The sequence below is a fragment of the Oncorhynchus mykiss genome, chromosome 9 (assembly GCF_057628025.1).
Source record: "Oncorhynchus mykiss isolate SJ-2025 chromosome 9, ASM5762802v1, whole genome shotgun sequence".
Lineage (NCBI taxonomy): Eukaryota > Metazoa > Chordata > Actinopteri > Salmoniformes > Salmonidae > Oncorhynchus > Oncorhynchus mykiss.
The window spans coordinates 41,765,763-41,836,614 of record NC_143030.1 but is presented as its reverse complement, the minus strand read 5'-3'; the positions used below and the strand labels follow the sequence as shown (position 1 = coordinate 41,836,614).

The window sequence follows — 70,852 nt, the reverse complement described above, 5'->3', positions numbered from 1 at the left end:
TACAAACAACGCTAAAAACTAAATAAATAGTACAGTTGGTTAGGAGCATGTAAAACGTCAGCCATCCCCTTCGGGCCATCTTCAACATGTGGTAGCTAACTAGCTTGTTAAAACCCTTTCCTGAGTCAAATGACCAAATCGCCTTCTAGTGGCCTCATGGGTGCAATGTTTTTAATATTTTAATAATTTCGTAAATCCAGTGTTTCTATGTCAAACGGTTTTGTTATATTTCAGCCTTCTGTGAGGTATATAAAGTGTAATATTGGGACGCAAACTCAAATTGTGATACATTTCAACTCTATATATGACATGGTACAGGTGTCTTCTCTTTTTTAAGCCCATAACCATGTGTGTGAGATGTATGTATACTTAGGTTTCAAAGTAGATATGTTAAGACAACCAAGAAACACTTGGGTGACCCTGATTTAGCCACAGCAGTTAGTTGACTAGCCAAAGAGGACTTGTTTTGAAAGTTGGATGATCCTTTGAGGCTTTAAAAGCGTTCTTACAGTATAATGTTGAACACTCAAAGCAACTGGTAATCGTCCATGGCAGGCATTGTTGTCACGTTAGCTTGCTACAAAACTTCTGAGTGATAGGAAGCACGAGCTCCAACACCAATCAGCCTACACCACTGCGCACACACCCGACGTTACCTTGACAACTAGCGTAGCCATGTCAGCAAATGACTGCTGTCTGAACACACACACATCTGATTTGGTCACTTGTAACTTGCAGTTTGGACAGAATTCCAAAATAGATTTGGAAAGGCCTGCTGTGTGAACAAGACTTAAGTGCCTTGCTCAAGGGCACATCAACAGATTTTTCACCTTGTCAGCTCAGGTATTCAAACCAGCGACTGTTCGTTTACTGGCCCAACACGCTAACCGCTAGGCTACCTGCTAAGAGAGAAAGAGAGAGATTATCTGAACATCATATGAAAATATGAAGCTTTATTAGTTGATTATAGTATGCAACACAGTGTAAACTTGTTTGTATAGCTGTAAAACCTAACACAGTGCCAGAGAAAGAGTTGGGTTGTTTGTGTATGACAGTTTATTTAACTAATCCAGAGGAATAATTGGGCTGTTGTTGACTCTGTTGTTTTTGCTTTACCTAAGCATCTGAAGATATGATGTTAAATCATCCAGCTCCTGGGTGTTAATAAATGGATTAACCTGCAATCATGGCAGTCAATCTGTTTTTATTCTCCTAGTGACATTATTTGTGCATTCTTGAGCACGGTCGCCTCGAAGGAATGCACCACTCTTCTTCTTATTGAAAACATAAATCTAGAATGACTTGCTACCCAGAAAACCTCCAAACGCACGCCATTATCTACTGTAAATATATGCAGCAGCTCTCAGCCAATCCGGTCCTTTGTTTTTTAAGATGAAGAGACATTGAGTGTGGCCCTCTCTCTGACAGAATTACTGTCATGGTTGGCAGGATGACTGTCTTAAAGTGATGAAAGAAGTGTTGATACTAAAGCAGCTGGTGTTGGTGATATTTTGACAGATTCTACTCTTACCTGACGTCCTTAGAATGTAACACAACCTATGGTCTGTACAATAGATCAGGCTCAGTCTCTTAGACTTACAGTGCCTTGCGAAAGTATTCGGCCCCCTTGAACTTTGCAACCTTTTGCCACATTTCAGGCTTCAAACATAAAGATATAAAACTGTATTTTTTTGTGAAGAATCAACAACAAGTGGGACACAATCATGAAGTGGAACGACATTTATTGGATATTTCAAGCTTTTTTAACAAATCAAAAACTGAAAATTGGGCGTGCAAAATTATTCAGCCCCCTTAAGTTAATACTTTGTAGCGCCACCTTTTGCTGCGATTACAGCGGTAAGTCGCTTGGGGTATGTCTCTATCAGTTTTGCACATCGAGAGACTGAATTTTTTCCCCATTCCTCCTTGCAAAACAGCTCGAGCTCAGTGAGGTTGGATGGAGAGCATTTGTGAACAGCAGTTTTCAGTTCTTTCCACAGATTCTCGATTGGATTCAGGTCTGGACTTTGACTTTGCCATTCTAACACCTGGATATGTTTATTTTTGAACCATTCCATTGTAGATTTTGCTTTATGTTTTGGATCATTGTCTTGTTGGAAGACAAATCTCCGTCCCAGTCTCAGGTCTTTTGCAGACTCCATCAGGTTTTCTTCCAGAATGGTCCTGTATTTGGCTCCATCCATCTTCCCATCAATTTTAACCATCTTCCCTGGCCCTGCTGAGGAAAAGCAGGCCCAAACCATGATGCTGCCACCACCATGTTTGACAGTGGGGATGGTGTGTTCAGCTGTGTTGCTTTTACGCCAAACATAACGTTTTGCATTGTTGCCAAAAAGTTCAATTTTGGTTTCATCTGACCAGAGCACCTTCTTCCACATGTTTGGTGTGTCTCCCAGGTGGCTTGTGGCAAACTTTAAACAACACTTTTTATGGATATCTTTAAGAAATGGCTTTCTTCTTGCCACTCTTCCATCAAGGCCAGATTTGTTGTCCTATGGACAGAGTCTCCCACCTCAGCTGTAGATCTCTGCAGTTCATCCAGAGTGATCATGGGCCTCTTGGCTGCATCTCTGATCAGTCTTCTCCTTGTATGAGCTGAAAGTTTAGAGGGACGGCCAGGTCTTGGTAGATTTGCAGTGGTCTGATACTCCTTCCATTTCAATATTATCGCTTGCACAGTGCTCCTTGGGATGTTTAAAGCTTGGGAAATCTTTTTGTATCCAAATCCGGCTTTAAACTTCTTCACAACAGTATCTCGGACCTGCCTGGTGTGTTCCTTGTTCTTCATGATGCTCTCTGCGCTTTTAACGGACCTCTGAGACTATCACAGTGCAGGTGCATTTATACGGACACTTGATTACACACAGGTGGATTGTATTTATCATCATTAGTCATTTAGGTCAACATTGGGTCATTCAGAGATCCTCACTGAACTTCTGGAGAGAGTTTGCTGCACTGAAAGTAAAGGGGCTGAATAATTTTGCACGCTGAATTTTTCAGTTTTTGATTTGTTAAAAAAGTTTGAAATATCCAATAAATGTAGTTCCACTTCATGATTGTGTCCCACTTGTTGTTGATTCTTCACAAAAAAATACAGTTTTATATCTTTATGTTTGAAGCCTGAAATGTGGCAAAAGGTCGCAAAGTTCAAGGGGGCCGAATACTTTCGCAAGGCACTGTATGTTGTTTCCATGTGTACACTCCTGAACAGAAAATCATTTTGAAATCAATCGACTGATTAAACTCTTTGAATTTCTTGTAGGCCAGAGGATAATGGGTCACATACATCTCTCTATGTAGTCTGGGCCCTCTCATTTCTTTTCTCAGTCCTGTACACATCAAATTCTCCACTTTTAAATCAACACTGAGGGTGGTAATTTAAACGCTGTTCCAGTGTCTTTACTGGTCCACACATTTCAGTATTAAATTAACAATATGCTTAGTGTAAAGCCTTATTTGCATATTTCCCAGTGTGCCTTGCCTTTCAAGTGAATTGTAGAGTTACCACCCATGACTGTATTTGTTTGTGACGGAGACATGGTTGTTGCATTGTTCATTTTCAATTCTGTGGCCTTCACGTAGTGAGATCCTAAGTCAAAATGGAATTGTCAGATATGAGACTACCTAAAGAATCTAAACTGGAACAACCATTTCAGTGACAGGTGCAATAAATCCAAGTCACAGATTAGATTACTTGCTACTCATATATAAATCAGGTTATTTATATATGAGTAGCATAAGATTAATTAATCAATAAATGTACATACAAAAACATAGATATTGAAACAAACAATTCTAAAAATCAACCTGCAATAGAGCATGCTGAGAAATGATAATGATGGTGGTGATGATGGTTTTCTGGTTATTAACACCAACACTGGGGTTATTTTGCAACAAGGAGTGTTAATTTAACACTTAGAGTTAATGTAACTCCTGACTCAACACTAGACATTTTACACTGAAAACGTTGCCGTGCACTTTCAATTGAAGGGGAGATTTTATTGCCCACTTTTACCGCAGGCTTGTTTTATTTATGGATTTTCTACATATGTCTGATAGGTCTTTTTTGACCAAAATATCATTGTTTTTTAGTCGAAACCATCATAAGGTAAAGTCAAATAAAAGTGTCATGCTTCACATAATCATCATTCATTAATCATTCATTTCAAGCATATTTTTTTACTGTAATTACTTCAGCTTGAACCTCCTTTTGTGTCTAGTTCAGGTATCTAATAGGGCCAATACACCTTAAAGAAGAGGGATGGGAGAGCCTTTAAAGCCAGGTCTGTCTCTATTTCTTTCTCATTCTCTGTCTGTCTGTCTGTCTGTCTGTCTGTCTGTCGCACTGGCAGGGCGACCGGGACCATTCAACCGGGTAAGGTTGGGCAGGCTCGGTGCTCAAGAGCTCCAGTGCGCCTGCACGGTCCGGTCTATCCGTCACCACCTCCACGCACCAGCCCTCCGGTGGCAGCCCCCCGCACCAGGCTGTCTCTCCGTCTCATCCTTACAGGGGCTCCCGCCTGTCCAGCGCTGCCGGAGTCTCCCGCCTCTCCAGCGCTGCCAGAGCCTTCCTCCTCTCCAGCGCAGCCGGAGTCTCCCGCCTGTTCGGCGCTACGAGAGCTACTCAGTCCAGCGCTGCCAGAGCCTTCCTCTCCAGCGTTGCCGGAGCTTCCCGTCTGCCCAGCGCCATCTGAGCCTCCCGTCTGCCCAGCGCCGCCTGAGCCACCCGTCTGCCCAGCGCCGCCAGTGCCGCCAGTCTGCAAGGAGCCGCCAGTCTGCAAGGAGCCGCCAGTGCCGCCAGTCTGCAAGGGGCCGCCAGTGCCACCAGTCAGCCAGGGGCCGCCAGTGCCGCCAGTCAGCCAGGGGCCGCCAGTGCCGCCAGTCAGCCAGGGGCCGCCAGTGCCGCCAGTCAGCCAGGGGCCGCCAGTGCCGCCAGTCAGCCAGGGGCCGCCAGTGCCGCCAGTCAGCCCAGAGGTGCCAGAGCCCCTCAGCCCAGAGGCGCCAGAGCCCCTCAGCCCAGAGGCGTCAGAGGCCCTCAGCCAAGAGCCCCTGCCCCTCAGCCAAGAGCTTCCGCCCCTCTGTCCCGAGCTGCCCCTCTGTCCATTGAGAAGGGTCGCCGTGGTTAGGAGGCCACGGAAACTGACAATAAGTCAGACTAAGACTATGGAGGAAGTGGGGGCCACGTCCAGCACCAGAGCCGCCACCGCGGACAGACGCCCACCCAGACCCTCCCCTATAGGTTAAGGTTTTGCGGCCGGAGTCGGCACCTTTGGGGGGGGGGGGGGGGGGTCTCTTATGACCGAGAAGAGCTTCTGGACATCAGAACAGCGATTTACTCACCTTGATTTGGATTAATACAATGTATTTAATGAGTCTGTAACGGTTTTCTTTAGGTGAAGGAGAGGCGGACCAAAATGCAGCGTGGTGGTTATTCATGTTTTTAATAAAGACGACGATACATGAACAGACTACAAAACAATAAATGTGGAAAACCAAAAAACAGTCCTATCTGGTGCAAACACAGAGACAGGAACAATCACCCACAAACACACAGTGAAACCCAGGCTACCTAAGTATGATTCTCAATCAGAGACAACTAATGACACCTGCCTCTGATTGAGAACCATACTAGGCCGAAACATAGAAATACCCAAATCATAGAAAAACAAACATAGACTGCCCACCCCAACTCACACCCTGACCATACTAAATAATGACAAAACAAAGGAAATAAAGGTCAGAATGTGACAGTGGGTCTGTCAAGTGTATTCATCTTTCACCTCTCGGGCAAGAGTGGTGGCCATACTCATTATTAATAAGCATTGTCCCTTTCAGCTACAATCTCAGATTAAAGACAAAGGTGTAGGTTTGTGATCATTCAAGGTTTCACTAACACTGAGACCATTATCATTTTGATTGTGTAAGGGTCTAACCATGATGATCCTAAATTTGACCAAGACATCTTTTTGAAGTTAACATGCTCATCATCAGAGATAATAATGGCATAATAATGATTTTAACTTGGTACTGGACCCTTCCAGTGATAAATCTTCCTCTTATAGTATTAACCTCACACAGGCAGCTAAAATGTTAAAAGCAGAAATGAAAAATGTTGGACTTGTAGACGTATGGAGATTTCACAACCAAAAGGTAAAATACTCATTTTACTCCCCTGTCCACATCAGTTACTCTAGAATTGACTTGTTTCTTATTCCTGCAGGCAAGGGAAGCTTAACTACTTGGTGTAAGTACTAATCTCACATTTGTAACATTTCTGAACACTCATATTGACATATCTTGTAGCACCAATAACAACTCTGCCTCCCCTATAATTTTATGGGCAGCTCCTTGCATATCTGAGGGGGCAAATAATATACTTTAGTTCAGGTGCTCGTAAGATGTATAAGGCTCAAGTAGATTTTTTTGGAGAAAGAAATTAGAGATCTGGAAACGACTCAACTCAACAAAAATTAGACTCAAAGCGATTGGAAAATAACACCCTGACGACCCACAAAGCGAAAAACGCTCTTAGGAGAACAAAACAAAACTACTATGAACATGGAGATAACGCAGGAAAGTTGCTTGCTTGGCGGATAAGGCAAGAGGAAGCTAGTAGAGTTATTAGCTCTATTAAGATGCCCAATAACACAGTTGTTCACAGTCCTGGGGAAATTAATCTAGTCTTCGGGAGTTTTATGAAACATTGTACAAGTCTGAAAGGGATGCCACTGTCACAATGCACGAGTTTTGAACAAACTCAATGTAACTGATGAGGATAGAGAGTACTTGGAGAAAGAGATTACGTCCAGGGAAATTAGAGAATCCATTTTCAACACTGCTGTGGGAAAATCCAGAGTTAGCTTTTAGATCTCATGCATCCATGGTGTTCGTATAGTTGGGCATGAACATCTGGTGTCACTATATGTTGATTACATTTTGCTTTACCTCACTGAACCAGACATTTCACTCCGAGCATTAGTTGACACCCTGAAAGAATATGGGAACTTTTCAGTATAAAAAATAAACATATCAAAGAGTATAATTATGCCTTTTAACAGGGCAGCTATGCAGATCCCAATCTTAGAGCAGCCGTTTTCATGGAGGACTCAGAAAATGACATATCTTGGATTGCAAATTCCTTCTGAAATTATTAAGACATATCAACTGAACTATACTCCACTTCTCAAAAAGGTTGGAGATGAATTGGATAGGTGGCTATCAGAAATCAAGGTTAGACCCAAGTGCAGACTGTGTGAAGTAACTATGTTTATTGTAACCACAGGGCAGGCAAACGACAGGTCAAGGCAGGCAGGGGTTGATAATCCAAATCAAATCAAATTTTATTTGTCACATACACATGGTTAGCAGATGTTAATGCGAGTGTAGCGAAATGCTTGTGCTTCTAGTTCCGACAATGCAGTAATAACCAACAGGTAATCTAGCTAACAATTCCAAAACTACTACCTTATAGACACAAGTGTAAGGGGATAAAGAATATGTACATAAAGATATATGAATGAGTGATGGTACAGAGCGGCATAGGCAAGATACAGTAGATGGTATCGAGTACAGTATATACATATGAGATGAGTATGTAAACAAAGTGGCATAGTTTAAAGTGGCTAGTGATACATGTATTACATAAAGATGGCAAGATGCAGTAGATGATATAGAGTACAGTATATCGGGTGGTGTAGGTGTCCTGGAGGGCAGGTAGTTTGCCCCCGGTGATGCGTTGTGCAGACCTCACTACCCTCTGGAGAGCCTTACGGTTGTGGGCGGAGCAGTTGCCGTACCAGGTGGTGATACAGCCCGACAGGATGCTCTCGATTGTGCATCTGTAGAAGTTTGTGAGTGCTTTTGGTGACAAGCCAAATTTCTTCAGCCTCCTGAGGTTGAAGAGGCGCTGCTGCGCCTTCTTCACAATGCTGTCTGTGTGGGTGGATCAATTCAGTTTGTCTGTGATGTGTACGCCGAGCAACTTAAAACTTACTACCCTCTCCACTACTGTTCCATCGATGTGGATAGGGGGGTGTTCCCTCTGCTGTTTCCTGAAGTCCACAATCATCTCCTTAGTTTTGTTAACGTTGAGTGTGAGGTTATTTTCCTGACACCACACTCCGAGCAGAGGCCAAGGTACAGGATGGCAGGCAGGCTCAGGATCAGGTACATGCATTGGTCAGGCGGGCGGGTACAGGGTCAGGACAGGCAAAGGTCAAAAACCAGGAGGATGAGAAAAAGAGAGACTAGGGAAAAACAGGCGCTGAGACAAACCACTGGTAGGCTTGAACAAACCAGACGAACTGGCAACAGACAAACAGAGAACACAGGTATAAATACACAGGGGATAATGGGGAGGATGGGCGACACCTGGAGGGGGGTGGAGACAATCACAAAGACAGGTGAAACAGATCAGGGTGTGACAGTGGTGGTATTTACCAATTTATTTTATTGGGAAGGTCAATTGTATAAAGATGAATATATTATCAAAATTCGTGTACCTTTTTCAAACATTGTCCTTTCCTATTCCCCAAAAAAATTTTCAAACAACTTGATATGAAGTTTTCTTAATTTCTGTGAAAAGAGAAGCCCCCCAGAGTGAATCTCACAACTTTATGCAAACCATATTCAGAAGGAGGACTTACTCTTCCTGACTTATTACTGGTCTTCTCAGTTAATAGACTGTGTGGGTATGGAAAAATACAACAAGTTCACCCTCTTGGAGACAGATAGAGGAAGGGTGTCTGAACCCTGCTACATCGGCATCTATACCTTATATTAGCCCACCTAAAGCTTTGCTAGGTCTCATAAACAACCCTTTCATTAAAAACACTTTAAATATTTGGATTGAAGTATGTAAACAAACAGAAGGCTATAGATCTACAGTTGAAGTCAGAAGTTTACATACACTTAGGTTGGAGTCATGAAAACTCACTTTTCAACGACTACACACATTTCTTGTTAACAAACTATAGTTTTGCAATTCGGTTAGGACATCACTATATGTATGACACAGTAAATTTTTCCAACATTTGTTAACAGACAGATTGTTTCACTTATAACTAATTGTATCACAATTCCAGTGAGTCAGAAGTCTACATACACTAAGTTGACTGTACCTTTAAAAAGTTTGGAAAATTCCTGAAAATTATGTAATGGCTTTAGAAGCTTCTGATAGGCTAATTGACATCATTTAAGTCAATTGAAGGTGTAACTGTGGATGTATTTCAAGGCCTACCTTCAAACTCAGTGCCTATTTGCTTGTCATCATGGGAAAATAATCAGAAGTAATCAGTCAAGACCTCAGAAACTGAATTGTAGACCTCCACAAGTCTGGTTCATCCTTGGGAGCAATTTACAAACGCCTGAAGGTACCATGTTCATCTGTACAAACAATAGTACGCAAGTATGAACACCATGGGACCACGCAGCAATCACACCGCTCAGGAAGGAGACGCGTTCTGTCTCATAGAGATGAACGTACTTCGGTGCGAAAAGTGCAAATCAATCCCAGAACAACAGCAAGGGACCTTGTGAAGATGCTGGAGGAAACCGGTACAAAGTATCTATATCCACAAACTAGTCCTGTATCAACATAACCTGAAAGGCCGCTAAGCAAGGAATAAGCCACTGCTCCAAAACTGCCATAAAAAAACTGACTGCTGTTTGCAACTGCACATGAGGACAAAAATTGCACTCTTTGGAGAAATGTCCTCTGATCTGATGAAACAAAAATAGAACTGTTTTGCCATATAATGACCAACGTTATGTTTGGAGGAAAAAGGGGGACGCTTGCAAGCTGAAGAATACCATCCCAACTGTGAAGCACAGGGTGGCAGAATCATGTTCATGTTGTGGGGGTGCTGTGCTGCAGGAGGGACTGGTGCACTTCACAAATAGATGGCATCATGAGGATGGAAAATTGTGTGGATATATTGAAGCAAAATCTCAAGCTTGGTCACTTGGTTAAAGCTTGGTCGCATATGGGTCTTCCAAAAGGACAATGATCCCAAGCATACTTCCAAAGTTGTGGCAAAATGGTTGAGGTACAACAAAGTCAAGGTATTGGAGTGGCCATCACGAAGCCCTGACCTCAGTCCCATAGAAAATTTGTGGGCAGAACTGAAAAAGTGTGTGTGTGCAATGAGGCCTACAAGCCTGACTCAGTTACACCAGCTCTGCCAGGAGTAATGGCTACCCGAAATGTTTGACCAAAGTTAAACAATTTAAAGGCAATGCTACCAAATACTAATTGAGTGTATGTAAACTTCTGACCCACTGGGAATGTGATGAAAAATAAAAGCTGAAATAAATAATTATATTTTCTATTATTCTGACATTTCACATTCTTAATATAAAGTGGTGATCCTAACTGACCTAAAACGGGGAATGTTTACTCGGATTAAATGTCAGAAATTGTGAAATACTGAGTTTATATGTATTTGGCTAAGGTGTATGTAATCTTCCGACTTCAACTGTATATATGAACAAACACCTTTCTATAATAACCACATCTTACCCAAAGCCCTGAGAGATGGTATTACATTTTCTTTGTTGAACAAAGGATTTAGAACCTTTGGTCATCTGTTCAGAGAAAGTGACTACTATCCTTTCAACAACTGACATTTTAACGTTCGTCTTCCTCCTCTAACGAGGAGTAGGAGAGATCGGACCAATGTGCAGGGTGGTAAGTGTCCATAACGTTACTTTATTTACAAGAGCACTAAACTACAAAATAACAACCGAGAATGAACGAAACAAACAAAACAGTCCCGTGTGGCACTAACACGGAAAATAAGCACCCACAACTCAAAAGTGAAACCAGGCTACCTAAGTATGGTTCTCAATCAGATGACAACGATTGACAGCTGCCTCTGATTGAGAACCATACCAGGCCAAACACAGAAATCCCAAATCATAGAAAAAAGAACATAGACAACCCACCCAACTCATGCCCTGACCATACTTAAAACAAAGACATAACAAAAGAACTAAGGTCAGAACGTGACAGGCATCTCATTTCCAGTTACCTTAAACGCATTTCTTCAAGTACCTACAGGTTATGCACTATATTGCCACTCAGCAGGGAGGTAGGATTTAGCCCATGAGTGAACCTAAAACTGATAATCTGTGGCTGGGGGAGAAAGGGGCAAAAGGTTTCATTTCTTACATGTACTCTAGTCTTCAAGCTCTGTTGGGGAACGATGAAGCTCTCAAGGCTTGCATGAAGTGGCATGATGACCTTGGTCTCATTTTTGAGGATGAGAAATGGGGAAAGCTCTTTTTAGATTGACACAAGGCAAGTTGATGCAATTAAGTATTTTACATAGTGTCTACTTTATACCAGAGAGACTGTATAAGATCAATTCTTAACATTCTAAATTTTGCCCAAGGTGTAAAACGGGGGTGGGCACACTTATGTATATGTTTTTGTCCTGCCCTGAACTAGGTAATTATTAGAAAGACATTGTTCAGATCTTATCAGAGGTTACTAATATGACGATACCAGCAGATCATTCCCTTATTCTTCTTGGAGATGGCTCTGTTCTACCAGTTAATATTGGTAGCAAAACCAGATTCATTTCATTGGCAGTCATTGCAGCCAATAAATGCACAACTAGTATATGGAAGAGTGACACTCTGCCAAGCAAGCAGATGTGGCTAAAAGAACTAACTTCCTATATTCTATCTGAAATAACCCTATGAATTTACTGATGTCTAGGGGGACTTTCAGCAGTTTCTAGAGACGTCACCTTAGCCTCCTAATTGTTATTTTCTTCATTAATATATTATTATTATTATTTGTTTTTGCGTTGAATAAATTATTTTCTAGCATTGAATGTGAAGGTGAATCTTTTTCTTTTTTTGTTGTCACCCTGGGGCGGCAGGGTAGCCTAGTGGTTAGAGCGTTGGACTAATAACCGGAAGGTTGCAAGTTCAAACCCCCAAGCTGACAAGATACAAATCTGTCGTTCTGCCCCCGAACAGGCAGTTAACCCACTGTTTCTAGGCTGTCATTGAAAATAAGAATTTGTTCTTAACCTAGTTAAATAAAGGCAAAATAAAAAAATTAAACAATCATTGATGCCAGTAGGGGGGTGTTCATGTGCTGTGGAGGGAAGGCACACTGTTTTGTGTAGGTGGAAGGAATATTTTGCTGATTGTTAAATTGTAAAAAATGCCAATAAATTCTATTTTTTTTAATAATAATAATAGTGGAACCTTTCCACTGACATTGTACACATATATATCATCATATGACCAAATGTTGACAACTGCAGTCTGTTCAGAGAGGGGCATTGGTGGAATGGAATTCCCCCCAGGATAGATCTCTACTGTCTATAGATGGCTGCTCACGGTCTTTTGGGTTAGAGCAGAGCTCAGCTCCAACAACCACAGACGGCTTGTTGTCTGTTTGTCTCTGTCACCTTCTCAATCACCTGGGAAATACCTGTGGTGTAGTCTCATCCAGTTATTGGAGTGTTGAGGATCTAGCTCACATCCTAGCATTGTTATTCCTCTGTCTTTGATACAGTAATTAAATTACTCATGGTAAGTAATACTGTATTGACACGGTTAATGTACTGACATATTTGACAAACAATAGGCAGAAATGCTGAGTACAGGGTGATGTTATACTTGTCCATAACCCAAGGGGGCGACACTCCCTTTCCATTCTCTCTGCCACGCAAGCAGCGCCCCCTCTCTCAGCAGAACTCCTTTATTTGAGACTGACTAGTATTTTCATCCATCTTCTTTATCTTTATTTGTCTTATACTCTCCCTTTCAGTGCACTTAAAAAAAAACACCTTCAAGGGTGTGGATTAGGCTCCAAGTGGCCAGCCTTTCTCTCTATTCCAAAATAACAACCAGGAGCCCAGATCTCTGAGCATGTCTGTATTACCCATCGAATGGGAGGGATTTGTCCTGTGATGACTAGTCACTCATTCAGACTTTTATGAATGAATCCCCTAGGAAAAAGTGGGCCCTGTCTCCATACAGGCTGATGGAGTGTAACCACTCTAGGCTGTTTATTAATGCCTTTACTTCAGCAGGTCTTTGAAGGGTCGCCCTACAGTACTACCCGGGACAGAGGAGTGGAGAAGTTACCATAGACTTTTGTCATAGCCTTCTGAAACTTGGAGTACAACGCTTATAAATAATTTGACTGAATCTGACTGCCAGACAAACAACATGTAGAGCCCTTTAGAAATACACTGTTGGGTTAGAAACCCATGATGTATCTATCATGAGAAAGTTCATGCCCTCAAATGATGATAACAACTCAGATTGTGTTCCTCATACAACATTTTTAAAGGGAGTATTTATGATCACTGGGGCAAGGCATTTTACATTCATGGCATCTCTATTCTGGGCAGTGTACTATTATGTATGGCTAAATAAGTAAATGTAATACTTTTTTGAAAGATACTGTTTTTGCGTCCACGACCCATGACCCATATACCATATCAAACATGTAAAGGTTATACTGTAGTTCTCATCTTACCTTCAATTTTAGTGAATCACTATGTGTGTATGACTACATTATCTTTGCATGCAGCCTCCCCCATAGACTGCATGTATTACAGTAGGCCTAGCGTTTTCTTGATGTCTAAACTTGTCTCCCTTTCTTGCCTTTGAAGGCCTTCCACCTGCAGCAAGCTTCCACCTGTTAAAGGCATCAGTAGTGTAGATGTTTCCAGCCTTCACCTGGAAGAACTCTGTGTCATGCTTCATCTTGTAGCGGATTGTAGCTCTCTTGCCAATGCTCATCACCATTTTCATAAATATCATAAACAAAGCAAGCCAGATATATGCAAGCTCTAGTAAGGGACTCACATTCTGTGAGAATCTGTCAATTCTATGAACCAATCATATGAAAATCAGCAACCCCTGGGCCAAATTGTGTATTTTTCATAGATGGATGATTGAAATACAAAAGAAGCCACATGCTGCAGTGCATAATCTTGTATCAACCTGCATACTGCTTACTGGGCTATGATGTACTACATTATAGTGGGTAAGGAAGGAAAATAGTAAAGAAATAGTGGTGCTTATTCAGTCTTAAACAGACACATACAGTGCCTTGCGAAAGTATTCGGCCCCCTTGAACTTTGCGACCTTTTGCCACATTTCAGGCTTCAAACATAAAGATATAAAACTGTATTTTTTTGTGAAGAATCAACAACAAGTGGGACACAATCATGAAGTGGAACGACATTTATTGGATATTTCAAACTTTTTTTAACAAATTAAAAACTGAAAAATTGGGCGTGCAAAATTATTCAGCCCCTTTACTTTCAGTGCAGCAAACTCTCTCCAAAAGTTCAGTGAGGATCTCTGAATGATCCAATGTTGACCTAAATAACTAATGATGATAAATACAATCAACCTGTGTGTAATCAAGTCTCCGTATAAATGCACCTGCACTGTGATAGTCTCAGAGGTCCGTTAAAAGCGCAGAGAGCATCATGAAGAACAAGGAACACACCAGGCAGGTCCGAGATACTGAAGAAGTTTAAAGCCGGATTTGGATACAAAAATATTTCCCAAGCTTTAAACATCCCAAGGAGCACTGTGCAAGCGATAATATTGAAATGGAAGGAGTATCAGACCACTGCAAATCTACCAAGACCTGGCCGTCCCTCTAAACTTTCAGCTCATACAAGGAGATGCAGCCAAGAGGCCCATGATCACTCTGGATGAACTGCAGAGATCTACTGCTGAGGTGGGAGACTCTGTCCATAGGACAACAATCAGTCAGTCGTATATTGCAAAAATCTGGCCTTTATGGAAGAGTGGCAAGAAGAAAGCCATTTCTTAAAGATATCCATAAAAAGTGTCGTTTAAAGTTTGCCACAAGCCACAGATGAAACCAAAATTTAACTTTTTGGCAACAATGCAAAACGTTATGTTTGGCGTAAAAGCAACACAGCTGAACACACCATCTCCACTGTCAAACATGGTGGTGGCAGCATCATGGTTTGGGCCTGCTTTTCTTCAGCAGGGACAGGGAAGATGGTTAAAATTGATGGAAAGATGGATGGAGCCAAATACAGGACCATTCTGGAAGAAAACGTGATGGAGTCTGCAAAAGACCTGAGACTGGGACGGAGATTTGTCTTCCAACAAGACAATGATCCAAAGCATAAAGCAAAATCTACAATGGAATGGTTCAAAAATAAACATATCCAGGTGTTAGAATGGCCAAGTCAAAGTCCAGACCTGAATCCAATCGAGAATCTGTGGAAAGAACTGAAAACTGCTGTTCACAAATGCTCTCCATCCAACCTCACTGAGCTCGAGCTGTTTTGCAAGTAGGAATGGGAAAAAATGTCAGTCTCTCGATGTGCAAAACTGATAGAGACATACCCCAAGCGACTTACAGCTGTAATCGCAGCAAAAGGTGGCGCTACAAAGTATTAACTTAAGGGGGCTGAATAATTTTGCACGCCCAATTTTTTTTTTTTTGTGACCTTTTTGATTTGTTAAAAAAGTTTGAAATATCCAATAAATGTCGTTCCACTTCATGATTGTGTCCCACTTGTTGTTGATTCTTCACAAAAAAATACAGTTTTATATCTTTATGTTTGAAGCCTGAAATGTGGCAAAAGGTCACAAAGTTCAAGGGGGCCGAATACTTTCGCAAGGCACTGTATTTCAGGGAAGATTTTCAGTCAGGAAATATTGTGTCATCATCAAGGTAGGCTTGCTGTGAGAGGAAACCGTTAAAGTAGAAATTCTATGAATTAGAGCAGTGGTTCCCAATTCCAGTCCTCGAGTATCCCCAACAGCACACATTTTTGTTGTAGCCCCACACAAACATACCTGATTCAACTCAGTGAGTTGTCCCTCTAACACCTGCCATTACTTGTGGTGTTAAACCATCCCGCTCCTCCCATTGAGATGCTACTGTAGCTGGACTACCAGACTACCAGCTGGACTACTCTTCCTGTAATCAGAGATCAGTGCTTTTGAAGAAGTATAATTTATGATGGAAGTGATAGCACTGGTATCTGTGCTGGCTGACAATACTCAACCTCTCTTTTTCATCTGAAGAAGACAGTGGTGCCAATAATTCATAGTGATAAGAGTATACCTTCCCCCCTGTAGGACGGGCCTTTCAATAGACACATCCTTCCACACCGTCTCATTTATTAAGCCTCGCTCTAACCACCCTGACATGTGCCACTAATGTCTTCCTCTCCTCAGTGCATGTCAGAGGGGCTGGTCTCTTGATTGCAGAACAGCCTCCAGTCTTAACACTTCCTGTCAGAAACCCCTCATGGGGAGTTTGGAACTGTCTAGCTCTTAATGCAGTGTCACCGTTTACCAGCCTGTGGTTGTCATACTCAAATAATGTATGCCTAAATACCAAGTACTGTAATTATGACTCAACATCTCTTTTTCATGATTGATCATGTCCATCCTAATGATACAGACCCAGCTAGCACATTTGGTTCCTTTGAAGTTGTGGGAACATAAGTTTTTGGTTTCCCATCGGTTCTAGGAGCTAAGCCATATGTTTCCTGACCGGTTAAACTAAACATATTTTAGAAGTCAAGATTTTGACTGTTCTGGGAACATTTATTTTTAGGTTGCAGGGAGGTTCTGAGAACATTTTATTCCGGTTCCTTGAAAGTTATCTTTGAAGGTTTTATTAACGCACTGACAACGGAAATTATTTGGAGGTTTTTGAATATAATAACACCTTATTTTGGGTTACTTTTGTAAACTACAACCACAGATAGGACACATGGAAATTAATTTCATAAGGCATTAATCATGCAAACACATTTATTTTATATTGCGACATAGCATCAGTGAGATTCAAACCTATAATCTTATGTTCCTATCCATTGAATTAGTCCACTGTGCCACCAGGATGGGGCTGGTGTGCTGTGTTTTTTTTTAACGCATACAAAGCTGTTCATTTTATTCCATTCAAACAGACCCTATTTCAAAGGAAACAAGCACTCATTAAGGGTTCAGGTGTGGCCCACACACACATGAACACACTTAACAAGACAGAGGACAGAGAGAGTTTTGTTGATGCTGAGAACGGAGTGTTTTTAAACACAATTCTTAGATCGTTCTCTGAACATGACTGAAGTTTTCTTGTGTTTTTTATGGAAAGTTTTCTGAATGTTCCCAGAACAATTTGAGAACATGACATTAAATAAAACCTTGAGGAAACCTGTAGGAAACGTTATGCTGAAGTACTGAAACTCTCACAGAAGAAAATTGTTTCTTAACATTCTCTGAACTATTTGAGAAACTTCCCAATGTCAAACCAGTTGGAGAACGTTCCTAGAACATTACCAACATTTTTATTACATTCATTTTAGGAAGTATGCACCATTCCCAGAAAGTTGTGGGAAAGTTGTATGCAAAATAACCATAAGACAACTACGCCTTCACCTAGCTCTAAGAAACATATGGTTCTTAGAATACATCAATGGAATCATTCTGGAGAGACAAACTAACCTCTGATTAGTGTCTGGATGATACAATTATCCTCTTCTCCCCCATCTCTCTCTTTATCCTCCATCTTTTGTCCCGTTTATTATCTTATTACCATTACTTAGGCTGACCTCAGAGCAGTGCATCCAGCTGTGGTACTCTGCCCCACACAACAACCTTTGGCCTCCATCTGAACTGTAGAACCATCTAGAACTGTCACAAGGGGCCGTTCCCACACTGGACCTTATTCAGTACACTGTTACATGGTGGATACGGATATTTCTTTGAATAGCCTAACAACCAGTCCAGTGTCTCTAGAGAGAATGACCGGAGGTACCACTCATCAGAGCTCTTCTCTACTTTCAGCTGTTTACAGCAAACACTTGCCCGATTATTTACAGGGAGGGAATCGGGAATGTAGAACTACTCTGGAGGGAAGATTCTCCCCTTAACAGATCTACTGTTATGTTTCTACTCTTTTATCATTTGAATTCTAGGGTGATTTTCAATCTCTTTTTAATTGGGCAGAACACATTTTCTCTGCTAACAGATTGTGTTGTTACAGCTAAATAAGGCTTGGCTCTGAAAACACCTACCAAGTTGAAATTCCCCTGTTATTATGCTGTTTGAGGATCCCATGTAGCTCAGTTTGTAGCACATGGTGCTTGCAAATCCAGGGTTGTGGGTTCAATTCCCACAGGTGACTCATATGAAAATATATGTATTCACACTACTGTAAATCACACTAGATAAGAGTGTCTGCTAAAATATGAAGTTGAAACTTGCCCGAAGTGTTCTAGGTTTTCAAGAATTGTTAGCACACATTTGATACCTACGTGAAGGTGTTGTGTATCAAACAAAATACTTTAGAGTATAATTTAGGGTGAACGTGAGGGTGTTATCCATCGCTTGGCACAGGATGAGTAGAGGATCAGAAGATGAATGATATAATAGCTCTGACCACACGGTTTAGTTATTTAAACTGGTAGCATCAGCTCAAATTGTTTCATGGTTCCCTGCAATGATACATTTCGGAGCAAGTCCGGGCAGGTAGCAAGATGCTGGAGGAGAGAATACCTTGCAACTCCTTCTGAACCCCTCAGCCAAGTGACAGGGTTTGGAAGCAATGACACCATCGGTAAAGAACACACAGAATATTTACTTCACAATGACTTATTTGTGCACCTTTGCTCGTCATTCCTTAAGCAGGTCATCATCAGCACTTGAATATCAAAGAAACGGGACATTTGATATGTTTATGAATATGCACGTAGTCGTAAGAGTATGAGTCTATGTAATTAAAACGTGGAGAAGATTTGGCTTAGTCTCAATTGGAAGCTTGATACTGTTCCTTTCTTCTTCCCAGATCACAGGGTTATGTGTTGAACCGGTGAGGTGAAGCCTATTTGGAGAGGGCTTTTGTAATCCGTCGGCAACTACTGACAAAAAAGTGAGCCTGCGCGACTCTGAGGTTAGTTATGAACCTGTTGCACTGTCAACCAAAGAGGAAAAATCCAACGATAGGAGATTACAGTTTTTATTGTTTTCAGGGCAGCTTGGCTTGCTGGCTGGCTGGCACGTTGCTGGAGGAAGATCAGGGATATTTCCCAAGAGTCTCTGAGTTTAGTGTTTTTGTTCAAAACATCCCGTGTCAGGATGCCCAGGACGTCAGCGGATTACTGTAAGCTTGACTCAGGTGACGTTGTCAGAGAGGGGCAGGCATGAGGGTCCTCCATAACCTACCCTGTTTCAAACCACTCGCAGAGAAAAAAAGGAAAAGTATCATATGGGGCCGCTCTGATCTTTTGAAGATACTGCATTATATTCCACAGCTCATTCACAATCATCAAAGGCAGTCGTTAAACAGTGCACTCAAAGGTCTCATTTCTCAGATGCATTACTGTGTCCTGATTACATATTTCAGGAGCTTTCTCAACCACAGGGGCTGTTAGAACGGGCCAGTATTCTCCACTTGAATGTCTCCTTGAAAGTCCCCTAGAGAGCTGATACGACCTCTGTCAAGGGCTCTTACTGATTTTGTTAATGCCACTGACAATACCAGGAGGCTATCATGCCAAAAGTGTTTACATCTGAAATCAGATAGAGCATGGGAAGCCAGATAGACCCTGTGAGGGTTGCTTTGAGACAAACAGTGGAGGATCTCTCTTGTTGGGAGTGGATATTGTCGGCTATCTCCCGCTTCGATCGCAGGGCCTCCAACACCACGCACACACTGTTAAGAGACTGCACAATGAGCTATGTGCCCATATCTCAGAGAGATCGCATAAAGAGAGCCTTGTGCTCTGCAATTTACTGCTGCGGAGCTCAGGTGCTTGTGCATGTCCCAACCAGAGGAACAACAAAAGTATGACTGACAGAATCTTGTGTCAGAAGATTTATGGACAAAGTGAGAGAGCGAGAGAGAGAGAGAGAGAGCGAGAGAGAGAGAGAGAGAGCGAGAGAAGCAAATGTTCTATCTCCTCCCCTCTCCCAAATTACTGTCTTTACTGGTGTCCTATGAGTGAAGTGCTTGAACCCAGCTAATTATTGTTCTTACAAAGTCTGGTTTGTTTTGAATTAAGCTTATATCCAATTCCTTTAAACTTTTATGCTGTGAAGTTGTGTCACCTCCCTTTACCATAGATGTATTTTTATACATAAGGTATGTAGTGATAAACCGTACAAGTGACCCTAACAGAAAAAAACACATGATTTCACATTAAATTTCACATGTGCAATCATTTGAAAACATGTGTTTTTGAAACACTCCACGTGATCACATTACAACGTGTATTTTCATCAAAAGTGTAACGTGCGCTTTACCACATAACACGGTGCCTGACCAATACCACTCTCCTTGCCGTGAGCAAGGGGAGTTAGCTACGCCAACCTCCCCGTGTGCCCCGCGTGGGCTTCCCTGTCTTCCTTGCTTGCCTTGACCTCTTGTATAGTTGCCGTTCCTCTAATTCCTCGTATCCACGCCGTTCCGCTCTAGCTGCTTCTATCTCCTCCCTTGGATGGTGATACTCTCCAGCCTGCGCCCAGGGACCCTTGCCTTCCAGTATCTCCTCCCATGTCCACTCCTCCAGAAAACGCTGCTTGGTCTTTTTGTGGTGGGATCTTCTGTAACGTGCGTTGTTTGAAGGAGACCAAGGCGCAGCGTAATTTGTGGTCATCGTATTTATTAAATGAGAACCAGCAACAAAATAACAAAGTGAAACCAAATGAATGTACCGTACCGTAGGCTACAAGAACTGTACAAAAACAAGATCCCACAACATAGGTGGGGGAAAAACCTACCTAAGTATGATTCCCAATCAGAGACAACGATGGGGAAAAGGCTACCTAAGTATGATTCCCAATCAGAGACAACGATGGGGAAAAGGCTACCTAAGTATGATTCCCAATCAGAGACAACGATAGACAGCTGCCTCTGATTGGGAACCACACTCGGCCAAACACAAAGAAATGTAAAACATAGAATGCCTACCCCACATCACACCCTGACCTCACCGAATAGAGAAATAAAACGGCTCTCTAAGGTCAGGGCGTGACAGTCCCCCCCCCCCCCCCCCCAAAGGTGCGGACTCCCGGCCGCAAACCTGAACCTATAGGGGAGGGTCCAGGTGGGCATCTACCCTTGGCGACGGCTCTGGTTCGGGACGTAGCCCCCGCTCCACCTCTGACTCCCCCCATTTTGGTGGTGCCTCTGGTGCAGGGACCCTCGTCGCCGACCCCGGACTGGGGGCCCTCTCCGCAGGCCCCGGACTGGGGACCCTCGCTGGAGGCTCCGGACTGGGGACCCTCGCTGGAGGCTCCGGACTGGGGACCCTCGCTGGAGGCTCCGGACTGGGGACCGTCGCTGGAGGCTCCGGACTGGAGACCGTCGCTGGAGGCTCCGTGCCATAGATCCTCACTGCAGGCTCCGGGCCATGGATCATCACTGGAGGTTCCGTGCCATGGATCATCACTGGAGGTTTCGTGCCATGGATCATCACTGGAGGCTCCGTGCCATGGATCATCACTGGAGGCTTCGTACCATGGATCATCACTGAAGGCTTCGTGCCATGGATTATCACTGGAGGCTTCGTGCCATGGATCAACACTGCAGGCTTCGTGCCATGGATCATCACTGGAGGCTTCCTACGTGGAGCCGGAACTGTCTCACCGGACTGAGGAGACGTACCATAAGCCTGGTGCGTGGAGCTGTCACAGGGCTTACCAGGCTGGGGAGACATACTGGAGGCCTGGTACGTGGAATCGGAACAGGTCTCACCGGACTGGGGAGATGCACTGGAAGCCTGGTTCGGAGACACAGTGCGCAGAGCCGGCGCAGGATGTCCTGGGCCGAAGAGGAGGCCAGGCGCGCTGAGCCAGCACCATCCATCCTGGCTGGATGCCCACTCTAGCCCGTCCAATGCGGGGAGCTGGAATGTATCGCACCGGGCTGTGCACGCGCACTGGAGACACCGTGCGCTTTACCACATAACATGGTGCCTGACCAATACCACTCTCCTTGCCGTGAGCAAGGGGAGTTAGCTACGCCAACCTCCCCGTGTGCCCCGTGTGGGCTTCCCGGTCTTCCTTGCCAGCCTTGACCTCTTGTATAGTTGCCGTTCCTCTAAATCCTCGTATCCTCGCTGTTTCGCTCTAGCTGCTTCTATCTCCTCCCTTGGACGGTGATACTCTCCAGCCAATCTCCAGGTAACACAGGTACTACCCCTGGCATAAGAGTGTGTGTGTGTGTGTGTGTGTGTGTGTGTGTGTGTGTGTGTGTGTGTGTGCGCACATGTGAGTGTGTCTGTATGCTTGTGTTTGTGTGTTTGTAAACATTCATCAAAAGGGTCCAAACCCTCCACTACAGAGTGACATGGATATTACACCTGGATGTTTTGGCAGTGACATATTCGTGTTTATGGAGAAACACAGCTTAGCGTATAATTAGTAATGCTGTGATCTTATAACTTGATGTAGGGTTTCTGGCTTACTGTATGCCGTGATATCAAAGAACATGGGATTTGGGTTGATGAAACGGTGTGTGTGTGTGTGGGGGGGGGGGGTGTGACTGTGTCTTCTGTTGTGGTGTAGATCTGACTGGGGTCACGCTGCAGGTGGATCATACATACACACATGTGTAGAGTTTCTTTGGGTCACTGGATCTGTCTAGTGGATAGGTGACGATATGACTTTAACAGCACCTCGTTAAGTCAGCTCTAACATAAGGACACATCATTCACAGTCTAGCCAAGCCTGAGATTCTCCACAGTCATTTAAAGGTTAGCTGAAGACATGACTAAGTGAGTGTGAATAGGTCTAAATAGATTACCCATATTAGATCCTCAGATATGTAAAGAGAGGGAGGTCTTCAACACAAACCCTGGTTTAACTTTAACCAGAGTGTTTAGGCAGCTGCCTTTCTTATGCGGGACTCTGTTGAAGCATTATTATGAACGCTGGGAAGTTTTCTGTCAATCAAAAATATGTCACAGTTACTACCCTCCTTCACTCCCATGTTCCTCTTCAGGGGTCATCAAAAGCAATATATTCCAGGGTCCTTTTAGTACAGGTACTTTTAGTTAGCTGGACCCTTATATAATTAGGCCTGTAGTGCTGATCTAGGATCAGGTCCCACTATCAATTCATTATTATCTAAAATACAAAACTGATCCTAAATCAGAAGTCCTACTCTGATATGCTTTACGAATGCGGCCATGATACAGAATATTACATCAGAAGATTTTATTTGGGAGAGAAAGAAGGGCCCTCACCATAGGAATGTAAGTGGTATACTCAACATTGGTGAAATATTGAGCTAGGTGCCAAATTCATTGGGACCAACTTTTGCGTTGACACCTTTCTCTCCGTGTTCTAGTTATATATGGGGAGTGGAAGCGGCCGATTGTGGGCTTGAGCATCGTTAACATTTCCTTGACATGTCGGCCGGCATCTCCTGGAGACTGCCTCACATTTTCTGGGGCGCAGAGGGAGTTGCTGTAGCAACTAGCGGCTTTAAGAGTGAATGAAGCAGATGTGCTAGTCATCTATCAACAGACAGCTCCAACTCCTCCCTGCCCGAGCAAGTCATCACCGCCATGACAGCCAGCCCGACCAGCCTCATCAATTACACCAACACCCTACCATTAGTGCACAAACGCTTTTCTCCTCCGCTACATTCATCCACTTCCTTCCCAGTCTGCAGGGCCAAGATGGGCCCTCAATTAAGCCTGAATAACTTTGCCCCCTATCCAGGAATGTCTTTCTTTCTTTTCCGCTACTTACTTCACGGATTGCAATCATAAAGTGAACCATTTCAGTGATTGATTTAACTCAAGGCATGTTGGCCTACCCATGATCACCATATGATAATCTATGTTCTTTTAACTTCATTGTCTTTAGTAGATAATAGCTTGCTCAATGTGGCGTGTTGTAGCCTAATGGCAGCATTAAACTGTCATACAATACAATCAACTTAAAGTCCAAGTAATAAACCCCATAGTTAATGAATGTGTAGTTAACATGTAATTAATATGTAATAACAGTGTGTTTTAGGGACCGGGCTAGATTCAGGCTGCAAATCAGAACCAATTTCAGCTGCCTGTTTTATCATGCAAGGTAGGGTTGGTAGTGAAATGAAACCCTCAGAGTCATGGTTTGTTAGTCATATCCTGTTCCTGTATTCCAACCATACCAGTCATGAAATGCAGTAAACAGAGCAGTTTGAACACAGCCATATACTCACAGGGATAAACTCAGGGTTCCAATCACATGCAGTAGACAACAATGGCAGTGAAGTGACACCAGTGGCAAAAAACACAAGGATTTTACAGAGGGATAAAGAGGGAAGAGACTTGAAATTGAATTATGCCAGAAGAAATAGTATAAATAAGACATTCATATAAAAATAGGCTTTAACAAAATATACTCTCTTTACCAGTATTTACCAAAAAGAGTGTCTGTCTGGTTGAATATGTCTTGTTAAATTTAGTCAGCTTTGAGGTGAGCATTGTCATTTAACACAGACAGTAGTGTTGATGCCCTTAGACCACAGTGAGTGACTCTCCAGACTAGCAGCAAACAGAAGGAAGACTAAAGCCACATCCGAAATGGCACCATAGTCCCCATATAGTGCACTACTTTTGGTCAGAGACTCTATGAAGGGAATAGGATTTCAGATTAGCCCAAACTCATGAGAAAGTAAATGTCAGTAGTCTATTACCAGCCTAACCTGGAACAATATGAGGGACATAATATTCCACAGAGGAAAATTCCAGGCTGACTCATTCCAGTGTATGACTGTATGTTCTATGTTTGATTGCAACAAACAAACCAATAACAAACTCTAATTGGGGGAACCACCCATCATCTACACAATTAAGACTTGCTCCATAACGGACAAAATCAGTAGTTTCTTTATAAAATAAATTAATATTATTATTGTGTCTCTAAATACAGTATGTTAAATATTCCAGATGGCTCTTTCATTTCATTTGTGCATAGCGTGTCCTATTGAGCTACAGGTACAGAGAACTACAGTAGTAGCACAGTCCAGCATTATATCCAGCATTGATTCATGGTGAGCGTTGGAGAATCCATTAGCTCTACAGTCAACAGTAAGTAGCTAGTACACATCAATCTAGGTAGGCAGGCAGGTAGGCAGCTCAGTGTCTTATAGTTCATGACCTGAGGCTGTTCCATCCTGGCTTCCAAGACACAGTGTTTCCCTTTATGTTGATGTTTTGCACCATCGCACACAGCTCCTTATGTCACCAGCGAATGCAAGCATCCCAGTACATGTATATTGAGAGGGGAGGAGGAGCGTTGTGTGCAAACAAAATCGCTGTTGTTCCATCTTCTTAGTTCCTCAATGTCTATTTCTGCAGAGACAGCCTCTATCCATTAGTTTAAAAAAATCCACTATGCACAGACACACAAAGACACACATCTGACGGTCCAATAAATATTGTCATTTGCAGGTGTACACCTCTGTCCTCTCGCTGCAGGTGTTGCACTTGACGTAGCAGCACCACAAGAACTTGCAGTTGCACTGCCACACGCGGGAGTACTGGTGTGTGTTGTACCCCCGTCCGCAGCACATCAGGTCACAGCCGCTGATCTGCTGCATAACAGTCTTATTACACAGCCGGCCTTGCGTTCCAACACTGCCCGTCATCGGGTCCGCTTCGCAGTAATTAGGGGACTTCTCCATGTACACCAGGTCTGTGTCCATGGGTTTCCGGTAGGAGTAGAGCTTCTTGATCTTGAGGAATTTGGGCCGCTTGTTGCGGCTGGCTTTGACCGGTTCCACGTGCACAGCATGGGCGTACTTCTCTTTGAGAATGTAGCCGAGCTCGCGGAACTTGGGAAGTGTCGTCCAGCAGGTTTTGGTGGTGCAGGAGCCCGAAACACCATGACACTTGCATTCCAAATGCATGTTCTTCTCCAGGATCTAGACACACAAACAACCGAGAGAGAGGTTACCTTTACAGACCTGGCAAACCATCTGCTGAAGGTTATATTACTATACATGAGTAAGTCACTGAAAAAGAAAAGCCTCTGCAAACATACCATACTATTATGTATATAATGAACTTATATGTTTATTGTCATAATAACCTGAAAATGATCCCTCTAAAATCTAAACATTCTGCATTGTCCCAAGGGTCAGTGGAGGTTGAAGTAAATGATAGACCTACATAATTTTGATTGTTGCAATCCCATTGAAAACAGCAACATAGCACGGTGACACACACTGACACTCAGGTATGTTAAAGTCTAGGAGGTGGGTAACGTTGTACGCACAGTGCAGCATTAGATCAGCAACGAGCTACTTGTGAGGTTGAATACAACAGCCCTTTACAAAACAGTAGCTTTGTACAGACTGTACACAGAAGCCATAATGCTGGATCAGGTTACGTCTCCTCGTGTGTAGTCACAACACAACACGGTAAGGTCAGGATTGACTGCACAAGCTGCTGAATGATGTGGATATAACTGTTAAAGCCTGCTCCGATGACTATTACAAGTGTCTCATACCTGAAAAGGCACAGCCAACACTATAGCTACACTACTTGTCCCATTTCCTTGAACTAAAATGTATGAGGAGCTTGTTTGGCATTCTACTATCTTCATACTAGGATAGATGGAGATTTTGTGAGTTCCCGCAATCAATGAGTGAAAAGTGAAGAAAAAAAAACGAAATAGTGAAATGTCGTATAAGAAAAATATATATGGATTTTCCTTTTCCACAAATGCAATTTGATTCTAGAATCAATAAAACAAATGAATTTTAGTGCCTTGTACTGAAAATGCATACAAATGCAGTTAGCTTTCTGTGGTATACCAGACAACACTTGGCTTCCCAGCTACTAATCCCTCAGCAGCCCTGTGACCAACACTTGTGACAGGCTTTGTCTGGTCGTATTGGACCTGGGGGCTGTGAACTGCGCTCCTTCTCAGTGTCACTGCGTTGATTAGCATAAATAAAGGGGGGGGTGGACAACTATCAAAACAGAGAGGCCATTTATTACCAAGGATACGGAAAAAAGAAAAAACCCAACTGATAATCGGAATCCACGAGTGTAGCCTGTTTCACTGTGAGAGGCAATTTAGCTGTCTAGATAAGCAGGGCTGAATTCAGGCCCCACACAGAAAGGCAACAGTGAGCTGTTGAGCACAATGTGTGAGTGGAGGCTTTTCAGTCTGTCTGGGTACGTGTTGGTGGTTTGAATCAGGCCTCTGTGGCACAGAGAGAGACGAGAGGGGTAAGGCTTGACTCTGGAGGGAGAGGTGCTTCTTTCCTCTTCACTAACTCCAGTGTACTGCTAAGGAGCCTCGCCCAAGTTGTTTGGCACAATTATTCTGCTCATTCTTTGACCTCCAGACTTGCTGGAGTCTCAGAGCTGATCTAGTATTTGCTGCAGCCATGGATGCACAGTAGCCTTGATCTGAGAATGTGAACATTACCTAGTCCCTGATCCATCTTGGTTGTTTCAAGGGATTTGCCATAATGTGAGTCATTGACAGACTACAAATCCTACAAAACACTAGGTGTATCACACAAGTTAACGTAACATCTCTGTTAGGCAGGTAATGACTTCCAAGAGACATAGTGATACAGTAGATATTATTCGACAATACTAAGTACCACACAGCAACCCATGGCACAAGACTATTACACACGATAAGCGCTTGGCTCTAGGATATCAGACAAACCAAGGAATTTAGGAATTGCGATAAACAGTAACTGTATCCTCTCTCAACAGTGCAGATCATAGGGGAGCAGGCTAATGCCTTTTTGTACAGTGTCAATCTGTTTTCAGCCCAGAGATCTGGGTCGTAATAAAACCCTGCCACTTAAACTGCTCTTCACCTCTAAAAAAGCTTCCCTTTATTTCACTGCCTGTTTAATCTTGGCCCCAATACCCAGATCCTTGGCAAGGTCCAGCCACTCCCAAGCATGGTGGAGACTACTAAATCACAACAACCATGGTTACTGAGGCCTAGCCTATATTCGGTAGTCCGTGTAGTTAACCAACACTTCGGTCTCAGATTTAGATTCGGTCTCTTCTCTGTAAGGCTGGGATTACACGAAACAACTTTCACACAATTTTAGTTGCAGTTGCAAGTGACATAATCTCAACCAACTTCGCTGTTACATGAAGCAACTCAAACGCGCTAAAAATTGCATGCAACAGCCAATCAAATTTAAGCTGCTTGTTTGAGAATTCTAATTTCACCCGATGTCATCTGCTGTATTACACCTTGGTTTCACAAATAATTTGTTTATCCAACATTTGGTTATTGTAACAGCAAGGACGTAGAAGAAATGCAGCCTGTACAATTTAGCTAGCTTTTTAAACGGAACCTTTATTTTACTAGGCAAGTCAGTTAATAACAAATTCTTATTTACAATGACAGCCTTCCGGGGAACTGCCTTGTTCAGGGGCAGAACGACAGATTTTTTTTTACCTTGTCAGCTCAGGGATTCGATCCAACAACCTTTTAGTTACCTTTCAACCACTAGGCTACCTGCCTCCCACAAACACAGCTAGCTAGCTAGGAACAAGCTAACCAAGCTAGCAACGAACTAAGCTAGCTACAGTAGCACAGTTCATGGGGGACAATTTCAGCTGTGTTGTGTAACAGCAGCCTAGCCGTTTAAGTAAACTACAGCACATGTTAATCTTCAAGGAACTATCTCCCGATTACAGTAAAGACATATAAGAGAATAAAGCAATTCATCCAAAATAATCTATTTTAGTTTTCTTACCACAACAAAAAGTTGTATTTTTGTTGTTGTTGAGTGAACTACCCCCAGATTTAGCTGTATTTACCTTTTTTTTGGAATGGTCCTGCTTCTTTCCCACAACCTAATGAAATATTCCGGGATCCAGTTTAGGTCTGCTAGATTACATTTTTACCATCAAAATGCATGCAGCCGTCCATCTAAAATCCTTCCCTATGGAGAGAGAAAAGGGAAGAGGAGTGACGTGGTCACGTACCTTGCGTCCCACTTCGTTGTTGTGCAGGTTCATGAGAGACCTGGCATTCTGTTTGACCTCTCTGGCGTCCACGAACACCTTGGAGAAGCCCAGGCCGTAGCTGATGTCTGCTGAACAGCCGCCCCACTTCCAGCCCTGGCCTTTACTGTAGAAACCCTGCTTCTCCGTGTCACAGCTGCAGTCACTCAGGTTCCCCTGAGTACAGGCTGCAGTAATGGCGTGGGCAACGCCGGCCGCTATGATGGCGTAGGTGAACGCAGCCTCTTTACTGCCTAGGAGGGAACACAGTTGGGACTTAGTATTTAGTATGCTTAATCATTTTAATGTGTAAACTGGTGTGATATCTGGGAGATATCAGATGTCTGGGAGAATTCATATTTTTTGTATGGTGCTACAGCTGTTTGTTTCACAGCTTGATAAATGGCACAGGGATGGGGGGGGGGGGGATCTGGATTTCCATGACATACTTCCGTCTATATGGTGTATATCAAATATACTGTATACTGTATGTTACAAAATAGCAACTTGAGAGCAGTTTAACCATTAAGTGTCAGTGCTCATGTCAACATATTTGTCAAACAAACCACTCAAGGACTACAGTCATCTGAAAACTGACCTTGAAACTGGCCTGCCTTAGAATCAAAATGTCTGTAAACTTCCTAGTCAATAAAGTAGTATGAATGAGATGGCTGTGGAGAAGGATGAGCTATTGATCAGCTTAGAGCTCGGTACGCACTGTGTATTCTTGCAGGGAGGATCTTGATTCAGAGGTTATCTCTCCCATGTCCACTGAACAAATCATTTACGCACACTGGGATGTTTGAATTATCAGCATATAATTAAAGGTTAACCTGTCATGATTGAAAGAGTGAGCTTCTTGTTAAAAGTTCTTAGTCATAGCATCTATTTTAAAGTCCAACACGCTATGCAAATAGAGAACTGGGAAAATGGCTTAAACCAATACCAATTTTTACTGTACAAGTGCATCCATGTGCCATTTTCCAATATGTTTGTTAAGTTTAATGTTATCTCCTGATGCAAACAAATGGGTTTCAGTTATCAATATTAATCGTATTATTAACCAAATTGTAATTCTGTGTATGCATGCATATGGAGTGAAATACCTGCATCTGCAGTTCGGTATATACAAACAACCAGCTACTGATGGCAATATCCATTATATCTATGTAAACAAACTACTCCACATTTCTTCAAAACAAACATGATACCTTCCTCTGTACTTCCTGGTGAACCCAGATTCACTAGGTGCTGCTGCCCTGTTTTTGATAAACATCTATGATCTGCGCCCTTGCCATTGAAAGAAAACCTCATATTGAGGCATCAATTATGTGGACGTTTTTATAGATTCGATGGGCCCCGAGCCAAAAAAGAAGGTGTGCCGGGCAGTCAGTTCTAACTGCTCCGTTGTTAATTTTTCCCCAGGAGTCCCTAGTGCATTGGTTCAAAACAAAGGATGGCAGGAATTCTTCAGTACTTTGTCATGAGACCTGAGTGGAAAGACCTAAACGCAACGGAAGCAATGCTTTATCCTGTTTTAAGTGAGTAAGTAGTAAGAGCCATATGCAAATTGAATACTCTCATTGCACCAAGTGTAGAGTAGTTTCTTTTAAATAAGTCACATCAAATGTTATTTTAGTTTTAACTTTACATATGTGTGTTGGTTGATCTGCAATGCACAAACTACTACAGAAACACTAAAAACATTAGATGCACCTTGCACCCCAGCAAACAGAAACCCTATACAGGCTGCCTTTCTTTGGCTGCCACAAGCGAGAGTGTGCAAGCTCCACCCAACTCACGCTAGACATCAACAATGGCATTCATTTCTAACCTCTAATCTGATCAGTGAAACCAATCTATTTTGCATGGTTGTCTATGCCAGACTCTTCAGTGACTTAAAACACTCATTCAAGAAGAAAACATTGTGAAAGACCACAGCTTTCACTTGAACAGCAGAAAAGGATTATGCCCTTCACACCAACAGCTGTAAAGAGCTTTTCATAGTGCCAACCAGTAATATTATGAATCACCATTGAATGCAATAGTTGTGGATTTATAGTAATACATTGTATGAAGGTCTCTCTAGTCTAGCTGCTTGATGGTTAGAACACGTGTTATATTACAATGCTACTAGCTATTTGTTGTGTGTGACTCTACTGAACAGCCCAAATCCAGGTTGGGATAGGATACAATCCTAGATTACGTTCTAGTTGCTCTCTGAATATGCAACAATCTGGTGAGTACCACAGCATCTGCACAGATTAGCCGTCTACTGTTGTGATATTCAGAGTAACTGTAACTGCACAGTCAGTATAGTGATAATATGATGTAATATTATGCACAGGAGAATACCCCAAGAAGTCCTTCAGACAACTTCAGGGCATGTGTGATAGGCACAACATGGAAACGTTTTGAAGCAGAAAAAGAAAACTGAACATGTTTCTTTGGAAAGTTCAGCTTCCAGTGGACCAGCCATGAACCTGCACCTACAGTAGGCCATCCCTGTGTCCCCAAAGACATCCAAGGCATCCATCAATGCTGTGAAACCTATTGCCTAACCAGGTAGCTACAGTACTTCATTTGAACTTTTCCTTTCTTTCATCACTCCCCTGTGTATGTTCAGCTCAGTATTTAAAGCTTGTATTCCTCTGTACTTTCTATCTACTGTAACTTATACCCGTGGTAAGATCGCCGTCTTTACAGTGAGAGCCACAGCACCCAGTGAGAGAGAAGGATAAAGACCAGTGAATATATGCCTCGGGAGACTACGCTGACCTGAAAAGACAGGCTGTCAATGTTCACAAGAGTTTTGTTACAGTGCTGGATTCTGATACCTTTTGGATTTGTTAAGTTCCCATCCTTTCTCTCGCACTCTGTCTCTATCTTGAAAGACCAGGGTATGACACAGCTTCAATCTGTTCACCAATTATGAGCATTTACGTTTTGAGGAAAAGTTCCCTGTCAATACTTCTAGTGTATAGCCTATGGGAAACTGCTCAAATTGAACTATTGTAATTGCCACCACATGTTGTTCTCAAATGACACACAATAACCTTCCTCCAAAGTCCATGTTGTCAAGGCACACATAATGTGTCATCCGCAAATGACATTCAGAAAAGCTAGGAACTATTTGTGTCAACTCTCATTGGAGCAGATATGCAGGCACTCAAAAAGATACGGGCCATTTGGCTACATGCGCCACAGTGCGCTATTGACGCACAATGAACCTTCAGGCCTATATAAACATGGGGACATTTCCAGTGATGAAATTACATTTCAAAATGTTCTAACCAAACTTTAATTGATTTGCAACATACCCACTTTCAACTCTTTTCCGAAGACCGTCCGTTCTCCAAGCGCAGAGCAGTTCCAGCGCCCATTTTTGAACTGAAACTGACACTCGTTTATCCCCATTTGTGCTCCCTCTCCGATGACGATAATGGCATCCGGGCGACTCTGACAGATTATCCGCTGTCGGGGAGCCAAACCGGGAATCTTGTTACAGATTATACTCGCACCTAGCGCGACCACCGATGAAAAGCCACTGTAAGGGTATAATAGTTAGACATTGAATTACTTTTTTTTTTTACCCATATAACAATGGCATATTGTAGTTTTGTGGCTATTTAAAGAGAAATTACTGACTGCCAGATAACCATGATAAATGTAGTATAGGCTTTCAATGTCCTATAGGCTATACAACGGTGTTTATTAAAGCTTTATATCCTACATGTTTATAACGTGAAAAAGCGATTAACATTCATACAATTTAAACGCGCACTTATTGTTTTTATTGTCTAGAGGAGGTTATAAAAACATATGGGCTGTAGAAATACGAGAGATAAGTGGTGAGAACACGGTTTATTTTAAACACAATTGTGCTGTCTTTGAGTGAAATACAAGTGTGTCACAAAATATGAAGGACACATCTGAAGCCATCTCTAATTTATAAATTAACCCGGAAACCATTTATTTGATGTGTTGCCTATAGATAGGCAAATAATTCAGAATAAACCTTTGTCAGGTGGTTTCTAACTGTAAAAACTCAAACTCTATATGCTTTTTAGAACAGATGAATGAAACTCTCAGACATGATGACGGGTCAATGTCAAATAAGCAATGGACATAGTTTAGTTAGATGAATAATTATAACAATTTATATACAGTTTAATTTATAGAAATGTAGGCTATGTCTATTCAAACAAACTTCACACCGAAACTTTCTGTTATAGGCTACTCTTATATTTTCTATTTTTATTTTTAGGAACACGGGCTACCTAATGAACATGCCAATGACAAACTCACCCGATTTTCAAATAGACAATCCCAAGGCAAAGCAAAACCCGAAAAATCCAGCGTCTAGTTTTTCGACTCATGGTGCTTCCACTCTCAGCTTCATGCAGTGTGTAAGAGAAAGCGATGAATATATATTCTCCCGATAGTCACTGTCCAAATTATCCAAAATTACTTCAAGTCGGTACAAACGAATATCCCCAACAGATAGGCCAATTATGTTATATACTAGGCTAGTCTTAGCTGTAGACTAATGATATCCGTAAACTCCCCTACGTGGCCCCTTTACTGTGCCGTTTTATCATTGCGAGGGTGTCACAGGTAAAACGGAGGATGAGCAAGTGCTGTAGTGCGATTATCTCCTTCTCACTGTGTTTTTTGCTACCAGCAGGATCTATATAGGCTATCTGGTGTATCTATCTGGGGCGTGTTCAGAGAAGCCATGGCATGGAGCCCTACTCTGGAATCCCGCCTGGGCTGAATCTCTCCACAAACTATTCCAGTTGTGTCAATTCACCTGCTCATTAATTGCTCATTAATTAGCGTTCTAATAAAAACAACACAAGCAGTGGATAGTGATGGTTGTCAATATCAAATCAAATCAAATCGTATTTGTCACATGCGCCGAATACAACAGACCTTACAGGGAAATGCTTACTTACAAGCCCCTAACCAATAATGCAATTAAAACATATATATGAATAAGAATAAGAAATAAAAGGAACACGTAATTAAAGAGCAGCTGTAAAATAACAATAGCGAGCATAAGAGACTGTAGCAGCAGCATTATGTACAGAATAAGTAAAAAAACAAGTTACAAACAACGAAAAAAACGACCGAAAAAACACATTCGGTTAGGAGCACGTGAAACGTCAGCAATCTTTTCCGGCGCCAAAATAAATGTGTGACTATAATGAGAATTAATGACTTTCACTGAAGTCGTATGATTATCATTGAATAATACTTTGAAATATGTAACTACAAAAACGATTTGACATTTTCTGTCTATTTTGTATATGTTTTGTTTCCTTTATATGCTTACTTCAAACATGCATTTTATGGGTTTAAAACTAATCTAGGCCTAGGCAATATTTTGTACTTGATGCACGCATGTAACTCGAACTGCGCGCAAAAACTCAAATTGAATTGCAAGCATCACATTTCATTGCACTCACTTGATAAATTGTTCACATAACCTACTGGGCATTAAACAATGCCAACAAATGGCCACCTTTATATATAGTATGTTGGCACAACATTTCTACACGATTTGCTTAGCTGTGAAAGCTACTTCATCAAGTGTCCAGTGTGTCTCCTCTGCATTACTGCTTCGGAGATGTTTGTACCCTTTATAATAGCGCCATCTGCAGACAAATAAGTATTGGTAGTATTGAAAAAATAAAAATAACGGAAATGAGTTTTGTCCTTTCAGCCTCCCCGTAGCCTATGTAGAAATTGCGGACAAAATATTGATATTTCGCTGATAGTCTTACCTCACAGCCAGCAATACAGTATAGCTGTAAAACGTCGAAATGGATTATCATCCTTACCTAACTAATGATTGCCTAATTCACATTTTCTCTTTTTTTAAAGAAGATGACTTAATTCGAGCATCAAGTGTCTGTAAGGTAAGAGAGTCACAAAAACTTGCGGAAGTAGAGGTATAAAATCTGGTTACGTTAAACAGTTCTGAATATATTCTCTATTTTCTGTTATAGTGTTCCACATATTGTTCTTTTGTCAAGCGGTTGCTTTACTTTGAAACATCATATTATTAGTTTGCAATATATATGTTGATATATTTATTTTAATAACTGGACTGGTGTGACAGCCTATCTTAACAACCCGATACCTTGTGGCTTTTGTATCTAGGAATGGCAAGAAGCAGCAGAAACACCTTGGTTGTGGCGGTGAGTTTGAGGGTTTTACCCACTGATCAGTTTTACTTACCCATGTCAGAATGAATAATATACTGGGTGGGTATGAGGTTGGTTTAGATATGGGTGAGGGCGAGAGTGTGGTTGGGCATTTGCATACTTTATTCACTATACATTTGCATAGATTATTCATCAATGTCTCTTGGCATGTTTTTGACAATGTGGTCAGCTGCATCATATTTGAAGTACAGTGCCTCCGGGAAAGTATTCAAAGTAAAAATGCTCCTTTACTTTTTCCACATTTTGTTAGGTTACAGCCTTATTTTAAAATTAATTAAATCGTTTTTTCCCCCCTCAATATAAACACAATATCCCATAATGACAAAGCAAAAACAGGTTATCAGAAATGTTTTCAAATGTTTTTTTATTATTATAACGGGAATATCACATTTACAGTGCCTTGCGAAAGTATTCGGCCCCCTTGAACTTTGCGACCTTTTGCCACATTTCAGGCTTCAAACATAAAGATATAAAACTGTATTTTTTTGTGAAGAATCAACAACAAGTGGGACACAATTCATGAAGTGGAACGACATTTATTGGATATTTCAAACTTTTTTAACAAATCAAAAACTGAAAAATTGGGCGTGCAAAATTATTCAGCCCCCTTAAGTTAATACTTTGTAGCTTTATGTTTTGGATCATTGTCTTGTTGGAAGACAAATCTCCGTCCCAGTCTCAGGTCTTTTGCAGACTCCATCAGGTTTTCTTCCAGAATGGTCCTGTATTTGGCTCCATCCATCTTCCCATCAATTTTAACCATCTTCCCTGTCCCTGCTGAGGAAAAGCAGGCCCAAACCATGATGCTGCCACCACCATGTTTGACAGTGGGGATGGTGTGTTCAGCTGTGTTGCTTTTACGCCAAACATAACGTTTTGCATTGTTGCCAAAAAGTTCAATTTTGGTTTCATCTGACCAGAGCACCTTCTTCCACATGTTTGGTGTGTCTCCCAGGTGGCTTGTGGCAAACTTTAAACAATACTTTTTATGGATATCTTTAAGAAATGGCTTTCTTCTTGCCACTCTTCCATAAAGGCCAGATTTGTGCAATATACGACTGATTGTTGTCCTATGGACAGAGTCTCCCACCTCAGCTGTAGATCTCTGCAGTTCATCCAGAGTGATCATGGGCCTCTTGGCTGCATCTCTGATCAGTCTTCTCCTTGTATGAGCTGAAAGTTTAGAGGGACGGCCAGGTCTTGGTAGATTTGCAGTGGTCTGATACTCCTTCCATTTCAATATTATCGCTTGCACAGTGCTCCTTGGGATATTTAAAGCTTGGGAAATCTTTTTGTATCCAAATCCGGCTTTAAACTTCTTCACAACAGTATCTCGGACCTGTCTGGTGTGTTCCTTGTTCTTCATGATGCTCTCTGCGCTTTTAACGGACCTCTGAGACTATCACAGTGCAGGTGCATTTATACGGATACTTGATTACACACAGGTGGATTGTATTTATCATCATTAGTCATTTAGGTCAACATTGGATCATTCAGAGATCCTCACTGAACTTCTGGAGAGAGTTTGCTGCACTGAAAGTAAAGGGGCTGAATAATTTTGCACGCCCAATTTTTCAGTTTTTGATTTGTTAAAAAAGTTTGAAATATCCAATAAATGTCGTTCCACTTCATGATTGTGTCCCACTTGTTGTTGATTCTTCACAAAAAAATACAGTTTAATATCTTTATGTTTGAAGCCTGAAATGTGGCAAAAGGTCGCAAAGTTCAAGGGGGCCGAATACTTTCGCAAGGCACTGTACATAAGTGTCTCTCGATTGGGTTCAATTCCAGGCTCTGGCTGTGCCACTCAAGGAGATTCAGAGATGTGTATCGAAGCCACTCCTGCATTGACTTGGCTGTGTGCTTTCAACAGCTTGTTGTTCTGTTGGAAGGTGAACCTTTGCCCTAGTCTGAGGTCCCGGAATGCGATGGAACAGGTTTTCAATCAAGGGTCTCTCTGTACTTTTCTCCGTTCATCTGTGCCTCAATCCTGACTAGTCTCCCAGTCCCTGCTGCTAAAAAATATCCACACAGCATGATGCTGTCACCACCATGCTTCACTGTAGGGATGGTGCCAGGTTTCCTCTAGACGTGATGCTTGGCATTCAGGCCAAAAAGTTTAATCTTGGTTTCATCAGACCAGAGAATCTTGTTTCTCATGGTCTGAGAGTCTTTAGGTGACTTCTGGCAAACTCCAAGCGTGCTGTCATGTGCCTTTTAGTGAGGAATTGCTTTTGTCTGGCACTCTACCATAAAGGCCTGATTGGTGGAGTGCTGCAGATATGGTTGTCTTTCTGGAAGGTTCTCCCATCTCCACAGAGGAACTCTAGAGTTCTGTCATATTGACCATCGGGTTCTTGGTCACCTCCCTGACCAAGGCCCTTCTCCCCCAATTGCTCAGTTTGGCCGGGTGGCCAGCTCTAGGAAGAGTTTTGGTGGTTCCAAACTTCATCCATTTAAGAATGATGGAGGACATTGTGTTCTTGGGAACCTTCAATGCTGCAGAAATGTTTTGGTACCCTTCCCCAGATCTGTGCCTCATCACAATCCTATCTCGGAGGTCTACGGACAATTCCTCATGGCTTCGTTCTTGCTCTGAGATGCACTGTTAACTGTGTGACCTTATATAGACAGGTGTATGCCTTTCCAAATCATGTCCAATTAATTTAATTTACCACAGGTTGTAGAAACATCTCAAGGATGATCAATAGAAACAGGATGCACCTGAGCTCAATTTTGAGTCTCATAGCTAAGGGTCTGAATACTTATGTAAATAATGTATTTCAGTTTTATTTTATTTTAATACATTTCTAATACGTTTTACTTTGTCATTTTGGGATATTGTTTGTAGATTTTATTTGATCCATTTTAGACTAAGGCTGTAACGAAACAAAAAGTCAAGGGCTCTGAATACTTTCCAAAGGCACTGTATATTCTATATAACACGTATATAATAATAATAACTGTATATTAATGCCTAGTAATCTATCCCGCAGAGAAATGTGTCTGCAGCGTTGGGGTTTCTGTAACATTGCGGTGCTGGGCTCTGAACATGGGAAGCAGACTTGGAAGAGCTACTTCCTGCGTCGCTCTCACCTGGAGCTGAAGATGACCAAGGGCAGGTCCGGTGGGGACTACACCTGTAAAAGCTTGAGGGGACACACAGGTGAGCATACAGCCTCTTTCTTTCTTTAGAAAGGATGGAACTGTCTTTGGAAACAGTATTTAGATAGCTGTATGGTCTACAACATCTATATCTTCCAGGCAGGGTGGTTGGGTGTGTGTACCTGTCAGGGAACTCTCCCCAGCTCCCTGACTTCTGGAGCTCTACCCCTACTGTCTGCAGTTCATCCTCAGATGGTACAGTCCGTGCCTGGGATGTCCAGCAGGTGAAAACAATACTACCCTTTTATACTTATTATGAGGCTTTATTTACCAGGCTTCAGAGCGCTTTACATTGTATGTAGGCTACTCATCCTACCCACCACCAAGGTGTAGCACCCGCACTTCAGTAGCCATATTATATGGTCTACTGGTCTACACAAAGCAGGATTTGCAGTTAGCACTTAGGAAATGGTGTTTCCTTTTCCCCTTTTAACCAGGGGGTACAGCTGTGGTGCAGCCCTGTTCAGAGTCCTCTGACTGGGATGGTAGCTGACGGTGGGCATGGTGGGGTCATCACGTCAGATTCCACAGGGCTGCTCAAAGCCTGGGATGGTCAGAGTGGACAGGAGATGTCCTTCTACTCCTCAGCATCCCCACAGTGCACCTTACTGCCCTACAGTTTGGAAGGCAGCTCTTTTCTCTCAGTGAGTACCCAAACAGCCAACCATGTCTGGTTGGTTGCCAGATCAATATCTGACTTACGCATAATACATAACATTTTTCCTTTTCACCAGGTGGGGACCAGTCAAGGCTCTGTCCATACTCTGACTAGCCCCTCACTGTCAAAGCTGTCCACTCTGGTGGTGTGTGACACATTCAAAGTAAACCTACTCCTGGCATCGCCAGACAAGAAATGGATCCTAGCTGGAACTACAGAGAATATGGATATGAGTCCAAAGGTAATTGTAACAATTGGCATGTTTGTCTATAATAATTATTGTGGATCCAGAAGTCCTGAAAAGTAGTAATGTTTCATCGTTGTTCAAATGTGTATTGTGTTGTTTGACTGGCAGGTGTTGTCCAGTCAGAGTGTGACGTGTCCCTCAGAGGAGGAGGATCCTCTGTGCCAGTGTCTGCCTGTCTCAGGCTGCAGTGCTGCTGCCTTCCTGCCCTCCCAGCCAGCCAGACTGGCCACGGTCCACTGCAAGGACAACTCGCACTCAAACACGCATCACAACAAGGTCCTCTCTGTGTTCGACGTCATCATAAAAAAGACCAGATTCAAGACAGAGATCCAGGGTAAAGTGTCAAGTTGAGACGTTTAATATCTTCATCTATTTAGATTGTCATTACCTGTTACGTTAGCAAGCTTGTCCCCATGTGCCATTTTGTCAGTTGTACTCATTTTTGTGGTTATGCTAGAAATGGAGCGTTGGCCTAACTTTCACAGATGTTCTACTATTTCAGTTGAGCAGGTGGAGAAATTCGAGTTGGTATTTGAGGGCAGGGCTTCGGACATCCTTCTGGAAGGCAAGGGAAGCAGCACTCTGGTTGTAGCTGCTCACAGAGAGCTGAAGGTCTACACTGTGAAAGGAGAACTCCTCTGTAGCTTCAAGGACCATACTGAACCTATCTGCTCTATTTGTGTGGTATGCTTTTCACTCTTATTGTGCGTATGGACTACTGATAGTAGTAATTACGCATTGGAATTTATATATTGGAGTTCAAAGCGCTATACATAGTATGGGGAAAACTTCAGTGTTCTAGATAATATATTCCTCTTGATTTATTTTTTAAATAGTTTGTATCTTACCTAGCAGAATATCCCTTGGGATATATACCTTGTGGTAAGAGTGTGTGGGAATTGACGTTTATGTTTATATGGTGCTCAGGGAAAGGCCGTCCATGAAAAGTATCCTAAAAGTGAGGCTTTTCTCTCAGGATAGTTTCCGTGTAGTCACTGCTTCTCGGGACCTGTCCTTAAGAGTGCTGACGTGGAAAACTGACAGAGACAAAGGGCTCACACTGGAAAGTCGATACCACTTATTGGGAGGCTCTCACTCCATGTCCAGGTACAGAAAGACATTTCTGTCTGTCAAGGAAACAAATGGTACATTCTGGCTCTGTATTTAAAGTTGGATTGGTATGATGTAGTAATGAACTGATGTACATGTCATGTCTTGTGTTGTCAGAGGGTTCAGTTATGTGGTTTGTGACTACTCAACCATTGTGGCTTCAGTGGAAGCAGTGGATGGGAAGGATGTCCTGAAGGCCTACTCTTTCAACTCCTGAGCAACACTGTCCTCTAGGAGGACTTCGCAGGTACTACAGCAGTTAGCATCAGTCGCTAACAATTAATTGTGCATGTTTCTGAGTAGTTTAATCACTGATGTTGTGCCTTGCCTTTACAAACCCTCTGCTTATGGAATATACATTGTAATCAAGAGTTATCGCGGATGTGTTTATATGCTATGCAAAGCATGCACATACATGCAAGTATGAAGGGGAAAAACATTGCAGTTTGCTGTGCCATGATACTTTATTTTTGTGCAATAACACATTTCTGTACAGGAATGAATGGTTATAATCACTTAGCTGGCTTTATGTGGAGCTTAGATATTTAAATCCCTGTGTTGGATGTTACATGTTCAATATAACCTAAATCTTTAGGGCATATACTGTAACAAATACTGCCCCTTGATCTTCTTATCAAAACCAAACTGACAATTTATTTTTAACTCTCAAATAAACTGCATTTTCTTGGGTCTGCATTTTAACTACAATACAGAGGTAAACATTGGAAAGTGATCTTTCATATACAATACACTTACTGTACAATACTTAATGACAAAATATTGTATGTGAAAAACTATCCAAACTGCGCAGGAAGGCACAACATATGTTTTAGTATAGCAAGGGATGGTCTGGAACAGAATACAGAAGGTTTATGGGATCAGTACAGTAGGAATGGGTGCCATATCTGGTACCTCATCCTCCTCTATGGCTATAAACCTCATGTCGTGTAGGACCAGCCTAAGGATCTCTGTCATGTCCGGATACACCGCTGAGCCTTTTCCCATCTGTGGAGAGTCAGAACGGTTGAGAAACCCATTGAATATTTTGTTTTTATAACAGTGCCGTGGTTAAAAAGGAGAACCCTACATCATCTAGTGTTTTACCTTTGTGAAAGCCTTGATGGTGCGCTCCAGGAAAGCAGCCTCCACCTCCTCTGGAATTGTGAGAACATGAGCCATACAGTCCAGAATGCACACTAACATCTCCCTGGGAGCCTGGAGGGGATGTGGTTGAATAGAATACAACTTTAATTGTCCATTGGTTAGAACTAAAATGTGTCTTCTGCCTTTCACAACACCCCCAGATACACACATCCTTGGACGAAGAGCAACTGTGGGCATTACGTGCCTTGCAGGAGATCGTACATGGAATCAAAGACCAGCACCCTTTTTAGCTGCCAGTTCCATTCCCATTTTGTGTTGCCTGGCCCAAGGCTTGTACCAGCAACCTTCCAGCTGCTGGTCGGCTTCTCTAACCTCTAGGCTACTGCCACCCCAAATGAGTTGGTTAACTGAACAGAAGTAGTCAGTAGAAATTAGTTTCATACAGTATGGAGCTATTCCAAGTTTTCTTTAGTAAATCTGTCATGTACAGTATGATTGGGTCCAGAGTGAGAAGCCCTGGTGTGGCTCAGTTGGTAGAGCATGGCACTTGCAACGCCAGGGTTGTGGGAACCCTGGCGTTGGGGGACCGGTACGAACAAATATGAAAATGTATGAACTCTACTGTAAGTCACTCTAGATAAGTGTCTGCTAAATGACAAATGTACAGTGCCAGTCAAAGTTTGGACACCCCTACTCATTCTAGGGTTTTTCTTTATTTGTACTACTTTCTACGATGTACTGTATAATAATAGTGAAGACATCAAACTATGAAATAACCCTTATGGAATCATGTAGTAACCAAAAAAGTGTTAAACAAATGAAAATAGTTCATATTTTAGATTCTTCAAAGTAGCCTCCCTTTGCCTTGATGACAGCTTTGCACACTCTTGGCATTCTCTCAACCAGCTTCACGAGGAATGCTTTTCCAAGAGTCTTGAAGGAGTTCCCACATGTGCTGAGCATATCAGTCTTCTGATACAGCACTCCATCACTCTCCTCCTTGGTCAAATAGCCCTTATACAGCCTGGAGGTGTTTTGGGTCATTGTCCTGTTGAAAAACAAATGATTGTCCCACTAAGCGCAAACCAGATGGGATGGCGTATCGCTGCAGAATGCTGTGGTAGCCATGCTGGTTAACTGTGCCTTGAATTCTAAATAAATAATTGACAGTGTCACCAGCAAAGCAATCCCCACACTATCACACCTCCTCCTCCATGCTTCAGGGTGGGAACCACACATGTAGAGATCATCCGTTCACCTACTGTGCATCTCACAAAGACACGGTGGTTGGAACCAAAAATCTCAAATTTGGACTCCTCAGAACAAAGGACAGATGTACATTGCTCGTGTTTCTTGGCCTAAGCAAGTCTTTTCTTCTAATTGGTATCCTTTAGTAGTGGTTTCTTTGCAGCAATTCGACCATGAAGGCCTGATTCACACAGTCTACTCTGAACAGTTGATGTTGAGATGTATCTGTTACTTGAACTCTGTAGCATTTATTTGGGCTGCAATCTGAGGTGCAGTTAACTCTAATGAACGTATCCTCTGCAGCAAAGATAACTCTGGGTCTTCCTTTCCTGTGGCGGTCCTCATGAGAGCCAGTTTCATCATAGAGCTTGATGGTTTTTGCGACTGCACTTGAAGAACAATTCAAAGTTTTTGAAATGTTCCGTATTGACTGACCGTCATGTCTTAAAGTAATGATGGACTGTCATTTCTCTTTCCTTATTTGAGCTGTTCTTGCCATAATATGGACTTGGTCTTTTATCAAATAGGGCTATCTTCTGTATACCACTCCTACAGTGCCTTGCGAAAATATTCGGCCCCCTTGAACTTTGCGACCTTTTGCCACATTTCAGGCTTCAAACATAAAGATATTAAACTGTATTTTTTTGTGAAGAATCAACAACAAGTGGGACACAATCATGAAGTGGAACGACATTTATTGGATATTTCAAACTTTTTTAACAAATCAAAAACTGAAAAATTGGGCGTGCAAAATTATTCAGCCCCTTTACTTTCAGTGCAGCAAACTCTCTCCAGAAGTTCAGTGAGGATCTCTGAATGATCCAATGTTGACCTAAATGACTAATGATGATAAATACAATCCACCTGTGTGTAATCAAGTCTCCGTATAAATGCACCTGCACTGTGATAGTCTCAGAGGTCCGTTAAAAGCGCAGAGAGCATCATGAAGAACAAGGAACACACCAGGCAGGTCCAAGATACTGTTGTGAAGAAGTTTAAAGCCGGATTTGGATACAAAAATATTTCCCAAGCTTTAAACATCCCAAGGAGCACTGTGCAAGCGATAATATTGAAATGGAAGGAGTATCAGACCACTGCAAATCTACCAAGACCTGGCCGTCCCTCTAAACTTTCAGCTCATACAAGGAGAATACTGATCAGAGATGCAGCCAAGAGGCCCATGATCACTCTGGATGAACTGCATAGATCTACAGCTGAGGTGGGAGACTCTGTCCATAGGACAACAATCAGTCATATATTGCACAAATCTGGCCTTTATGGAAGAGTGGCAAGAAGAAAGCCATTTCTTAAAGATATCCATAAAAAGTATTGTTTAAAGTTTGCCACAAGCCACCTGGGAGACACACCAAACATGTGGAAGAAGGTGCTCTGGTCAGATGAAACCAAAATTGAACTTTTTGGCAACAATGCAAAACGTTATGTTTGGCGTAAAAGCAACACAGCTGAACACACCATCCCCACTGTCAAACATGGTGGTGGCAGCATCATGGTTTGGGCCTGCTTTTCTTCAGCAGGGACAGGGAAGATGGTTAAAATTGATGGGAAGATGGATGGAGCCAAATACAGGACCATTCTGGAAGAAAACCTGATGGAGTCTGCAAAAGACCTGAGACTGGGACGGAGATTTGTCTTCCAACAAGACAATGATCCAAAACATAAAGCAAAATCTACAATGGAATGGTTCAAAAATAAACATATCCGGGTGTTAGAATGGCCAAGTCAAAGTCCAGACCTGAATCCAATCGAGAATCTGTGGAAAGAACTGAAAACTGCTGTTCACAAATGCTCTCCATCCAACCTCACCTCCAACCTCGAGCTGTTTTGCAAGGAGGAATGGGAAAAAAATTCAGTCTCTCGATGTGCAAAACTGATAGAGACATACCCCAAGCAACTTGCAGCTGTAATCGCAGCAAAAGGTGGCGCTACAAAGTATTAACTTAAGGGGGCTGAATAATTTTGCACGCCCAATTTTTCAGTTTTTGATTTGTTAAAAAAGTTTGAAATATCCAATAAATGTCGTTCCACTTCATGATTGTGTCCCACTTGTTGTTGATTCTTCACAAAAAAATACAGTTTTATATCTTTATGTTTGAAGCCTGAAATGTGGCAAAAGGTCGCAAAGTTCAAGGGGGCCGAATACTTTCGCAAGGCACTGTACCTTGTCACAACACAACTGATTGGCTTAAATGCATTAGGAAGGAAAGAAATTCCACAAATTAACTTTTAACAAGGCACACCTGTTAATTGAAATGCATTCCAGGTGACTATCTCACAAAGCTGGTTGAGAGATTGCCAAAAGTGTGCAAAGCTGTCATCAAGGCAAAGGGTGTTTTTTTGAAAAATCTCAAATTTAAAATATATTTTGATTTGTTTAACACATTTTTTGGTTACTACATGATTCAATATGTATTATTTCATAGTTTATGTATTTACTATTATTCTACAATGTAGAAAATATAAATAAAGAAAAACCCTTTAATGAGTATGTGTCCAAACTTTTGACTGGTACTGTAAATGTAATGGCCTACAGTAAGTGCTTGCTGACCTGGTCCAGTGGTTTGAAGACAGCCTCTGGGTTTGCAGGGTCAATGTTGTTATGGTCCAGATTCTGTATATCCTTGATGGAGATGACTGGCTCCTTCAGCTGCTCCAGCCAGGTCCACATCAGCCCAGACAGCACAAACGGGTCCTTCTCCAATGTACACAGCCTCTCCCATGCCCCTCCCATGTTCAACTCTGACTGCAAAAACACACAGAATACACAATCAGTGTCACCAAACCCCACATCAGGTGTAGTGGAGCTAACAGTCTAATGCCACTCCAGTATTAAAAATGGAAAGTCAAACCTCTGTGAATTTCCTTTATGTACAAACGTAGTTGTCAGATACTGTTCAGGTAAACAGGATTCGTCAATTGTGCTATGCTATTCTATTACTACCACCACACGTCTGACTAGACTGTTTCAATATATAATATTGTATGTACAGTATTCCAAAAGGTAGATACAGTATTTTAATAACAATGGTGTAGAATATGAAGTTCGTACCTGCCAGGCTTGTAGTCTCTCCCTGTGCTCCTCCTCTCCATCCTGCTCCAGATCCACAGCCAGGGCCTGGGCCACCAGCAGCCGCCTGGCCTCCTTGGACAACTCTGTCTGGATGGTGATGAAGGGCACCTCTGACTCCTCTATCTGAGACACATCACCATTGTTCGCTAACTTGTCCCTCTGCTCCTCCTTCCACCTAAACAACATGCTGCTATACCCTTTCTTCTCGGGGTTGCACTCGGACTCGCTGCGCTGGCAGGCTTTCTGTGTCTTCTTTAGGAGCGGTGATCCCTCCGCGAGGCTCTTCTGCTCCCAGAGGGATCCATCTTGGGAGCCGTAGGTGGTGGTTATTTGCCTGGGCCCCATGGAGCTGCCTGTGGCCGGGGTCCTAGGCAGGGAGTTTAGGGAGGGAGAACAGGCCACAGACATGTTGCAAGCGGACAGCGAGTTGGAGAGAGGTAGGGTCGGCAGGTTCAGCTCAGAGCCCAGCCTCCGCAGGTCCGACTCGCTGTAGCTCAGGCTCTTGCGGTGGTAGAACAGGGGCGGTTCGTTGGCATGCCGGGGTTTGGTTGGGGGTCCCGGTAAGCGGGGCTGCCCTCCGAGGCCGCCTCCCCCAAAGCTTCCCTTGGTGAATCCAAAGTCGCGATAGCGCTCAAACTCCATCTCCTCCTCGGCCGTCATGTCATGGATGTCCAGCATGTCCTCCTCGATGACCTGCCGGTTCTCAGCGATGTCCAGCAGCAGCTTGCAGATCACCTGGATGATCTTAGGCAGGTGCCTGAGCTCCCGGCGCTCATAGCCATGCAGCATGTGTCCCTGGCGGGTCAGGAACTGGGACAGGGTGATGGGGTTAGTTCTGGGCTCAGCGCAGGAGAAAATACTCCTGACAGGGACCAGGAACTGGGCAAACTCCCGCACGCAATACAGCTGACCTCTGGTCTGGATGGAGTTGGGTCGTTTGGAACGTACAAACACGATGGCCTGGTCAGCGGTCATCCTGGTGGCGAAGACCAGGTAACACGCTAACAACACACCTGATGGAAGACAAAACCATTTGCGAGAGGGTCAGTCATGTGACCACAAAACATAATCATTTGATTAATAATACAACTTTTTTGTCCTATACATTACCTGTTCTTCCCAGACCAGCATGACAGTGGACAGCCATCTTCCCCTCCTGCATCGCAAAGGACATAACCTTCACCATGTCCAGGATGGATGCGAGGGAGGCCACCCCATAGTCATTCCAACCAAAGTTGTAGAAATATACTGGAATATAAGGACAGTCATTATTCAACCATTCACACAGTAAATTTGCATTGGCCCCCTTCAGTTTTTCTCATTGTAGAGGAATGGTCATAGACTTACTGTTGTTCTCCATGAAGACCTCAGGTTGGTAGGAGAATCCACTCTCTGATTCCAGTGCATTGGGACCACAGCTGGCGTGTTCCCCTGGTCTCTGCAGGTTTATCACTGTCTTCAGGCCACATCTACACACACGCATACACACACACAATTAATAACACATCAATTTAGTTATTTGATCTATACTAGGAGCATTGAATTGACTTATAGTGTTACCTTTTAAATTGGTCAATAATGTTGTACTTTTCTATTAATACAGTAGATGGTCTGGCCATGGCAAGTAGGTTTTCCGTGACCCTGAAAGGAAAGACATGTTTCTGCATTAAACTTACGGGTATAATCCACTTACATTCAACATACACATTTTTATAGAGCCTTTCTGATTCCTACCAGGAGGAGTAAAGGCCTTTGATGGCTTGCTTGTCCTTGCTCCAGCGGTCAGGGTTCTCATACTTGCAGTTCTGACCTCCACACCCTATGGAGCATTGTGTGGCTCCGGGGATGACGTGACGTATCACCTCCCCCACCAACGTGTACTTCGACTGGGGTGTCCTGACTGGGGGTACGCATGGAGGGTTGGAGGGTTTAAAAGGAGACAGGAGGGGTGTTGTAAAACAATGTCCTCTGTCATTTCAACCAACGGACCTCAGCAGTTTACATTCAGAATTATATTTTATGTTGCAGTCTGGAAAGAACTGATACTTCAATGGACCGCCATACATGTAAGTTTGACTAGTGGAGCCCAATCAATGTAATAAAGCGTACACTAGTGTGTCTTCTTACAGAAACAAACTGTAGTGACAATATCTGTGATTAGCACATTGTAAAGAAGTGGTGTCAAGCTTAACTATGAGATGTTCCTAATGTAAAGAAGTAGTGTCAAGCTTAACTGAGGTGTTCCTAATGTAAAGAAGTAGTGTCAAGCTTAACTATGAGGTGTTCCTGATGTAAAGAAGTAGTGTCAAGCTTAACTATGAGATGTTCCCAATGTAAAGAAGTAGTGTCAAGCTTAACTATGAGGTGTTCCCAATGTAAAGAAGTAGTGTCAAGCTTAACTATGAGGTGTTCCCAATGTAAAGAAGTAGTGTCAAGCTTAACTATGAGGTGTTCCCAATATAAAGAAGTAGTGTCAAGCTTAACTATGAGGTGTTCCCAATATAAAGAAGTAGTGTCAAGCTTAACTATGAGGTGTTCCCAATGTAAAGAAGTAGTGTCAAGCTTAACTATGAGGTGTTCAGCAGGGAGTGTGCCATCTACAGCAAGCTAATCTGTCATCTGGCACACACCACCAGGCTTAACAGTATTACAATAAAAATAGCAACGCAACACCCTGTTGAAACTCTCTTCAAATAGATTGATAAATCATATTAGTTAACGGTACTACATGATCCTTTATGTTAGAAATGTGAGTAATGATATAGTATATCAATACCTGACTCCATGAGGGGGTAGGGGACTCCACTGCTTGTCTGAGGGTGGAGTGTTGTATGACTGAATACTCAAGCAGACCTCCACTGCCATGGCAGTGCCTTGGAACACACACTCACGTTAGTCTAAGATAAAACCTCATTTACATTTCATAATAGTGAAATAGTGTGGTAGGTCCTTATATTGATCAGTTTACGAGGCTACATGGTAAAAAACATACTGGAAGCAGTTACCTACCTGTAAGTTACTGTAAAAACAAGTACTGTATGTTACTGTAAATTCCAAAGAAAGCACTTCTTTACAGTAATGTACTGTTAAACCAAGGTTTATTTGGAATTTACGGTAACATACTGTACTTTTTTTTACAGTAATTTACAGATAACTGTCTGCCAGTAACTTACTGTAAAAACTTGTTTTTTTACAGTGTACACACATAATCAGAGAGCAGTGTCAGCTGTCAAAGATGAAAATCCATGATGACCTAGGTGACATCAACCATTATAATCCATAATGTAATAATCCATTTAGGAATTGGAACACAGCAATCTCCCAATAAGGTATCCTCAGCACGTTTACCTGAAGCAAAAAGATTGTGGAGCTAGTGATCGTCAGCATCTTCAGACATCAACATAAAACTACTCCACTTTCCCACGTTGGACCACTGACACAGCACTGTCCTCAAATGCTTTCTTTCTCAGTTTTGGTAGTCCTGCACCACCTCGGGTCTTCAGTTAATTCAGTCCAAATTATCTTTGTAAATTAGGGGTGTGGCAACAACACCATCCACTTCATCCTTTATGTTCACCAGGAACAGGCATTTTGCTTCAGCCATAGGAATACAGTACCCTGGCCTGGCCTCCACTGTGAGGTGTCAGAGAAAGGAGGACCATCAGAGGTGTAGGTTCATCTGGAGCATGGCTCTGAATGGTAACACACCTCATTGGATGCTCCTCCTCACTCCTTATTCATTAGACATGCACTGCACCTAGATCCATTCCTGACTCCTCCCTCCGGATTAACCCACTAATCTCATTGCTGTAAAAGTAGGCTCAAGAGGCAAAGGCCCCCGTGGCCACTTCACCTCACAGTAGAGCAAAAATTACTGATCATCTCTGACCATCTGTTTGAACTCCCTTCAGTTGATAACCACAATGAGATACTATTTGTTTGACATGTCATTACTGGCTCCGGATCAATCAGCTAGGGATATCATGTGATCAGAAATCAATACATTCAATTTCACCTCGGGTCAAATGGATAAATTCCCCAAACAATACAAATGGTTATTTTATAGGGGCCAGTCATCCCTTTCCCCATTGAGAGGACAAAATTCCTCTCTGCCTTACAGTATCCAGAGGACTGACTACTGCAATGTGTGTTAGATACCAAACATGGGTGCAATAGTGTTATTCTGAGAACTTTGATGTCATCTATATGGATATGTGAGGTTTAATATGCTGTATGTCTGTGGCCATCTGTATTCTGTTCAGAGTAAACCTCTAGTGTACTCAGATTTCCTTCTCAGGCCATCACACTAAGGTGTGACCCCCTTCCTAGAGAATGTTAGCTGGTTTGACTGATTGGCTATCATAGTTGTATTACTTCTGATTTGGTCTGTGGTTGGTCAACAACTGATTTCAAGTAGAAACAGATGGTCAAATGGTATAAAAGTACTGATTGACCATTGTTCTGTCTCTTTTTGCTCGTCCACTATATGGAAAAGATTGTATGTAAAATGCTCCCCACTACAATACCAAAATATGAATTGTAATCTCATGGAATCACAGGGTGCTATGCTGTACTGTATATATATATATATATATATATATATACAAAAAACAACCTAACTGAAGCAGCTATCATTAACTGTGACATCCAGTCTCAGATACTGCAGAGTAGCCTGAATGACATAGGAAGCACTGTCAAGTTAGCTCCTGATTGGATTACCTGAGGTACGTGAAAGCTGATTATGTATACATCCACTAAGAAGGAAAGAAGTAAAAGATATGACGCTGATTTATCTTTGGCCACTCTTTAACGACTCCACAATTAATGGTAATTGGGTCTTCTTAATTGGAAGAGAAAGCGTTACCTCAGGTTTCCTTGACATCCCTCTGGTAAAGTAGAACCTTCTGGTATGGTAGAACGTGTTGCCAGCAATGGCTTTCACAACAGATGATTCATGAATGTGTGACAGGATCAGGGGGCTCAATTGATGAGAAGGATCTTAGTTAATATCTAAGCTTAGTATTTCAGTCTTGTTGGATCCTCTGGGGACACAATGCACCATTGTGCAGGTCTGTGCCATTACACATCACCTAATTTAAAGTGTGACCAAATACCACTACTTTTCTGCTTAGTTGCACACTATTTTGTACAGATATCTAATTGTGTAGGAGGAGTCTTACAGTCTTACATAAAGAGGGTGATACATGACCTCTGGGTGAGAGAATGCTGTTGAGAAGATTACCCTGGCCTGATGAGTGAGATCACAGCTGCCCAGGGATAGACACTAACTAAATTAACATCTATAAACAACTTATAGTCCCCACCGCTAGACACTTCATATAGACCTGTTTTGGTAGGTAAACAAAATGGTAATACCAGCTTAGTCACCTCGTGGTTAGTGTCCACCCTTAGATGGATGGGGAATCAATCCCCGGTTGAGTCATACCAAAGATTATCAAAATGATGCCCCATTAAGGCCCTGCGACACACCAGCGCCCTGTCCAGGTGGTAAACTTGTACATCAAGCTGCCTAGCGTTACATAAACAGGAACCTTTCCTATGGGCCAGTCTGGCTCAGACAAGACTACTAAAAGCCATGTTCACATTGGCAGTTTGAAGTGACTCATCCTATTTATTTGTATATCCGATTTGAATCTGTTCTTTTTCCTGCAGTCTGAACAGCTAAAAATCACATGGACAGACAAGCCACATTTCAAACCACCTTCGTAGGTGGTTTGAAATCAGATTCCTGGTCATGTGACTTGTCTGAAGGGTCAAATCTGATTTATTTGCCCTCAAGTGGTTTTTAGACTGTTATTTGGTATATCTTGTATCTTGCTAGCTACACGGTTGACAGTTGTACAATAACATGTGGTAGCTAACTAGCTTGTTATTTGTTTGCAAACAAATTAGTGAATGTGCTAGAAAAGCTAAAACAGCTACGTAGCTCACTAGTTGACTGCTGTGGCTAGCCAAACAGGATTTTTTGGGAAATTTGGATAATCTTATCCTTTAAAAGTGTTATTGCACTATGATTTAGAAAATTCTATGCAACTGGAAAACGTCAGGCATTGTTGTCTCCTTCGCTTGCTACATAACTTCTGAGTGATAGAAAGGATGTGGACCACCACCAATCAGCCTACAACACTGCGCACACACCTGTCGTTACAACTAGCGTAGACATGTCAGCAAATGACTGCTGTCTGAACACACAAATCCGATTTGGTCACTTGCAACTTGATGTTTGGACAGTCAGTAGTCCAAAACAGATTTCAAAACTGATGAGCATTAAGGCCTGCAGTGTGAACAAGGCTGTACTTACTTAAAACAAAATGGTAGTAGCTCCATTCTACCCTCCGATACCCTAGGAGTGGGGATATTTGCCAGAGACAAGGTTTACCCTGATTGCCTGTAGAGGAGAAAATGTTGACCTGATGGCTCCATCACCTGGCTACAAATGGCAGTGATGGGCAAAGATTCCAGCGCGGTATAATATATATATTTTTTTAACCAGGCAAGTCAGTTAATATTTACAATGACGGCCTAGGAACACTGGGTTAACTGCCTGTTCAGGGGCAGAACGACAGGGATTTGAACTCGCAACCTTCCGGTTACTAGTCCAACGCTCTAACCACTAGGCTACCCTGCCGCCCCATATAATGAATCATAAAGCAGCTCAGATTGCAATGTGTGGAATATTTCACCTAATAAAAAGGGAGTGACATCAATGTGTTATTTTTCAAATATTTTAATTATCTTCATCTTATTTCTCTCCAAATTACATAAGGACTTTGTGTTCTAAAAGTGATCATATACGCATGAATTCAAAGGGTAAGCTAGCAAGTGCACATAAGGGACTGTCCCTTTCACAACCAACAGTACAGTATCAAGTGAAACAGTATCATGATAAATGAAATAGCATCACAAAATGAGAGAGATCACTAAGAGTTGCATATGCTAAAGTATTATTCTACTGTCAGTGCAAGTCTACTTCACGGATGGTGAGAGAACAATTGGGTTAACACAACCAATAAGGATCAACTTAATATTAAGTTTTATATTGAGCTGTTATCTCACTGTGACAAGTAGCACAATATCCCCTTGTGGAGTAAATTAAGTCTAAGTATTGAATTTAATCTTAAAATAATTTGGCTTGACCATAGAAGCACATTATGCCCACTGCCTGAGATCTGCCCGAGCGATACAGAGCAGGCACAGGTTGCCTCTAACTGCTGATATAGGATCAGAATAATACACTTTTTTTCATCTTAATGGTTAAAATGAGGACTGAGGATAAGGTAATCTGATTCTAGATCTGTGGTTCGGGGCAACTTCTACCTCCAACAAGAGATCCACCAGTCTCTTCTGGTTGAGGTAATCAGTGCTGGGGGTGCTGTGTCCTGTCTGTCTGTCCTCGTGTGATATCATCAAATAGGCCTCTCTGGTCCCCTCTGTGGCACTCATGCCAGCACATGCTTACTTCTTCTTTTTCTTCTGAGGTCCTTTTAAAGAGAGCGAAAGAGAGTAGTAGTAGTTCATTAACAATTATTCAAAGGTTGGTTTGGAATTCTCAGTGTTAGAGTCTATCCTGCCCATGATATAGAAAACATACACATGCCCAGTACATTCATAAAAAGTGCCATTGTTTGTCGTTACTTAGCAACGCACTGCTACTACTTTGACAGATCCATCGTCATCTGCCCTCCCATGCAATTCATAAACTTGATCTCCACTGTAAAAAGCATCTAGACATTATCTCCAACACTTGTAGCATTGTCGCAATATTAAAAGTCGATCTTCATTGTATCCCATAATAAAGGACGAGTCGGGACAAGTCAGACAGGCAGCTTTTTTCAACCAGTCAAAATCATGAATCAGTATGATTTTTTTATAGATACAAAGTAATGTCAATCAAAAAACAGGTCAAACAAAACGCAGCTAGTTTGCCCGTCTTTACAGCTTCAGCCTAAAGTGATGGTGTTAACTGTGTAGATGGCTAGCTAGCAAGGGGGAAAAACAGAGCAACATTTTTTTTTATTTGCCATAGCAACCTGCAAAGTTCTGGGTGGTTTTCCTTGACATGTCAGTCAATACGAATAACTAACGACTAGAGAACGCCTAAAATTGCACTTGACAACCAGTGTTAGTGAATGTAGCATCACGTTTAGTTGAAAAATGTATGGTTTGGGAAAGAATATTGCTTTTTAATGCTGGTAACCCATTTTATAAAAGTAATAACACACCCATAACCATGTCTTAACACATGGCCTTGTATATTATTGCTTAACTAACACACCAAAGGTAAACTTCTCTGACAAACTGCCAAATCAAATTCATAAGCCTTGTGGCACTCTAGAAGAGAGACACTGCTACTTTAAAATGGTGGGGGCATCTAAACGGTGTGCGGTTTATTCCCTGTCATAAAGTATGAGAGCGGTCCCACCTGCAGATCCCGCAGTGCTCCTCCAGATTTTGTGGTTGAGTTTCTCCCCCAGCAGGTAGAGGGGGGCCAGGGTGATGCAAGCCACCCCCAGGAATATAACCAGGCCCACGGGACTCAGGCGCTCCATGATGGGGTAGACCCAGATACCAGCCGCATGGTGCACCCACAAAACCCTATGATGGGGATGGAGGATTGTTCTAGGAGATTTTCTAAACGTTGTCAAAGTATCATAACATTCAGTCAAGGAAAGGAGAGGGGAGGAGTGAGCGAGACAAAGAAGACTTGAAGAAACGGAAAATGTTTCATCAAACCACAACAACTTAACAATATGATTGGTTGAATTCTGCTTACCATCCCAGATATACAGCAGAAAAGAAGGCCAGACCTAGGATGCCTCTCATCTTGCTGCCATATCGATGAGGCTGAATATACATCTGCAGCAGAGCCAGGGGCAGGATGATAGTGTGCTGCAAAGAGGGAAAAGACATGCCAATTGAAGAATGACATAAGACAACCCTATCATCATAGCCCCATGTGTAACAAATGTGTAGACCATTGCATGTGATAATGCATTGTGGCCACATAAACAAGGGTATGACATGTTAGTGTTGGGCCAGAACAAAACCAATGCACCTCCTGGAACAGATTGAGAAACAACGAGATAGACTGGAGAAATGGAGAAAGAGGTCCGGCTATTGTGTAATCGTTGTTGTGAAACATCTACAGAGAGTGTCTGCTAGACTGTTTTACAGCTCGCAACTGGTTAAAACCAGTTCTGACAAAGTATTCTACTGTCAACTTGTAAAACTGGCTAAGTATGTACTGTATAGGTGTAGTGGAGAAAGAGGCCAGAAAGAGTGAGAGGAGTGTCCATTATGCACTGACAGATTACTAATGTAGCTCTAAATTGGGCTCAGTTGGTTAAAATATTGGGAACACCAAATTGCTGTGTGACTGGCTACATAAATTCATTTACAATGCAACCATAATATAATGATAATAGGAGACAAAGCTATGTGAATCTGAGTATGATCCTATAAAAAAACTCTTCCCTTGAATTTCTAGCAAGACATTTCTAGCAAATTTCTAGCAAGAGCAATGTGATACAAAGCCAGGCTGAGCAGCACTGCCAATTGGATGAAGCCCCATCTTTAAATGAATACATTGGGATCACTTTAGTACAAAGTCCAGCACGTGCAAATGATTGTGTGCTTACCAGAGCATGGTTCAGCCAGCTAGGAATAATGTCATCTAGAAACTTAGGATAGACCATCTCTCTGTCATAGTGATATATCGACCAGAAGGACAAGAACACAAACTGGGGAGAACAGAAGAGGAAAGGGGTTATATTTTGTCCAATACAAAGCAAGTTATCAGTAATAAAGGTAGCTTATGCGCGAACAGAAAATATAAATACATAACATGTAGAAAAAAAAAGGTACTTACTGTCCCAATAGGAAACGCCAAAATAGTGAAAATGGTGTCTCTTAATTTCACTAGGAGGAGCGGTACACCACACTTCAAACTTTTGGATGGCAATATCAGGTGGATGATGTCAATCAAAACAACGAGTCCGAAGAATACGGTCTGCAAAACCTGTGGAATAATGATTCAGTGATGGTTAGGCCACTCTGAACACTATGGCTAGCTATACAAATAAAGCAGTGAATTAATCAGTCTAACATGTCTTGAAGCCACAGGAAGATCAAAAGGGATGTAAATGCAGACGAGGATGTGGAACCGATTTCTAACATACGCTGTCGTTTTTTGCCTACTACTGTACATGTCCCATTCATTCCAATGACATTTCGTTTGCGTCGCCCTCGATGTCAACAACCAAGCACATTTACCAGATTGAGGAAAGTCAGATATTTCCAGCGGCCTCCAAATGTTCTGGCTCCTGGATGTATCTCTGTGCTTTTCAATGAGCAATTCGCCGATAACGTAAAGACATACCATGAAAATATTACTAAATGAATAAGGAGATATGATGCCCATGACATAGTCGTAGCCATTTTGACAGCTCCTGAGTCTCCGTATGGACGCAGTGTGCGCCTACGGACCTAATGTGAATCAATGGCACATCCTAGAGGCCGAGTACAGTACTGCACAATGTTCATGAAACGATTCACAAAACACTCGACATTAAACGGATTATGGCAGAAGGCCGAGTATGTAATTAGCCATGTAAACACCTTACTCTGCTTATTTTAGTAATCGCAAGGCATACGCCGATTAAAACACCTTGGTTTTCTGAGCAATCATTCGAATTATAAGGACTAAAGAGAAGGACGCACTACCCTCAATGCACATTCCACGCTCCAACCGCTCTTCATACTGGGGAAGCCGTTTCAGGTAGCCAACAGGAGATTTCGTTAAAATTGCTAAATTACATTCACAGGATTTAAAAGCTACAGCAATACGCTTCTGGAAAACATTTTAGCCATTTTTTAAAACGAGTGTTTCAACATAGTTGCATCAGAGCCTTCTGGCTAATATCATAGACTGGATCTAACGTTGTTTTACAGGGAAATAGGTCTATGTACTTGTTATGTTAGTTGAAGCTAACAGTATTTTACAAAATTGTTTTCTAAAAGGTTTATATTTGGTTAGGCTATGCTATCTACAGTAGCAAGCTGGGATCTCATTGCTCAAGTTGGTCCATTGTTTTGAAAATAGCTAGTTAGCCACGCCCAGCTAACATACGCTACACGACCAAAAGTATGTGGACTCCTGCTCGTCGAATTTCTCATTCCAAAGTCACGGACTTTGCTGCTATAACCAACTTTGCTGCGGGGACTTGCTTCAATTCAGCCAGTTAGGCCGGGCACTGATGTTGGGCGATTAGGCTCGGCTCGCAGTTGGCATTCCAATTCATACCAAAGGTGTTCGATGGGGTTGAGGTCAGGGCTCTGTGCAGGCCAGTAAAGTTCTACACCGATCTCGACAAACCATTTCTGTATGGACCTGGCTTGTGCACGTGGGCATTGTCATGTTGAAACAGGAGCCACAAAGTTGGAAGCACAGAATCGTCTTGAATGTCATTTTATGCTGTAGCATTAAGATTTCCCATCACTGGAACTAAGGGACCTAGCATGAACCATGATAAACAGCTCCAGACCATTATTCCTCCTTTACAGTTGGAACTGTGCATTCTGCCAGGTATCCTGGTATCTGCCAAACCCACATTCATCCGTCGGACTGCCAGATGGTGAAGAGTGATTCATCACTCCAGAATCCAATGGTGGCGATCTAAAGCTTGTGTGCGGCTGCTCGGCCATGGAAGTCCATTTCATGAAGCTCCCGACAAACAGTTCTTGTGCTGACATTGCTTCCAGAGGCAGTTTGGAACTTGGTAGTAAGTGTTGCAACCGAGGACAAACAATTTTTTCTCGCTTCAGCACTCGGCGGTCCCGTTATGTGAGCTTGTGTCCTACCACTTCATGGCTAAGCCGTTGTTGCTCCTAGACGTTTCCACTTCACAATAACAGCACTTACAGTTTACTAGGGCAGCTCTAGCAGGGCAGACATTTTACAAACTGACTTGTTGGAAAGGTGTCATCCTATGACAGTGCCATGTTGAAAGTCACAGCTCTTCAGTAAGGCCATTCTACTGCCAATGTTTGTCTATGGAAATTGCATGTCTTTGTGCTCAATTTTATACACCTGTCAGCAACAGGTGTGGCTGAAATAGCCGAAACCACTAATTTGAAGGGGTGTCCACATACATACACTATATATATATATATATATATATATATATATATATATATATATATATATATATATATATACACACACAAACATATCTAATATGTGTTATCCTAAGTAATGTTATTTCTCTGCATCGTTCGTCATTGACAGCCTCTACATTTACCTGCTTATTCCCTGGCGTTGTCCATGTCTTTTACAGATGCCCTCCATTTATACATCCATAAACTGATTACATATTGCCCACTTCCTCACCAGACAGTAGCAAAACAAATAATTTCACTGAACTTTTTAAAAAGGGTTGTAGACATTTACAGATCATAGTCTTAGCCCAAAACTAATGACTGTTTCAGCATCTACAAAGTAGCAAATATTTAAAAAAGCAATGACTTGTGACGGAGTATATATTTAATAACATTCCAAAACAATACATTATAGACCTGCTAAATAAACTCACATCTAGCATAAAAAAAACTATTAGAAACAAAATGAATTCTGTAATTATTTTAGAAAATGAAGCAAAAATTGGATGACTTGGTGAAGGTGTGGTAGAGAGAAGCTATCTGCTTTCATCTGTGGTGCTCGTTCAACATAGCATTGGAGAGTCCTGTGAACATCAACAGTCATGAACATGTCATTCTGAACATCATCTTCCTAATTGAGAACTTTGACATATTGGCATAACATATGAAATTTGATGGGCAACAGCATCACCTCCATAAAGTCTATCAGTGGAGGCTGCTGAGGGGAGGATGGCTCACAGTAATGGATTCAATGGATTGGTATCAACCACATGGAAATCACATTTGATACCATTCCATTGACTCCATTCCAGACATTATTATGAGCCGTCCTCCCCTCAGCAGCCTCCACTGAAGTCTATAAACATGTTTAAAGATTTTCAGTCAAGCATGTTGCTATGATGTGTTGAAGCTGTTGTTGACAAATGGAGGGGATTAGTGAGAGTATGCCTAAGAACACACAGTACACCAGATAAGAAAAGCTGACCCTAGCCCCCGGTACAAACTATTGCAGCATAATTACTGGTGACTGAGACAGAGGGGTTGTGAGACACTGGTGCTGTTCAACGGACAGGGCCAACCAGGAAGGAGCTTAGCCAACCACTCTGAGGCAGAGTTGCCCTAGATCTTGTATGGATACAAAAAAAACATACTATATGGTGCAATAAACATGAGTAAATTAGTTTAGCTGTGGCAGCTAATGACACAGTCATGACACTGGTGGTAGAGCTGTATGTCCCATCCACCCGCTTCAGGATGTCTTTCTCCCTGTGTTGCTTGACCAGGAGTCCATCAACGGCAGCTCTCATGTGTAAGATCCATCGGTGGTCAGCACAGGGAGAAGCTGTCAGAGACAGAGTTGTGTTTGGCAGATCTGAAAGAGGCACAGTTATTTTAATGAGTTTAGTCCACTTGACAAAACAGAATTCAATCTTCATGCAAATTAACTGTATAGCATGAGACAGATAGCAACACAGTGCAATTAGATTAAAAACTATGGAATATAATACAGATCTAGTTAATCCCTGAGCTGACTAGGGGAAAAATATGATGTGCCCTTTAGCAAGGCACTTTACTAAATGACTAAAATGTCAATGTAAAACAATAACTAGCTAGCTAGTTGTTATTGTTCTATAGGCTGGTCTGCAGATGCTTGACTACTTGATTATGATGTTGTGGCTGTTTCATTTCATGAACATTGAATTAATTAGAGCAACAACTACCTAGCTTTATCTGATAGACAATTTCAGGATTTTTTTTATTTTACTATGCAAGTCAGTTAAAAACAAATTATTATTTACAATGACGTCCAACCCGGACGACGCTGGGCCAATTGTGCGCTGCCCTATGGGACTCCGGGGAGGCAGGTAGTCTAGTGGACTAGTAACCGAAAGGTTGCAAAATCGAATCTCCGAGCTGACAAGGTAAACATCTGTCGTTCTGCCCCTGAACAAAGCAGTTAACCCACTCTTCTTAGGCCGTCATTGGAAATAAGAATTTCTTAACTGACTTGCCTAGTAAAATAAAATCACGGCTGCTCGTGGAATCAAACCAGGGTCTGTAGTGACGCCTTAGACTGCTGCGCTACTCGAGAGCCCAGGAAAAGCAGCTCAATTAGTAAGCTAAAAAATGTCAATCTTCAAATTTGTTTAACATTGAAATCAAGATATAATCCGAAAGATTTTGCCTTAACTCTGTAGAAGATTGCTCTCATCTCATCTGGGCACTGCATCAGCCTCACATCTGGGCATCCACTCTGGTCTAGATTCTACAGGGAGCTAGCCTGTTCTCTTCAAAACATTAGCTAGCCAATTTAAACAAACGTTAGTTACAACCAAATGACAAGTACATAGACATTTTGCTGTTACACAACGTAATTACAACCATAAATTACAGGCTAGCCAGAAGGCTCTAATTCTAGCTTGCTAACCCCAGTCAAGAACCAACAAGGCGGGTTCAGGCACCGTCCAGCACGCATAGCCGCGGGAAGTAGTTTGGGGTGGGGTGCTGCAATTCGTTAAAAACATTTTTTTTGGGGGTGCAGTAGGAAAACAAATGCCTGCTCTACAGACCTAAAGAAATCCGCGACTACAGCACCAGTAAAGACCCAGTACACTACTTTTGTGAAAGTAGTCTGATAATTTATCTGTACAAAAACAGTTAATCTGATAATAGTTGTGGAATATAAAAATAGTTGCTTGATATACACTACCATTCAAAAGTTTAGGGTCCCTTAGAAATATCATTGTTTTTGAAAGAAAAGCATATTTTTGTCCATTAAAATAACATCAAATTGATCAGAAATACAATGCAGACATTGTTAATGTTGTAAATTACTATTGTAGCTGGAAACGGCAGATTTGTAATGGAATATCTACATAGGTGTACAGAGGCCCAATATCAGCGACCATCACTCCTGTGTTCCAATGGCACGTTGGAATAGCTAATCCAAGTATATCATTTTAAAAGGCTAATTGATCATCAGAAAACCCTTTTGCAATTATGTTAGCACAGCTGAACACTGTTTCCACTTCACAGTAACAGCATTTACAGTTGACTGGGGCAGCTATAGAAGGGCAAAACTTTGACAAACTGACTTGTGGAAAGATAACATCATATGACGATGCCACGTTGAAAGTCACAGCTCTTCAGTAAGGCCATTCTACTGCCAATGTTTGTCTATGGAGATTGCATGGCGGTGGGCTTGATTTTATACACCTGTCAGCAATAGGTGTGGATGAAATAGCCGAAACCACTTTCGTATATATACAGTTGAAGTCGGAAGTTTACATACACCTTAGCCAAATACATTTAAACTCAGTTTCACAATTCCTGACATTTGATCCTAGTAAGAATTCCCTGTCTTAGGTCAGTTAGGATCACCATTTTATTTTAAGAATGTGAAATGTCAGAATAGTAGTAGAGAGAATAATTTATTTCAGCTTTTATTTCTTTCATCACATTCCGAGTAGGTTTGGTAGCATTGCCTTAAAATTGTTTAACTTGGGTCAAACGTTTTGGGTAGCCTTCCACAAGCTTCCCACAATAAGTTGGGTGAATTTTGGCCCATTCCTTCTGACAGAGCTGGTGTAACTGAGTCAGGTTTGTAGGCCTCCTTGCTCACACACGCTTTTTCAGATTCTACCCACAAATTTTCTATAGGATTGAGGTCAGGGCTTTGTAACAGTCACTCCGATACCTTGACTTTGTTGTCCTTAAGCCATTTTTCCACAACTTTGGAAGTATGCTTGGGGTCATTGTCCATTTGGAAGACCCATTTGCGACCAAGCTTTAACTTCCCGACTGATGTCTTGAGATGTTGCTTCAATATATCCACATAATTCTACGTCCTCATGATGCCATCTATTTTGTGAAGTGCACCAGTCCCTCCTGCAACAAAGCACCCCCACAACATGATGCTGCCACCCCCATGCTTCACAGTTGGGATGGTGTTCTTCGGCTTGCAAGCCTCCCCCTTTTTCCTCCAAACATAACGATAGTAATTCTATGGCCAAACAGTTCTATTTTTGTTTCATCAGACCAGAGGACATTTCTCCAAAAAGTACGATCTTTGTCCCCATGTGCAGTTGCAAACCGTAGTCTGGCTTTTTTATGGCGGTTTTGGAGCAGTGGCTTCTTCCTTGCTGAGCGGGCTTTCAGGTTATTTCGATATAGGACTCGTTTTACTGTGGATATAGATACTTTTGAACCTGTTTCCTCCAGCATCTTCACAAGGTCCTTTGCTGTTGTTCTGGGATGGATTTGCACTTTTCGCACCAAAGTACATTCATCTCTAGGAGACAGAACGCGTATCCTTCCTGAGCGGTATGACGGCTGTGTGGTCCCGTGGTGTTTATACTTGCGTACTATTGTTTGTACAGATGAACGTGGTACCTTCAGGCATTTGGAAATTGCTCCCAAGGATGAACCAGACTTGTGGAGGTCTAAAAAAAAATGTCTGAGGTCTTGGCTGATTTCTTGAGATTTTCCCACGATGTCAAGCAACGATGCACTGAGTTTGAAGGTAGGCCTTGAAATACATCCACAGATACACCCCCAATTGACTCAAATTATGTCAATTATCCTATCAGAAGCTTCTAAAGCCGTGACATTTTCTGGAATTTTCGAAGCTGTTTAAAGGCACAGTCAAGTTAGTGTATGTTAACTTCTGAGCCACTGGAATTGTGATACAGTGATTGCAAGTCAAATAATGTCTGTAAACAATTGTTGGAAAAATTACTTGTGTCATGCACACAGTAGATGTCCTAACCGATTTGTTAAGACATTTGTGGAGTGGTTGAAAAACGAGTTAATGACTCCAACCTAAGTGTATGTAAACTTCCGACTTCAACTGTATGTTAGCACAGCTGAAAACTGTGTACTGATTAAAGAAGCAATAAAACAGGCCTTCTTTAGACTAGTTGAGTATCTGGAGCATCAGCATTTGTGGGTTCGATTACAGACTCAAAATGGCCAGAAACAAAGAACTTTCTTCTGAAACTCGTCAGTCTATTCTTGGTCTGAGAAATGAAGGCTATTCCATGTGAGAAATTGGCAAGAAATTGAAGATCTCGTACAGCGCTGTGTACTACTCCATACAAAGAACAGCGCAAACTGGCTCTAACCAGAATAAAAAGAGGAGTGGGAGGCCCCGGTGCACAACTAAGCAAGAGGACAAGTACATTAGTGTCTAGTTTGAGAAACCGACGCCTCACAAGTCCTCAACTGGCAGCTTCATTAAATAGTACCCGCAAAACACCACCTGTCTCAACATCAACAGTGAAGAGGCGACTCTGGGATGCTGGCCTTCTAGGCAGAGTTGCAAAGAAAAAAAGCAGTGTGTCAATAAGCAGTGCGACTTGGCGGGTCGTGTTTCAGAGGACGCATGGCTCTCGACCTTCGAGTCTGTACCGGAGTTGCAGCGATGGGACAAGACTGTAACTACCAATTGGATATCGCGAAATTGGGGTAAAAAGTATATATATATATATATATTTTTTTTTAAATGAGGCAAAAGTTAAAATGGTGACAGGCCAGTTGCCACTCCTTTGCAGGTCTTTCATGCCTGCTGTACCAGTCTCCTTGCAGGTATCACAATGGAGCTCTGGCAATGCCAGATTATAACAACCTAAAAGTGAGGAATGGGTCAGTAAAGTTGATTGGTTTAAAATTCAAACATTTTGGAATAAGACAAACTAAATAAGGAATGCTCAACCGGTGTCGCTCATTCAGCCGACAGAAACTTTCAACCGGTTTTCCCCATTAAGCAGCGAGTCGGAGTCAGAGGGGGAGCCTTCTCTTGTCTCTACTCCTCCCGTTACGGGGTCTGAGACGCCGAAGCTTCCCACCATTAGCTCTGACAAATTGAAAACTCTAGTCATTGGCGACTCCATTACCCGCAGTATTAGACTTAAAACGAATCATCCAGCGATCATACACTGTTTACCAGGGGGCAGGGCTACCGACGTTAAGGCTAATCTGAAGATGGTGCTGGCTAAAGCTAAAACTGGCGAGTGTAGAGAGTATAGAGATATTGTTATCCACGTCGGCACCAACGATGTTAGGATGAAACAGTCAGAGATCACCATACGCAACATAGCTTCTGCGTGTAAATCAGCTAGAAAGATGTGTCGGCATTGAGTAATTGTCTCTGGCCCCCTCCCAGTTAGGGGGAGTGATGAGCTCTACAGCAGAGTCTCACAACTCAATCGCTGGTTGAAAACTGTTTTTCTGCCCCTCCCAAAAGATAGAATTTGTAGATAATTGGCCCTCTTTCTGGGACTCACCCACAAACAGGACCAAGCCTGACCTGCTGAGGAGTGACGGACTCCATCCTAGCTGGAGGGGTGCTCTCATCTTATCTACCAACATAGACAGGGCTCTAACTCTAGCTCCACAATTAAATAGGGTGCAGGCCAGGCAGCAGGCTGTTAGCCAGCCTGCCAGCATAGTGGAGTCTGCCACTAGCACAGTCAGTGTAGTCAGCTCAGCTATCACCATTGAGACCATGTCTGTGCCTCGACCTAGGTTGGGCAAAACTAAACATGGCGGTGTTCGCCTTAGCAATCTCACTAGGATAAAGACCACCTCCATTCCTGTCATTATTGAAAGAGATCATGATACCTCACATCTCAAAATAGGGCTACTTAATGTTAGATCCCTTACTTCCAAGGCAATTATAGTCAATGAACTAATCACTGATCATAATCTTGATGTGATTGGCCTGACTGAAACATGGCTTAAGCCTGATGAATTTACTGTGTTAAATGAGGCCTCACCTCCTGGCTACACTAGTGACCATATCCCCTGTGCATCCCGCAAAGGCGGAGGTGTTGCTAACATTTACGATAGCAAATTTCAATTTACAAAAAAAAAATGGCGTTTTCGTCTTTTGAGCTTCTAGTCATGAAATCTATGCAGCCTACTCAATCACTTTGTATAGCTACTGTTTACAGGCCTCCTGGGCCATATACAGCATTCCTCATTGAGTTCCCTGAATTCCTATCGGACCTTGTAGTCATAGCAGATAATATTCTAATCTTTGGTGACTTTAATATTCACATGGAAAAGTCCACAGACCCACTCCAAAAGGCTTTCGGAGCCATCATCGACTCAGTGGGTTTTGTCCAACATGTCTCTGGACCCACTCACTGTCACAGTCATACTCTGGACCTAGATTTGTCCCATGGAATAAATGTTGTGGATCTTAATGTTTTTCCTCATAATCCTGGACTATCGGACCACCATTTTATTACGTTTGCAATTGCAACAAATAATCTGCTCAGACCCCAACCAAGGAACGTCAAAAGTCGTGCTATAAATTCACAGACAACACAAAGATTCCTTGATGTCCTTCCAGATTCCCTCTGTCTACCCAAGGACGCCAGAGGACAAAAATCAGTTAACTACCTAACTGAGGAACTCAATTTAACCTTGCGCAATACCCTAGATGCAGTTGCACCCCTAAAAACGAAAAACATTTCTCATAAGAAACTAGCTCCCTGGTACACAGAAAATACCCGAGCTCTGAAGCAAGCTTCCAGAAAATTGGAACGGAAATGGCGCCACACCAAACTGGAAGTCTTCCGACTAGCTTGGAAAGACAGTACCGTGCAGTACCGAAGAGCCCTTACTGCTGCTCGATCATCCTATTTTTCAAACTTAATTGAGGAAAATAAGAACAATCCGAAATTCCATTTTGATACTGTCGCAAAGCTAACTAAAAAGCAGCATTCCCCAAGAGAGGATGGCTTTCACTTTAGCAGTGATAAATTCATGAACTTCTTTGAGGGAAAGATCATGATTATTAGAAAGCAAATTACGGACTCCTCTTTAAATCTGCATATTCCTTCAAAGCTCAGTTGTCCTGAGCACAACTCTGCCAGGACCTAGGATCAAGAGAGACGCTCAAGTGTTTTAGTACTATATCTCTTGACACAATGATGAAAATAATCATGGCCTCTAAACCTTCAAGCTGCATACTGGACCCTATTCCAACTAAACTACTGAAAGAGCTGCTTCCTGTGCTTGGCCCTCCTATGTTGAACATAATAAACGGCTCTCTATCCACCGGATGTGTACCAAACTCACTAAAAGTGGCAGTAATAAAGCCTCTCTTGAAAAAGCCAAACCTTGACCCAGAAAATATAAAAAACTATCAGCCTATATTGAATCTTCCATTCCTCTCTAAAATTTTAGAAAAGGCTGTTGCGCAGCAACTCACTGCCTTCCTGAAGACAAACAATGTATACGAAATGCTTCAGTCTGGTTTTAGACCCCATCATAGCACTGAGACTGCACTTGTGAAGGTGATAAATTACCTTTTAATGGCATCAGACCGAGGCTCTGCATCCGTCCTCGTGCTCCTAGACCTTAGTGTTGCTTTTGATACCATCGATCACCACATTCTTTTGGAGAGATTGGAAACCCAAATTGGTCTACACGGACAAGTTCTGGCCTGGTTTAGATCTTATCTGTCGGAAAGATATCAGTTTGTCTCTGTGAATGGTTTGTCCTCTGACAAATCAACTGTAAATTTCGGTGTTCCTCAAGGTTCCGTTTTAGGACCACTATTGTTTTCACTATATATTTTACCTCTTGGGGATGTCATTCGAAAACATAATGTTAACTTTCACTGCTATGCGGATGACACACAGCTGTACATTTCAATGAAACATGGTGAAGCCCCAAAAATTTCCCTCGCTAGAAACATGTGTTTCAGACATAAGGAAGTGGATGGCTGCAAACTTTCTACTTTTAAACTTGGACAAAACAGAGATGCTTGTTCTAGGTCCCAAGAAACAAAGAGATCTTCTGTTGAATCTGACAATTAATCTTGGTTGTACAGTCGTCTCAAATAAAACTGTGAAGGACCTCGGCGTTACTCTGGACCCTGATCTCTCTTTTGAAGAACATATCAAGACCATTTCAAGGACAGCTTTTTTCCATCTACGTAACATTGCAAAAATCAGAAACTTTCTGTCCAAAAATGATGCAGAAAAATTAATCCATGCTTTTGTCACTTCTAGGTTAGACTACTGCAATGCTCTACTTTCCGGCTACCCGGATAAAGCACTAAATAAACTTCAGTTAGTGCTAAATACGGCTGCTAGAATCCTGACTAGAACCAAAAAAATTGATCATATTACTCCAGTGCTAGCCTCCCTACACTGGCTTCCTGTCAAAGCAAGGGATGATTTCAAGGTTTTACTGCTAACCTACAAAGCATTACATGGGCTTGCTCCTACCTATCTCTCTGATTTGGTCCTGCCGTACATACCTACACGTACGCTACGGTCACAAGACGCAGGCCTCCTAATTGTCCCTAAAATTTCTAAGCAAACAGCTGGAGGCAGGGCTTTCTCCTATAGAGCTCCATTTTTATGGAACGGTCTGCCTACCCATGTCAGAGACGCAAACTCGGTCTCAACCTTTAAGTCTTTACTGAAGACTCATCTCTTCAGTGGGTCATATGATTGAGTGTTGTCTGGCCCAGGAGTGGGAAGGTGAACGGAAAGGCTCTGGAGCAACAAACCGCCCTTGCTGTCTCTGCCTGGCCGGTTCCCCTCTTTCCACTGGGATTCTCTGCCTCTAACCCTATTACAGGGGCTGAGTCACTGGCTTACTGGGGCTCTCTCATACCGTCCCTGCAAGGGGTGCGTCACCTGAGTGGGTTGATTCACTGATGTGGTCATCCTGTCTGGGTTGGCGCCCCCCCCTTGGGTTGTGCCGTGGCAGAGATCTTTGTGGGCTATACTCAGCCTTGTCTCTGGATGGAAAGTTGGTGGTTGAAGATATCCCTCTAGTGGTGTGGGGGCTGTGCTTTGGCAAAGTGGGTGGGGTTATATCCTTCCTGTTTGGCCCTGTCCGGGGGTGTCCTCGGATGGGGCCACAGTGTCTCCTGACCCCTCCTGTCTCAGCCTCCAGTATTTATGCTGCAGTAGTTTATGTGTCGGGGGGCTAGGGTCAGTTTGTTATATCTGGATTATTTCTCCTGTCCTATTCGGTGTCCTGTGTGAATTTAAGTGTGCTCTCTCTAATTCTCTCTTTCTTTCTCTCTCTCGGAGGACCTGAGCCCTAGGACCATGCCCCAGGACTACCTGACATGATGACTCCTTGCTGTCCCTAGTCCACCTGGCCGTGCTGCTGCTCCAGTTTCAACTGTTCTGCCTTATTATTATTCGACCATGCTGGTCATTTATGAACATTTGAACATCTTGGCCATGTTCTGTTATAATCTCTACCCGGCACAGCCAGAGGAGGACTGGACACCCCACATAGCCTGGTTCCTCTCTAGGTTTCTTCCTAGGTTTTGGCCTTTCTAGGTAGTTTTTCCTAGCCACCGTGCTTCTACACCTGCATTGCTTGCTGTTTGGGGTTTTAGGCTGGGTTTCTGTACAGCACTTTGAGATATCAGCTGATGTACGAAGGGTTATATAAATAAATTTGATTTGATTTGATTTGATCCTTAGTATCCATGGTTACAAGTACAACAGATCTGCCAGGGCAAACCCTAATTGCTGGTTGTGGACACAGACAAAAACATTGCAGGATCTCTACAGGCAGAAGACATCAGATATCCGAATACAATTAATGACAAAGGATATTCAACTCCAAATGACATTCAACATGGCAAGGAAGGTAAATAGAATTAGTGATCTTTAAAACACTAAAAAGTTACCAAGTCGGTTTGGATAAATCAAATCTTAATTGGCACATGCTCCTAATACAACAGGTGTATTAGGAGCATGTGAAATGCTTACAAGTCCTTAACCAGCAATGCAGTTCAGGGCTGCTGTCAATGGCTGATTCCTGCAGTAGGAGGCAGTGGCTCTAGGAAGCCTTTCATCATGGCATCCCGATTGTGGAACACAAAAAGAGAATGCCTGGCTCTGTCAAAATCAGCACCAAAGAAGGGACACGGAAGGCGGTCGCTACAGTGCAAGACAGCTGGGTTGGTACCACACTGTTGCCAGTTGTCAATGAGATATGGTTTCGCCTCCCTCAGCCTTTCTGAAGTCATTTGTTGTCTGCTAGCCCAGTCTGATGAGGCTGTGAGCGATGGTGGCGAGACCTCATCGTGGACATCGGAAGTCTCAAAGAGCTTCTGGAGTAGGGCATTTGTCCAAAAAATAGCCGCAAGATTAAGAAAGCATTTAAAAGTGCCAGATTTATGTATTATGCACTTGAATAATGACGCAACTAATTAAAAGCAAACACAAAATAAACATCCATCTTTGCATCTACCACACAGCTGCTATTCAAATAAATGAAAGAAAATGTGTTATGCACTACAAATTAAGTCTATTGTAACTACTGTTGGAATCGGCTAAACTTTGAACATTGAGATATTAAATAAATCACAGAGAAGAAGCCTAGAATAGAAGGGGTGAACGATACTGGGTTTTAATGTCAGAAGTTAATGGTTCTCTGTAGGAAGACAAATAGCTTTGGAATGTTTTGGGTGGAAGGGAGGAGAGCAAAGTGCTGAGATAGGGGAGACAGATGGGTACCTGTGGATTAGGGGAAGGAGGGGTTGAGGTGATGAGGTCAGATCCCCTTAAGGGAATAATCAGGGTTTAGTATCTGGTTACCCTCTTCCCGTAGAACCATAAGATGTAAGAATTGGAGAGAAGGAGTGTCTTAAGTTGGATGTACAGTGCCTTGCGAAAGTATTCTGCCCCCTTGAACTTTGCGACCTTTTGCCACATTTCAGGCTTCAAACATAAAGATATAAAACTGTATTTTTTTGTGAAGAATCAACAACAAGTGGGACACAATCATGAAGTGGAACGACATTTATTGGATATTTCAAACTTTTTTAACAAATCAAAAACTGAAAAATTGGGCGTGCAAAATTATTCAGCCCCTTTACTTTCAGTGCAGCAAACTCTCTCCAGAAGTTCAGTGAGGATCTTTGAATGATCCAATGTTGACCTAAATTACTAATGATGATAAATACAATCCACCTGTGTGGAATCAAGTCTCCGTATAAATGCACCTGCACTCTGATAGTCTCAGAGGTCCGTTAAAAGCGCAGAGAGCATCATGAAGAACAAGGAACACACCAGGCAGGTCCGAGATACTGTTGTGAAGAAGTTTAAAGCCGGATTTGGATACAAAAATATTTCCCAAGCTTTAAACATCCCAATGAGCACTGTGCAAGCGATAATATTGAAATGGAAGGAGTATCAGACCACTGCAAATCTACCAAGACCTGGCCGTCCCTCTAAACTTTCAGCTCATACAAGGAGAAGACTGATCAGAGATGCAGCCAAGAGGCCCATGATCACTCTGGATGAACTGCAGAGATCTACAGCTGAGGTGGGAGACTCTGTCCATAGGACAACAATCAGTCGTATATTGCACAAATCTGGCCTTTATGGAAGAGTGGCAAGAAGAAAGCCATTTCTTAAAGATATCCATAAAAGTGTCGCTTAAAGTTTGCCACAAGCCACCTGGGAGACACACCAAACATGTGGAAGAAGGTGCTCTGGTCAGATGAAACCAAAATTGAACTTTTTGGCAACAATGCAAAACGTTATGTTTGGCGTAAAAGCAACACAGCTGAACACACCATCCCCACTGTCAAACATGGTGGTGGCAGCATCATGGTTTGGGCCTGCTTTTCTTCAGCAGGGACAGGGAAGATGGTTAAAATTGATGGGAAGATGGATGGAGCCAAATACAGGACCATTCTGGAAGAAAACCTGATGGAGTCTGCAAAAGACCTGAGACTGGGGCGGAGACTTGTCTTCCAACAAGACAATGATCCAAAACATAAAGCAAAATCTACAATGGAATGTTTCAAAAATGACCATA

General features: G+C 42.4%; 5 protein-coding genes across 8 annotated transcripts; 1 reads left to right on the top strand and 4 right to left on the bottom strand.

The window, feature by feature from the left end:
• Nucleotides 1–17,997: 17,997 nt before the first annotated feature.
• Nucleotides 17,998–24,122, bottom strand: LOC149981212 (uncharacterized). The gene has a single exon (XM_090184217.1). The coding sequence runs from the start codon at nt 21,720–21,722 to the stop codon at nt 21,093–21,095; it is 630 nt and encodes a 209-aa protein (XP_090040343.1). The 5' UTR covers nt 21,723–24,122; the 3' UTR covers nt 17,998–21,092.
• Nucleotides 24,123–24,134: 12 nt separating this feature from the next.
• On the bottom strand, nt 24,135–33,713 carry wnt7ab (wingless-type MMTV integration site family, member 7Ab). The gene is made up of 4 exons (XM_021615541.3): nt 33,312–33,713; nt 32,324–32,550; nt 28,986–29,257; nt 24,135–25,930 (listed from the first exon to the last, which is right to left on the bottom strand). Exons 1-4 carry the CDS (start codon nt 33,380–33,382, stop codon nt 25,448–25,450), a joined length of 1,053 nt encoding a protein of 350 aa, XP_021471216.1. The 5' UTR covers nt 33,383–33,713; the 3' UTR covers nt 24,135–25,447.
• A 1,000-nt stretch (nt 33,714–34,713) lies between these two features.
• fbxw12 (F-box and WD repeat domain containing 12) lies at nt 34,714–69,274 on the top strand. 3 transcript variants are annotated; one of them, XM_090184215.1, is made up of 11 exons: nt 34,714–34,927; nt 35,172–35,209; nt 38,233–38,402; nt 38,501–38,625; nt 38,839–39,045; nt 39,136–39,300; nt 39,415–39,640; nt 39,809–39,990; nt 40,283–40,413; nt 40,534–40,663; nt 68,098–69,274. In XM_090184215.1, exons 1-10 carry the CDS (start codon nt 34,832–34,834, stop codon nt 40,631–40,633), a joined length of 1,440 nt encoding a protein of 479 aa, XP_090040341.1. In that variant the 5' UTR covers nt 34,714–34,831; the 3' UTR covers nt 40,634–40,663; nt 68,098–69,274. The 3 variants fall into 3 exon arrangements, with proteins under 3 accessions (XP_090040341.1, XP_090040342.1, XP_021471215.2); XM_090184216.1 differs by lacking the exon at nt 68,098–69,274 and adding an exon at nt 41,721–43,348; XM_021615540.3 differs by lacking the exon at nt 68,098–69,274 and having other exon boundaries at nt 40,534–41,105.
• ptpdc1b (protein tyrosine phosphatase domain containing 1b) lies at nt 40,862–53,320 on the bottom strand. Its single transcript, XM_090185795.1, has 10 exons — nt 53,195–53,320; nt 48,633–48,742; nt 47,591–47,752; nt 47,417–47,497; nt 47,204–47,325; nt 46,967–47,104; nt 45,836–46,869; nt 45,335–45,529; nt 41,521–41,631; nt 40,862–41,421 (listed from the first exon to the last, which is right to left on the bottom strand). Exons 1-10 carry the CDS (start codon nt 53,318–53,320, stop codon nt 41,287–41,289), a joined length of 2,214 nt encoding a protein of 737 aa, XP_090041921.1. The 3' UTR covers nt 40,862–41,286.
• adtrp1 (androgen dependent TFPI regulating protein 1) lies at nt 52,589–57,145 on the bottom strand. 2 transcript variants are annotated; one of them, XM_021615538.3, is made up of 6 exons: nt 56,150–57,145; nt 55,746–55,895; nt 55,516–55,617; nt 54,651–54,766; nt 54,300–54,472; nt 52,589–53,358 (listed from the first exon to the last, which is right to left on the bottom strand). In XM_021615538.3, the coding sequence occupies exons 1-6, from the start codon at nt 56,312–56,314 to the stop codon at nt 53,333–53,335; spliced, it is 732 nt and encodes a 243-aa protein (XP_021471213.1). In that variant the 5' UTR covers nt 56,315–57,145; the 3' UTR covers nt 52,589–53,332. The 2 variants fall into 2 exon arrangements, with proteins under 2 accessions (XP_021471213.1, XP_021471214.1); XM_021615539.3 differs by having other exon boundaries at nt 56,600–56,984.
• Nucleotides 69,275–70,852: the final 1,578 nt, after the last annotated feature.

Excerpts from the sequence above, each read along its gene's own strand:
- LOC149981212 (XM_090184217.1), bottom strand. The coding sequence starts at position 21,722 with ATGTCTCCCCAGCCTGGTAAGCCCTGTGACAGCTCCACGCACCAGGCT.
- wnt7ab (XM_021615541.3), bottom strand. The coding sequence starts at position 33,382 with ATGAGTCGAAAAACTAGACGCTGGATTTTTCGGGTTTTGCTTTGCCTT. Across the intron at positions 29,258-32,323 it reads CGGAAAAGAGTTGAAAGTGG|GCAGTAAAGAGGCTGCGTTC; the intron begins GTATGTTGCAAA and ends GTTCCCTCCTAG. Across the intron at positions 25,931-28,985 it reads ACAACGAAGTGGGACGCAAG|ATCCTGGAGAAGAACATGCA; the intron begins GTACGTGACCAC and ends TTGTGTGTCTAG.
- fbxw12 (XM_090184215.1), top strand. The coding sequence starts at position 34,832 with ATGGATTATCATCCTTACCTAACTAATGATTGCCTAATTCACATTTTC. Across the intron at positions 39,991-40,282 it reads CTATCTGCTCTATTTGTGTG|GATAGTTTCCGTGTAGTCAC; the intron begins GTATGCTTTTCA and ends CTTTTCTCTCAG. Across the intron at positions 40,414-40,533 it reads GGCTCTCACTCCATGTCCAG|AGGGTTCAGTTATGTGGTTT; the intron begins GTACAGAAAGAC and ends TTGTGTTGTCAG.
- ptpdc1b (XM_090185795.1), bottom strand. The coding sequence starts at position 53,320 with ATGAGTGCCACAGAGGGGACCAGAGAGGCCTATTTGATGATATCACAC. Across the intron at positions 47,326-47,416 it reads ATTATTGACCAATTTAAAAG|ATGTGGCCTGAAGACAGTGA; the intron begins GTAACACTATAA and ends GCGTGTGTGTAG. Across the intron at positions 41,632-45,334 it reads TCTTCAAACCACTGGACCAG|GCTCCCAGGGAGATGTTAGT; the intron begins GTCAGCAAGCAC and ends CATCCCCTCCAG.
- adtrp1 (XM_021615538.3), bottom strand. The coding sequence starts at position 56,314 with ATGGCTACGACTATGTCATGGGCATCATATCTCCTTATTCATTTAGTA. Across the intron at positions 55,896-56,149 it reads ATCTGACTTTCCTCAATCTG|GTTTTGCAGACCGTATTCTT; the intron begins GTAAATGTGCTT and ends ATTATTCCACAG. Across the intron at positions 54,473-54,650 it reads TCTGCTGTATATCTGGGATG|GGTTTTGTGGGTGCACCATG; the intron begins GTAAGCAGAATT and ends TCCCCATCATAG.